The sequence below is a fragment of the Sciurus carolinensis genome, unplaced genomic scaffold (assembly GCF_902686445.1).
Source record: "Sciurus carolinensis unplaced genomic scaffold, mSciCar1.2, whole genome shotgun sequence".
NCBI classification, from domain to species: domain Eukaryota; kingdom Metazoa; phylum Chordata; class Mammalia; order Rodentia; family Sciuridae; genus Sciurus; species Sciurus carolinensis.
The window spans coordinates 299,174-371,262 of NW_025920163.1; the positions used below are offsets into that span (position 1 = coordinate 299,174).

General features: G+C 35.6%; 1 protein-coding gene and 2 pseudogenes across 1 annotated transcript; 2 read left to right on the forward strand and 1 right to left on the reverse strand.

Moving 5' to 3' along the window:
* The first annotated feature begins 1,081 nt into the window (after positions 1 to 1,081).
* LOC124974667 (molybdopterin synthase sulfur carrier subunit-like) lies at positions 1,082 to 1,348 on the forward strand. Its single transcript, XM_047537767.1, has one exon. It carries the CDS (start codon positions 1,082 to 1,084, stop codon positions 1,346 to 1,348), a length of 267 nt encoding a protein of 88 aa, XP_047393723.1.
* A 3,287-nt stretch (positions 1,349 to 4,635) lies between these two features.
* On the reverse strand, positions 4,636 to 46,440 carry LOC124974664 (14-3-3 protein theta-like; annotated as a pseudogene).
* A 9,181-nt stretch (positions 46,441 to 55,621) lies between these two features.
* Positions 55,622 to 56,247, forward strand: LOC124974663 (D-aminoacyl-tRNA deacylase 1-like; annotated as a pseudogene).
* The last annotated feature ends 15,842 nt before the right edge of the window (positions 56,248 to 72,089 follow it).

Genomic DNA, 72,089 nt, shown 5'->3' on the forward strand with positions numbered 1-72,089 from the left:
AAGTTCTAATTGCTTTTATGAAGGATAGGACTTTTAGAGAAACTTACTGCACCATGTTGTTACTGATGTTACTTATAATCAAAGATAAAAACATTCTAAGATCCTGGTATTGTCCAGAAGATTAATAGGTGTGTTAGTCAGCTTTCTGTCACTGTGAAAAAATATCTAAGGTAAGCAACTTAAAAGGAGGAGATATTAATTTTGGCTAATTGTTTCAGATGCTTGTTATGGCTGCTTTTAGGCCTGTGGTGAGGCAGTACATGATGGCAAAAGGACACAGTAGAGGAAAACTTCTCACCTTATGGTGGCTACGAAGGAAAGAGCTACAGGAGGGGCCAATGTTTCAATGTTCCCCAAGCACATGTCCCAGTAATCTCACTTCTTTCCACTAGGTCCAATCTCCTAAGGTTTCTGCAACCTCTCAATAGTGCCATAAGCTGGGAACCAAGCCTTGGACACACCAACTTTTGGGGGATGTTTAAGATCCAAACCATAACAGTAGAGATACTGATTAACTTTATACTTTTATTATATGTGCTGCCAAAGCAAGCACTAACTTTATACTTTATTAAATATATACATTAAACTTTATGCATGTGCATGGTGCTGGGGATTGAATTCAGGACCTTCAGCATGCTAACCAAGTGTGCCACAACCAAATTATAACTCCATTTCCATATATTAAAAATTTATAGAAAACTACTAAGAATAATAACTAGGGTTGATACAAATTGAAGTATTAGGATAAAAATTGGAACTAAAATTTTATTATTTCAACAAAATATAAGAAAAAATAAGATATCATTTAAAAGGAGGTAAAAATAAACCAAAATAATATCATATTCAATTAATTAGTATGACAATATATAAAATGGATTAAAATAATTTGACAAAAGCAAAGAGTTTGCTTTTTTAAATAGTTTTATATCACTTTGGAGATATACCAAATTATAGGCATACAAACTATTGAAAATAAAATGATGGAAAACAAATATTCTAGCTTACTATTAAGCAAAAGAAACTTAAGTGTAACATCAAACAAAAAAGACATTAAGGATGTAATCAAGGTGCCCCCAGCGGGATGGTGCTGCCATGCCAGGTTGAAGTATTATATTTTGCAAAAAGTGCTGAAATAGCAGGAGTTCATTCAGAGACCATTTCCATGCCACAAGAAATAAAAGCATTGCAACTGTGGAAAGAAATAGAAACTCAGCATCCTGGATTGGCTGAAGTTATAAATCAGGTGATATTTGCAGTTCATCAAGAATATGTGGAGTTAGGAGACCAACTCCTCCTCCTTCAACCAGGAGACAAAATTGTGGTTATCCCCCACATTAGTGGAGGGTAGTGCTTTTTAGCCATTTAGAAAAGATATGGACAAAGTTGAAGAGACATCTAAAGACATAATAAAATTCACTTCTGAGAAACTTTCTGTGGATGAAGTCTCCCAGTTGGTAGTGTCTCCTTTCTGTGGTGCAATATCCTTGTTTGTAGGGACTACAAGAAATAACTTTGAAGGAAAAAAGTCATTAGCTTAGAATATGAAGCATATCTACCAATGGCATAAAATGAAATCAGAAAAATTTGTAGTGGCATTAGGCAGAAATGACCAGTCAAGCACATAGCAGTGTTCCATAGACTTGGTTTGGTTCCAGTGTCTGAAGCAAGCATAATTATTGCTGTGTCCTTGACCCACAGGGCTGCATTCCTTGAAGCTGTGACCTGTGCCATTGACACTTTAAAAGCCAGGTTGCCCATATCGAAAAAGGAACTATAAGAAGAATCATCATTATCTTGGAAAATGATTCTTTAATGCTTTGGGCAACCAACAGCTAATCACTTATTTTTTTTTTTAGAGTGCTAAATTATAAATTTGGTGAACTTCTATTGTTGATCACATTTTAATCTTTGTTCTCCACAAATTATGATAGTTCACAGGTTGTACCTGTGGGAAAATGGTAGAAAAAGCAAAGTAAATGGGTGTGTAGGATGAGGGGTTATTTGGAGCTACCAATGGGGAAGAACTGGGATAATTGAGAGATATCTGTGGTAAATATGTTCTTCATTGACTAATTTTCAATTGTAACTCAATTCTCATTGAGGTGTGCCCCTCCTCACTACTTCAACTGTCTCAGAGAGCCCTAATCCATGCCAGTACATTGATGGTTTTAATATCAGGGTGTATTGTGGAAATATTGGTTGAACTGGAAAGTCTTTGTCAATTTCGATATTGTATATTTTCTCAGAACTTTATATATTTTAAAAAATAAACTTAAACCCATGATTTAAAAAAAAGACATTAAGGCAAAAAGATACAAAGGCATCATTAGGAACAGAAAGTTGGGTATACTTTATTCTCTTGGTATCCATGAAAATATATTCTTAGTTTTTTACTGCTTTACTGTTTCCTCTTTCTCATTACCTTTTATGGACACTTTTTTTCCCTGTGACCTCTAAATATTAAAGGTGAGACTCAGATCTCAACTCTTTTCTCTTAACCATCTTTAACATAAATTTCCTGTATCTGGATGTGAATATGTACAAGCTGCCATACACTTTTTCAAAAGGGTTATTCCCTTGTACACTGCATTCTTGCCAAACTTCCTTTGATCTTCTTATTTAAGAACTAACCATGTAGGTAGGAGTGTAGTGGTACTTCACTGTAGCTTTAATTTACATTTCTTTCATAACTAGTGATGTGGATGATTTTTTGTGTGCCTATTACTGGCATTCTTATAAAGTATGCAAGTCTTTTGCCATTTTAAAAATTGGACTGTTTATCTTTTTAACATTGTTATAAAAGTTATGATATTTTTGAGTTAATATATTTGTGACTATATTCTCCAATTCTGTGGCCTGATTATTCATTTTCTTAAAGGTATCTCTTTTTTTTCTTTTTTTTTACCAAGGGTTGAAATCAGGGGCATTTCACCACTGAGCCACATCCCCAGTCCTATTTGGTATATTAGAGACAGAGTCTCATCGAGCTGCTCAGCACCATGCTTTTGCTGAGGCTGGCCTTAAACTTGTGATCCTTCTGCCTCAGCCTCCCAAGCTGCTGGGATTAGAGTTGTGCCCCACCATGCCCAGCTTAAAGGTATCTTTTGAAGAATAGAAGTTCTATTTTTTTTATTTTAAAATGTTCACTTTACTCCATAACACTTAGCTGGACACCATTTACATCTGAGGAAGTGAAGGCCATGAGACTGATCTATGGTAAAACACTAAGAAATTTTAGTTCAATTTTACACATTCCCAGGAATTCCCAAAAAAGTGTACCACCATGCAGAAATATGTGTGCCATTACTACATTTTACCTAATACAAGAAAGAAGTGTCAATATACTTCAGAAAGTAGGAAATTCACCTGGCTGTGTATGCAATTGTTACAAAGCCACAGTAAATTATTTTATAAAATGTAAATTTATTTTATGTTACTCTGCTGTTACATAGAGCATAACTTTTTCATATGACTTTTTGGGGACTAAGGTCAATGATTAGCAATGCACAATAGTGCATTGTAAATGCACTCTGTAAAGAACAGTGACTAGACAAACTGGATACCATCTCACATGTGTACAAATCTGCATGAAAAATTACTAAATTTTTAAATTTGGACTTGTACTTATGTTTCCCCTTTCTAATATACTAAGAAATGACATATACTTTAATTTTCCAAAAGCAATGATTGTATTCTGGCAGCAACATGCTACTTCTATTACATAATAAAGTGAATACCAGAACTACAAAGGCATGAGGCAGTGGTGAATTTTTAATGGTAAAGGAAGTTGTCAACTTAAACAAATGAAGAATGAGAAGGAAACTTCCTGTTGTCACAGACAAATGTGACCTCCCGTCATATGTGATAATTTGTGAATACCAGCTCAGAATTGTCAAGTACTTTCCCATTCAATCTAATATATCTGGATTTCTATGAAAAAAGAATACAGAAAGAGTATGGAAAGATTGCTTACTGGGAAAAAAATCATCAAAGAAAAATAAGGAATGGAATGTAGAAATTAAGAAGTTACATAGAACACTATTATTTATTTTATTTTTGGTACTGGGATTGAACCCAGGGGAGCTTAACCACTAAGCAACATCACCAACACTTTTTATCTTTTGAGACCAGGTCTTGATAAGTTGCTTAAGGCCTCATTAAGTTGCCAAGGTGGGTCTTCAACTTGCAATTTTCCTGCTTCAGTCTCCCTGAGTTGTCAGGATTCCAGGCATGCACCACCATGATGGGTTAGAACACTCTTTAAATTATAATTAATTACATTTTGTTGTCTTCACAGTAATGCAAAACACAGTCATTTGCAGAACTTGTTCAGATTACTTAAATACCAGAGTTTTAGTTTTCTACTAATTGTTTAGAAGTTAATTATGTTTACATGAAATGAAGCTATTAATGCTTATATACTGCAGGAATTGCACATCAGGAAAGTTGAGACAAACAAATCAAGGAATGGAGTTTACTCAAAGCTGCAGTGTGAAAAAGATTATGAACAGTTGATTCCATATATGAATGGGTTTCTTTGCCCTAGGAAATCCAAGCACAATAAGGAATGAAGATGTGTGAAAATATTTCTTTGAGGGAAGGATGACACCCTATTTGTATTTAATTTTTGGTCCCTTAGCCTGTTCTGTCTGATATGCATAATGTTAAGTTGTCTCTAAACAGTAGTAGACAAGGATGCTCTTCTTGTATGAGTCTTGTTTACCAAGTTCTGCAATGGCCTCATCAAAAGTTGATTGAGCACTGTGCAGGAAAGCTCTGGGTTTTTAGAAATCTCACAGTCAAAAACAGCAAATTTAAAAGCAAGTATGAGGCAAACTGAGTGTGTGGATTGCATGTCTTTCTTGCTTATGTCAAATGCCTCTTGATAAGCTCCTTAGGAATTATCTATCATTTGTTTCTGATCATCACCACATGCAACTCCAGCAAGATACAGGAAGTAATCTCCCTCCATTTTCAGATAGAGACATTACTCTCTGGATTAGCTGCATTGGCTATTAAATACTTGCCAACAATTCTGGCACCAAGGTGCAGATGGATCTCAGTTCCAACTACACTTTCTTTCAATAGTCCTTAATCAGCTGCAACTCCTTGTTAAAGGTGTGAGTTTTATGCTTAATTCTGACCCTCCAGGTGAACCTGTGGCCCCCCACCATGTTCTTATAGGCCACTTGAGAACAAGCTGCATACTTAGGTGGAGAGCTCTGCACCCTGCTGGGTCAGACTTCATGCAGATGGCCACATCATCATAGTGCTTGGCCTACCTGGTTAGTTCAAACTTCTGAATCAGCTCACACTTTGTCCCAGCCTGCAGGACATCAACAGGGGACAGCGAACCTAAGAGAGAAGGAATGAAAGGGACAAGAGACACAGGGAGTGACAGCAAGACAGGAATTCTGATCAAGCTGCAAACTTTTATTGTACTCACGGTTATTTATGCTGGGGAATGAGGGGTATGACGAGGTGCAGGTTGGTTGGCTGTGTTCTTATATTGGGCTCCTGATAGGATGCAAGTTCGTGCTGGTGGGAAGGTGAAGTTTGCACCGGCGGGAAGGTGAAGTCCCAGAAGAGAAGCAGGGATGGCACCATAGGCGCCATATTGTAGGAACTATCAGCCAGAAGTGGGGAGGGGTGCTGCTGCTTTTTGTAAAGGTCAGAATGTTCTCAGAATGAGAACTTCTTCTTGGTCCCTGACATTTCCTCCTTTCTTATATAAAATTATTGACCACATTTTCATAGCCATATTTTAAGGGGGTGATAGAGGCTATGTGGCGAGGTGGGGGCATGGCTTGCCCGAATAGGTACAGAGCTGGAGTGACAATCCCTCGGGAACTGCGCCTGTCTTAGGTTGTCCGTGATAGAGCAACATCCTTACCCGTCATTGGATAATGAGGCTCTAGCCCTCATTTCCTGTCTTAGGTTGGTATGAGCTCTCACGAATCTTACCAGTCATTGGCTGTCCAGTTCAGCTCACAGGGGTGATGGTTTATTAAGATCTAATATTGATCAGATGTTGCACCATCGCAATCCATCATCTCCAGTCGATGGTAATGAACCTGAATAGGTTTTGCCTGTATAGCCTCAATTTGAGCTCTAAGAAAAGCCATGATCTTGTTGAATATCAAAGGACCTATAGATACAATAAGCAGCAAGCAAAGGAGGGGACCTAGGAAGGGAAGGAGATAGGGAAGGAGTCCACTGAATCCAGTCCATAGTGGATTATCAGTCAGTGCTCATTGGCATTTTTCTAAGTCTTCTTGCAGCTGTTTGATCTTGTCCTTAACAATTCCTGACTTGTTGGCATAGAAACAGCATTTTTCCTGCAAAACCAGACAAATGCCTCCCTGTTCAGCAGTTAGAAGGTCTAAACCTTTCCTATTTTGTAGGACCACTTCTGCTAAGGACTCCACCTGATCTTGAAGATCTTGTATGGTGCTCTAGAGTATCTGTACTTCAGAAATCAATTGTCTGGATATGATAGAAGCTACCTGAGCAGAATAGACAGCAATAACTTTAGAGGATGTGGTGGGCAAATGAACACAAAGCAAGGGGCAACCTTTATTTTTAAAATATGGATTCCACTGCCAGAATAGTCCCGTGGGTGTATGAGGGTTGTGTAATATAACCAAAACCAAAGGAAGGTTATAAGATATTTGTGTAACAAATTGTTGAGCAATGGCTTCTGTGACTTGAATTAATGCTTGCCACGCCTCAGGAGTAAGCTCTCGAGGAGAAGAAGCATCAGAATCTACCCTTAAAATATTATTAAGAGGCAAAAGCACATAGGTGGGTAGTTTTAAATATGGTCTTAGCCATTGGATATGCCCTAGTTATTTTTGGAAATCGTTAAGAGTGTGGAGATGGTCCACACGCAATTGTATATTAGGGATTTGAATTTGATTAATTTGAAGTTTGAGGCCCAAGTAGGTGTAGGGGTCCTGTGTCTGAACCTTATCAGGGGCTATCTGAAGCCCCAAGGCAGTAAGGGCTTTATAGTGATCCAAAAAATAATTGTTAAGATCATAGGTATTAGGTGCAGCGATTAACAAATCATCCATATAAATGTAATATATAAACTTGTGGCCACCGCTCTCTCACAGGGTCTACTGCTTGAGCAACATATTTTTGGCAAAGACTAGGGCTGTTAGCCATACCCTGGGGAAGGACCTTCCATTGAAATCTTTGCATAGGGCCCTGAAAATTGATGCGGGGAAGGCTGAAAGCAAAATAGGGTCTGTCCTCAGGATGTAGAGGAATAATAAAAAAGCAATATTTTAAGTCGATGACCACTTTATAATAGTCCCTAGGAATAGCTACCAGTGTAGGGATCCCTGGCTGTAGTGCCCCCATTTGGTGCATAACCTTATTGATAGCGCACAAATCCTGTAAAAGGCACCATTTGCCTGATTTCTTCTTAATAACAAAAATAGGAGTGTTCCAGGGTGAGGTTGAGGGTTCCACATGGCTGGCTGTCAACTGTTCCTGTACTAACATGGAGGCAACCTCTAATTTTTCTTGGGTAAGGGGCCACTGATCCACCCACACAGGAGTTTGAGTTTCCCAAATAATTTTGTCTGCATGGGGTACAGGAGGGTCAGGGACCGACACTAAAAATCCAAATACCCAAGTCCAAATTTGTCTGTTTTTTTGTATGGGCTGTACAGGCTCAACCTGTCCTTGTCCTAGACTCCCAAGGCCTGTACAAGGGAGAAAGCTCATAGGAAGCATTTGATGAGTGACTAAAGAGTCGGGACTAGCAAGAATAACTTTCATTTGGCTTAGAATGTCTCATCCACAAAGGTTGAGAGGGAGATCAGGAACAACAAAGGGGGTAATAGTTCCTTTATTTCTTGTGTTATCTCTTGTGTCAGTCCAATTGAGCACCCTGGAGCTAACTAAGGGGTTTTTTGATTGCCCTATTCCTTTAAGGTCAGTTAGTGATGAGGTGAGGGGCCATTCTGATCGCCAATATTTTTGAGAAATAACTGTGGCGTCTGCACCAGAATCTAGGATCCCTTGGAATTTCTTTCCTTCAATAAATAAGGTAAGAGTGGGTCTTTTGTGGGAGATAGGTTGGACCCAATATACATCAGAGGAACCTAAAGAGGCTGTATTTTGTGGTGAATTTGGGGTGGCAGGAGTGTTTCCTGAATTGAGGAGAAGGAGTATTAATTGTGCAATTCTTGTTCCTGCAGGGATGGCCGCTACTCCGTTAATAGCTGTGGCCAGTATTTTAATTTCTCCAGTGTAATCATTATCAATGATGCCAGTGAAGACCTGAACACCTTGTAAGGTGGTAGCTCTCCCAAGAATAAGAGCACACATATGAGGTGGAGGGGGGCCTACAACCCCAGTGGGTATTTTTGGGGTCCTTGCATAGAGTCTAATATTGTATTGGTGGAGGCACAGAGGTCCAATTCTGTGCTGCCTGGGGTAGTGCGTTGAAGGGAGGTGATTGTGGAGAAGGAAAGGGGGACTGGATTGGGTTGGGAGTCTGAGAGGGAACAAATCTTATTGCCCCTGGGTTTGTTCTGGGAGCGGTCAGGGCCAGGTGCTGGCCTCAAGAGGAGTTTCCCGAGAAGTTAGAGGGAATAGGCTGTCCAAGGGCATTGGTCTTGGATCTACACTCCTTGGCCCAGTGGCGATCTTTACCACATTTAGGGCAAAGGGTGAGTGGAGGTGGTTTAGCCCCTGTTTGAGGAGATATGGGTCCTTGACCCAGTCTCACTGTTGGGCACTCTCACGCAAAATGGCCAGGTTGTTTGCAAGTAAAACAAGTACGTGGGCCAGGGTTGTGAAGGGCCTTGGTGAAGGCGGCACCAATGGCGAGATCCATGGCATGGGCCATTCCTACCCTGGCACACAGCCTAATGAAGTCAGAAAGGTCCCCTTTATCTTTGTGGGGCCGAAGAACATCTTGACACATTGGGTTGGCATTTTCAAAGGCAAGATATTTTACAAAGGAGCTCTCGCTTTCACTTGGTCCAAGTAAGTGCTCCACAGCTAGATTAAGCCAGGCAACAAAGTCACTGTAAGGCTCATCAGGACCCTGACAAATTTTTGCTAGGGAGTTGGTGGCTGAGCTCTTTTGAGGGAGCCACCTCCAAGCGTGCAAACCAGCTGTTTGAACCTGTGCTAGGAGCCCAGTAGGAAAGCATGCCTGTTTAGCATTAGTATCAAATGGCGCATTACCCACTAGTTTAACATAGGTTCAGGATTTAAAGGAAGGCTTGGTTGAATTTTTTTGAGCAGTTTCCTGACCATATTCCCTAAAGTCTGCGTTCCACAACAGGAAGTCACCCGCACTGAGGGTGGCTCGGGTCAAAAATTTCCAATCATTAGGGGTGAGCCGTGTACTATGGTTCTCTAGCAAGGCCAGTGTATAAGGTGCAGTGGGGCCATACTGCGCACAAGCCTTTTTAAGTCTTTCAAGAAAGTGGAGGCTCAGCCTTTTATAAGAACCAAGGACTCCACTCTGTCCAGAGATGGGCTCCTCCTCATCCCCTGATTTCTGGTCCTCCTCTTGTTCTCCCTCTGGTTCTACCTCTTGTTCCTCCCCGATTCCTCTTCCTGACTTCCTTTTAAATTCTCTGCCTCAGTCTGTGTGAGCTGATCTGCTTGACTGTGAGTAACTGGAAAGGCAAGAACAGGCTGACCACGTGGCTTCACCTTACAAGTATTAAGGGGTTTTGGGCCAGTTTGTGTTAACTCTGTGCCCAAGGCCAGTGAGCAAAGTTTGGTATCAAGGGCTTTTAGTTCTTTTAAAAGTTGGATTTGTTCCCACCTATGTTGGAAAGACTCGTGTAAAGGGGTTAGATTAGGCAAGGGAAGTGGGAAAAAATGTCTGGGGGGGCAGTTGGTCCCAGAAGGGCCGGAGCCCAAAAGGCAGGGGGTATATAAGAGGGAGGTGGATTTTTAAGAGGTGGCAGGTCTGGAGAATGGTATTGAGCCGCTGCCTCCTCCAGGGTAGCCTCATCCTCTGGGGTCAACTCATCATGGGGATTTAAAACTGAATAAATCTTAGGGGGATTTTTAGGGGACTCCTTTGGTAAGGTAGGGTCTGGGAGGTTCCCGGGGTCTGGGAGGGTCTCAGGGTCCTGAGAGGGCTGAGTAGGGGGCATTTGAATACTAACTGAAGGGCATGCCGAGGGGGGGTGAGAGGTGGATTGCATTGCCTTCTCCCCAATTTTTACAAGTTTTAAAGTTCCACTGTCAAAGGGTGAACTTTTAAGAATCTCATTAATTAAATTCCAATAAGAAAAGGCAGTGACGGGCACCTTTGAGGACCAAAAGTCTCATAATAATCTTTGAGGCAGCCTCCTACTCTGAGCCACCTTTTACCATCAATCGACCCCTCGAGGGGAAACCAAGGACATAAATCCTCTATGTATGAAAAGAATGATCTTAAATCCTTTTTCTTAACACGTGCTCCCCGAGTCTTGAGGGCCTCCTTGAGACCCGTCAGAAACAAATCATGTGACGAAACTGCTTGTCCCATGGTGTGTCACTCACCTTGCGCCAGCCTCACTCTCCTCCTGGATCTGACTCCAGGTCGCGTTTACTGAGGTGATCCCGAATCCCGCTTGGCCAAGGGTTCCCCAGAGGGCAGCGTTCACTTCTCAGACAAAGGCTCGAGTCAACCACGTTGCGCGCCAACCGTCCTGGCCCGCAGAACATCAACGGGGGATGGCGAACCTAAGAGAGAAGGAATGAAAGGGACAAGGGAAACAGGGAGTGACAGCAAGACAGGAATTCTGATCGAGCTGCAAATTTTTATTGTTCTCACGGGTATTTATGATGAGGGAATGAGGGGTATGACGAGGAGCAGGTTGGTTGGCTGTGTTTTTCTATTGGGCTCCTGATAGGGTGCAAGTTCGCGCTGGCGGGAAGGTGAAATTCACTCCGGCGGGAAGGTGAAGTCCTGGAAGAGAAGCAGGGACGACACCATAGGCGCCATATTGTAGGAACTATCAGCCAGGAGTGGAAAGGAGCAGTGCTGCTTATTGTAAAGTTCAGAATGTTCTCAGAATGAGAACTTCTTCTTGGTCTCTGACCACACTTCTCATTGTTGTGGGAGCCAGGGCCTCTTCTCTGTGGTCACCACCTCAAATTTTTATTGTCTAATTTATCAATCTGTTCTTTTATGGCTAGGTAAGTCTGTGTTCTAAGAACTTTTGCTTACCTATTAGTCTCTTATGTCTTCTTCTGATGCTTTATAGTTTTAATTTTTGTATTTGAGTTTATAATTAATCTAGAATTCTTTTTTGTGTATGATTTGAGGTAGGTGTTAAGGACCTTTTTTTATACTAATATTGAGTTGTTCTAGTACAATTTGTTGAAAAGACTTTTCTTTCATTTGTCATCTTTGTAGCAAATCAAACAAGTAAGCACAAGTTTGTTTCTGAAATTTCTCTGCAGTTCTGTTCATCTATTTGTTGAACTTTTTGCCAGCAGTACAGTGCCTTCATTATTTTAGGTTTATTGTAAATACCAAAGTCAACTAGTGTTAGTCCTCCAATTTTGCTGAGTTTTTGCAAGTTTCCACTGGATAGTCTAGACCCCCTGCCACCATTTTTTGTTTTCATATAATTTTTAGAAAAAAGAAAGCTAGTGGAATTAAAATTGTGAATTCATTAAATCTACGGATGCATTTGGAGGATAACTGATACTTTAACAATTCTAAATCAGTTGACTCATAAATATGGTATGTTTTCTGATTTATCTAGGGATTTTAATCATTGTTCCAGTAATGTTTTGCAATTCTTAGCATAGAAATTTTTAATACCTTTTGTAAATTTCTAGGTATTTTAGGTTTTTTGTTTGTTCTGGATACCAGGGTTGAACTCAGGGACACTTGACCAATAAGTCACACTCCTGGCGCTATTTTGTATTTTATTTAGAGACAGGGTCTCACTGAGTTGCTTAGCACATAACTTTTTCTGAGGCTGATTTTGAAATTGTGATCCTTCTGTCTCAGCCTCCTGAGCCACTGGGATTACAGGCATGAACTACCACAACTGACTGTAGGTTTTTTAATATTCTTATAAATGCAACATTTAAAATTTCATTTTCCAATTGTTTGTTGTAGTATATAAATATACAGTTGATTTTTGTTTATGACCTTATATCTAAGATTTTGCTAAATTAATTCATTAGTTCTAATGGTTGCTTTGTGGAGTCCACAGGACACTTTTCATATTCAATCACATTATATGCACACTTAGACACAGTCACAATTTTATATATAAAATTAGTATCTAAACCTAAAGTTACATCTCTACTACATTTCCTCACTGGCTTGTTCATTGCATAGCCATTAGGAATACTGAATTCTTGATATTTTCCCTAGGCATTTTTTATTTTGGATTTTTTAGATATATTTTTAGTTGGACACAATGTCTTTATTTACTTTTATGTGATGCTGGGGATTGAACACAGTGCTTCACCCATGATAGGCATGTGCTCTACCGCTGAGCCACAATTCCAGTCCCTTATTCTGGATTTATAACAAGAAATTTCCATAACATCCACCAGTCTAACAATTTCCACATTTCAGTGGGTTTTCACATATTTATAAAGTTATGCATCCACCACCACCAACTAACTCCAGAACATTTTCATCACACCTAAACAGAGATCCTGTACTCTTAGCAATTTTTTACCATTTTCTCCTCCCCTCAATCTCTAGCAACTACTACTCTATTTTAAGTCTGTATTTATTTATCTATTGTGGATATTATGGACATTTTATAAAAATCCTATAACACACAGCCTTATGCACCTGGCTTCTTACATTTAGCAAAATGTTTTCTAGAGCTAGGGGTGTAGCTCAGTGGCAGAGCACTTGTCAAGCCTGTGTGGAGCCCTGGATTCAATTCCCAGCACTACAAATTAAAAAAAAAAAGTTATCAAGTTAAGTCATGTTATAGAACGCATCAGTATATCTTTTTTTTAATGACTGGATAATATTCCATTATGAGGATATAGTACATTCATCAGTTGATCATTTGTGTTGTGTTTCTTGCTATTATGAGTAATACTGATAAGAATATTCATGTACAAATTTTTGCAAGAACATGTTTTAATTTCTCTTTGATATATACCTAGAGGTGGAAATGCTGGGTCATATGGTGAACTTAATTTAACTTTCTCATAAATGGTTAAATTGTTTTTCATAATGGCCATACCATTTTACATTACCAGTAGTGAAGTATGAAAGCTATTTTTCACTACACTCTTGTCAACATTTACTTTTTTATTGGTTGTTTTCAATGATAGCCATTCTTATGAATGTGAGTTGGTATGTCATTGCTGTTTTAATTTGCATTCTTCCTAATGGCTAATGATGCTAAACATCTTTTCATGTGTTTACTGGTCATTTGCATATCTCCTCTGGAGAAATTTCCATTTAAATTCTTTGACCATTTTAAATTGGGTTTTCTTTATTGCCAAGTTGTAAGTTGTTTATATATTCTGTATTCTGGATTCTTATGAGCTATGCGATAGATAAGGAAATACTTTCTTCTATTTGGTGTGTTAACTGTCTTTTCACACTGTTAATGGTGACATTTGACAGAAACAAAGTTTTTTTATTGTTTTCTTTTGTTTTTCTTTTCAGGGCCAAGGACTGAACTCAGGACCTTGCATGTGTTAGACAAGCACTCTGCCATTGAGCTAAATCCCCAACCTCTATAAGTTTTAATTTGGTAACTTCTAGTCATCTCTTTTCTTTGGTTAGTTAAGTTTTGGGTGTCATATTTAAAAAACATTGCTTAGTCCAAGGACATGAAGATTATACCTGTATTTCCTCCTAAGAAATTTATACTTTTAGCTTAAACTAACATCTTTAATACATTTTGAGTTAATTTTTTAATATAGTGTGAAGTAGGGACTAAAATTTATTGATTCATATATGGTTTACCAGTTGTCCTACCACCATTTGTTAAAAAGACTATTATTTATCTATTGAATTATCTTGGCATCTTTGTTCCAAAAACAACAGACCAGTGATGAACAGGTTGCCCCTAGGCTTTTAATAAGTCTATTGTCCAAAGAAGAATCCCTGATTTCCAGGTCCAGGTCTGGTTCAACAGATGGCATGAAAATCATAAAGCTCACACACTAGCACAAGCAAGCTAGTGAAAAAAATAGGAGGAAAATACAGCAGAGAATTGGATGAAAAAGATGAGATAACAAGAAAGGAAAATCTGATTTATATCAGACATTTTAGATGAATAATGCAATTTGGGTTTTATTCTAACTGCATTAGGAAGCCGTTGAATAGTTTTGACCAGGAAAGTGATAAAATAAAATATTACATATTTTTAGAAGATCGTCTGCCTGATAGGTAAACTCTAGAACATAAAGTGCTAAGTTTGCTGTACTTCAGCTCCTTACCCTTAGGGATCTACTTCCTGGTGTCTAAAAAATTCACCCTCAGGTGATCTTTGTCAACCTGTGGCCACTTTGAACTTCATCTTCAGTCTGGTGTATGATTTTTGCCAAAGTGTTTGTCATAAATTTATGGGTTGTATGGCACTTCCTTCTTAAACAATATGTAAAATAAGAGTTCAACACATATTGCCAAGTTTGAAGTTAGGTCATGGGTGATGTATTTTTTCTGTTCTGTAAGATTAGCATTCATGGCAATAACAACACCCTTGGCCTTGTGTTTGTGGTCTGTTTTCCATCTGAATGTTGATGATGGGTTTTCCTGTATGCTGGAGGTAAAAATGTTCATTTCCACTTAGGGGTTAGCTGGGAATCTGTGTAAGCTCAGTCTTCATGGAGATCAGTTAGCCCTGAGATTTCCCAGATTTCACTCAGCACTTTCAGACACACACCAGGGGTGAGGTGTGTGTGTCACAGTGGGGTCTTTGTGAAACCGATTCCTCCCCTCACATTCATGGATATTCTAGTTTGATGCATGGACACCAGAGGGGAGTTGATACATATGTTATCAAAATGGGTGTCCTCTTTCCCCATATTCCTAGTGCTGGAACCCCAAATCAAATTAAGGTGCTTTTTCACTTAAGGTAATGTCACTCTGAGCCCTGTTTCCACTGAGATGCCCAAGGGCTCTGTGCATTCTCCCCTGTCATGAGGACATTTAGCCTTATTTCCTTGGGTGGTTTCAACTGAATAGCTGTTTTGCCACATCTAGAGAGTGGGAACACTTGATGAATTTCATCAAAATAGACTTCATGCCAGAATATGGTAATTTGCCTCTGACATACACTCTTTTGTCCACATTTATTTTCCTCTCTTCTCAGGTTTTTCTGAGCAAGAACAAACATTTCATTAAGTGGTTCTTGTTCATGTAAACCTTTCATTAAAACATCTTGGTTTTGTTTTGTTTTTTCCCATGTTAATCAATTAGCCCTGCCCCTTCCCCTGAACAGGTTCCATTTCAATAAGTCTCTTAAGTTTATGAAGATTTTCTTTTCTTCCCATTGTTTTTAAAATTCAATTAGTACTTAAATTTAACTCAATCCTGTAAGAATTTGGGGTGAATTGTAGCAGTGAAAACCAGAAGCAGTTAGCGAGATGTTCTAGCTCACTGTGAGGGGCTGAGAAGTCAAGTTTTTGCTGGACTCTGCCCAATGATAATGGCTTAGGTTTATGTACATACTCTGAGTCATTGAGGTCCAGGCCAAGCAAAGGACAGAAACATATAAAACTGGTGTCTTCCTTGAAAAGACCCTTTGATGGCAAAGCACAGTTGTCACAGTGTGGACAGGACATGTTGCCATCCCTGTTGTTGTTAAGTCAGTTTTGAAATAACATTCAAATTTATTTCAAATAGAAGCAGAAGCTATGTTACTTGAGCTAGTGAATTTCTTTCCACAATGTAGGGGAAGCTGTTTATGTTTATAAGAAGTTGTCCAATGGGCTGCAGGTTTGGAGGAATAGAATATTCACAAAAACCAGGTTAAAAAAAAAAACTTTGTAGTTTCTAAAACACATTATTGATGATCAACAATAAAATATTTATAACTTATAGAAAAGGGCAAAATTAAAGCTGCTTTAACTTATTTTTGGCAAAATATTGGTTTCACAAACTCTTTAGTGGATCATTTCTAATCTCCATATTGAGGAAAAAGTGATACTTATCTAGAATAACCATTTGACTTTCATTGTATGACTATTAGTTTTGATAACTTGTATGCCCATGGTAAATAGAATGAGAAAGCATTATGGAATGTGTTCCAATGAATTTAAAACTCAATACACAGGCAAACACATTTATGATTCCATAAGATCTAGTTAGGAAGCATTGTGAATATGATTTCCAGGAATCTATTTGTACTTTAATTGAAATAATGTATAAGGGAAGTTTTGTGGTTTGGATTTATAACATATAAGATTTTTTTTAAAAAAATGATCATTATATTGGACATGTAACACTGAGTTCATTGGTAAGTGATCTGATGAAATTTCCTGAAAGATCTGGACATGGGTACCATGAATTTTGCTACATTTATGTCTCTGTGTATCAGGCCAGTCTTGATCCTTAGTTTCTAGTAAGTTGATTTGATTTTAGAGTTTAAATATGTAATAACAACTACATCTTCATGTTGTTGAATGAATAAAGGACAATGCTTTAATATTTTATTCACAGAAATAATGTTTTTTCTTTTAAATTGTTATTATTTCTAGAAAAAAGAGATAATAATCAAACAAGTATGGTAGTAGTGACAAGGAGAAGAAGGAGAAAGATATAGGATATGTTTTGGGGGTAATGATTTGGAAAACTCAAGGATTATTTTTAAGTTTATGGCCTGAATAACTGGGTGGATCATTGCTAACTTACCTACATTTGCTAAAACCTTTAAAACTAACAGAGGAGAGAAACCAGTGTAGAGTGTTGGGTGAGCTAGGAATTTTTGCAGAGGACAAGCCTAGACCCTGAAATCCACAAGAGGTGTCATTAAGTAGAATGTGCTCATGTGTCTTATATGTAGATAACCATCATATGTGACTCTCACCATAAGGTAAATAAAAGATGACTTACTGCATGTGAGAAAGGTTATTTGGGATGGGAGAGGAAGAGAAAGTGATGGGATGGAGAAGACAGGCTAAGGGGCAAAAAGGATGTATTGAAGATAGAAGAGGTAGGTGTATGTTTATATATGTAGAAAGGTTTATGTACTTTTCTCAGTTCTAAATTTTAGATTCTAGAAAGGTCCCCTGCTGCATTGCATAATTAAGGCAGCGTCTGGGAACAAATTTTATATTTTGAGTATAAATGATATCAGTAATCCACTGAAATCACACCTTAGAAATGTTATAGGTAGACTGACCAGTGGTGTAAGCTGACTTTGGGCAAGATATATTTAATACATATTAACAATGTTGTTAGGAAGATTAATTGAGATTATTATATTTTTTTTCTGCTTGGCAAATAGTACTGGTTATATAGTAACCTAAAATAAGTGGTAATAATCATTATTAAATATAAAAAATCAGAATTAGCACATTTTGATAGTGTTCAAAGGTGTATTTTGCATGATTAGATTCTTTTTAAATGTTCTGCAAGCTGGGTAGCACACACCTGTAATCCCAGCCATTTGGGAGACTGAGACAGAAGAATCTCAAGTTTGAAGCCAGTTTCAGCAATGGTAAGGCACTAAGTAACTCAGTGATACCCTGTCTCTAAATAAAATACAAAATAGGGCTGGTGATGTGGCTCAGTGTTTGAATGCCCCTGAGTTCAATCCTTGGTACCAAAAGAAAAATGTATTTCACTAATTTGGGGTGCTGTTCTGCAATTTGTCACTGCAAAATTGATGCTTTCTACATTAAAGTATTTATTTCTCTGCCTAAGATTTTTTCTTGTGCTTTTACCTCACTCTTATAAACTTTCAGAAATGAAGAATGCCAGATTTCTTGACAGACAATCAGCTTTGTTGTTATTTATAATAAAGCTAAATAGTTAAATGGAAAAATAGAATTATGTTAATTGGTGGTACATTATATTTTTTTATACCAGGGGATGAATCCAGGGGCACTTTACTGAGCCATATTCCCAGTTCTTTCTTTTATTTTATTTAGAGACATGGTCTCACTGAGTTGCTTAGGGCCTTGCTAAATTGCTGAGGCTGGATTTGAACTCAGATCCTCCTGCCTTAGCCTCCCAGCACCTGGGATTACAGGCATGCAACACCATGTCCAACTGGTGGTACATTAAATTTTAATATGCTAAATATGATTATTTAATGAATGGTCATACATAACACTTTTGAACATTTTTATTTTCCTGGGGTTTAGGGATTGAACTAAGAGATTCTCTACCACTGAGTCACACCCCAGCCCTTTTTAAATTTTATTCTGAGACAGGGTCTCACTATGTTGCTCAGGTTGGCCTCAAACTTTTGATGCTCCTACCTTAGCCCCCAGAGCTGCTGGAATTACAGGTGTGTGCCACTAGACCTGGCTATTTTTGAATATTCTTAATTTAGCAAATTAAATAATTAAACATGTATTGCCTCTGTGTGAATTACTTTCTGGTTTCCATTTTTTTCCATATTCTTTCTTCTTTTTGGTCAAAAATGTTTTCCAGGAGCCAGATGTGGTAGCACATTACTATAATCCCAGCAACTCAATGCCAGCCTCAGCAACCTAGAAGGGCCCTAAGCAATTTGGTGACAGTCTGTCTTCAAAATAAAATATATATTCTTTATATATATATATATATAAATTCTTTATATTATATATATATATATATTCTTTATATATATATAAAGAGCTGAGGATGTAAGTCAGTGATAACGTGCCCTGGGTTAAATCTCCAGTTACCTCCCCTAGAAAAAAAATGTTTTCAGTCTATTAGAGATTTCATAGAGTCATCATTTGGTTTAAAACCAAGGTCTTAACAAATTGGATCAATTTATCTGCTCATTTTAATTTTTAAAATCCTCCAAAAAATAAGAACCAAACATGACTACACACATTACACTTTTTAATTTTTTTTAATTGGTCATACATGACAAAGCATTTTAACACATTGTACACAAGTTGAGCATAACGTCTCTTTCTTCTGACTGTACATGGTGCAGAGTTACACCAGTAGTGTACTCATACATGTACATAGGGTAATAATGTCTGTCTCATTCTACTGCCCTTCCCATCCTCACCACCCCAACCCTCTCCACTGCATAATCCAAAGTTCCTTCATTCTTCCCTACCCACCCCCACTATGGAACAGCCTCCCCTTATCAGAGTAAACATTTGGCTTTGGTTTTGGGGGATTGGCTTACTTCACTTAGCATAATGACTCCAGTTCCATCTGTTTACTGGCAAATGCCATAATTGCACTCTTCTTTAAGAATGAGTAATATTCCATTGTGTATATGTACCACATTTCCTTTATCCATCATCTGTTGAAGGGCATGTAGCTTGGTTCTATAGCTTAGCTATTGTGAATTAAGCTGCTATAAACATTGATGTGGTTTTGACAATGTAGTATGCTGATTTTATGTTCTTTTGGATAAACAGATGAGTGGGATAGCTGGGCCAAATGGTGGGTCCATTCCAAGTTTTCTGAGGAATCTCCATACTGTTTTCTAGAATGGTTGCACCAATCTGTAGTCCCACCTACAATATATGAGTTTACCTTCTCTCCAACATCTTCACTAACATTTTTATATTGCTTGTATTATTGGTAACTGCCATTCTGACTGGAGTGAGATAAAATCTTAGAGTAGTTTTGATTTGCATTTCTCTAACTGCAAGAGATAATGAATATTTTTTCATATGCTTGTTGACCAATTGTACTTATTCTTCTGTCTGTTCAATTCCTTAGCCCATTTACTGATTGAGTTATTTTATTTGGTGTTAAGTTTTTAGAGTTCTTTATATATTTGGAGATTAGTGCTGTATCTGAGGTGCATGTGGTAAAAATTTTCTCTCATTCTGCAGGCTCTGTCTTCACATTATTGTTTCCCTTTCCTGAGAAGAAACTTTTCAGTTTGAATTCATCCCATTTACTGATTCTTAATTTTACTTCTTGTGCTTTAGGGGTGTTCTTAAGGAATTCAGGTCCTTAGCTGACATGATGGAAAGTTGGACCTGCTTTTTCTTCTATTATGCACAGGGTCTCTGTTCTAGTGCCTAAGTCTTTGATCCACTTTGAGTTGATTTTTGTGCAGGGTGAGAGATTGAGGTTTAATTTCACACATAATACTCTTGATAATGAAGAAAATTTTTCCCAGCAGAAGTTTGACTATATGTTTGCCCCAGTGAGTGCTCTTGGCAAGTTATGTATGCTTAAGTAAACATATCTGTTTGGAAAAAACATGAGCATTTATTTTAAAAATTTAGTTTTAATTACTAATGATGATGAAGACTTAATTATAATTAACTCCTATCCCTTTTCATTTTTTTACATATTATTTTCTGGTTGCATTATAATTGTCTAATTCACCTATTGTATGGATTGTTTTTAAACAAAAGTTCTTTTGACATTTCTAATGGGGAAATACATCATCCCTCCTTATCATCAAAGACAACTGGGAGATGTGTGATATCTTATAACTTGGATTATTCTCTTTGAAAAAACTAATAATATTAATGAACTATGAATCTAATCAGGGTGAAATAAAGTGATTAAAATATACAGGCTTAGGAATAAGAAAGGAGACACATCAGAGATAGAATGATAAAGAAAAAGAGTGCAAGAGAATACCAAATGCACCTTTATGAAAATAAATTTGAAAACTTTGGATGATTTCTTTTGCAAACAAAACTGACCCAAGAAATATAGTAAATACAAGTAGAACAAATTGCCATCAATGGAACCAGAAAGTGGTAATGCTAACATTGAAAAATGCATCAGAGGGTTTCTTGTTGGGTTTATCTGTTCTTTAAAGAACAAAATTTCAGTGTGATTATAGTTATATCAGGTTGTCAAAAAAGATGCAAGCACATGCTTGTAATCCCAGCAACTTTGGAGGCTGAGGCAGGAGGATCACATGTCCAAAGCCAGCCTCAGCAACTTAGAGAGACCCTAACAAATTAACAAGACCCTGTCTCAAACTAAAAAATTAAAAAGGGGGATGGATATGTGATTCAGTGGTTAGGTGCCCCTGGATTCAATAGTGATATCAAAATAAAATAAATAAAAATAAAAATAAAAAAGGAAAAAGGGCTTGGGATATGGATCAATGATTAAGCACCTCTGGGTTCAGTTTCTGGTACCAAAAAACAACCAACAACAAGAATTAAAAAGTAGAAAGCTTACTAACTCATTGTATGTAGTTGGTTAACATTTAATCTAAACCTAATAACATAATACAAAAAAAGGAAACATTAGACCAGTTGTCATTTATGATTATAGATGTCCACTTCCATGTTTATAAATATAATGATGATTCTAATATAACATATAATATATATATAATATACATATTATATAATATATAATATTATACTCTATAATAATATAGTTTATATAACAGTATATAATAATGATTATAAACAATTACAATGAATTCAGGAATGAAATAAAATAAGGTTTTTAGATGGCTCAATTATAGGAAATCTTTCAATATAATACATTACACAAAAAAATTTAAAGAGAACCACCATACGAACATGTCAATAGGAGCTAGAAATATATATGATAAAGAAATCTGGATACGGGTAATGCAAGATGGTGGATTAGAGTGTGACTGCATCTCAGTTGCTCCAGAACCTAGGATTCAAGAAGGAGAGGCATTTAGAGACTCAGATTGAAATAGAGCCACGGAGTGAGTCTCACCCACCGGGTGAAGCTCGGCCTGGGTAGCAGGCATGGATAGGAGTGGCTTATCAGATCAGGACAAGGCAGCTAGAGACTTTCCCAGGTAGCTCTCCTCAGTATGACAGTTGGCTCCTCCCACACGGCCAGCTTCTTGGAGCAGGCCCACCAGTGAAAGCCTTTCCGCACAGAGCCAGCTCCAAGACCTAGAACCAGTAGCGGGCTAGGGGAAGCTTTCTTCGGAAGCACTGCTTTATCAAGTTCCTCCAAGACTTCAGGCTACTTAAGGCTGGGAGGTGATATACTGGAAATCTACAGGCAACTATAAGCCAATAGAGGAAATATGCAATATCTCAAAGTCCCATCTGGCCAATATGAGAAAACAAGGGAAGAAAATGTCCCAAACAAATCTAGATATTATATTAATAAAACCCAATGACAGCACAGCAGAAGAAATGTCAGAAAGGGAGTTCAGAATGTACATAAATAAAACAATCAGGAAAGCAAATGAGGAAATGAAAGAGCAAATATAGGCATTGAAGGAGGAGATGAAAGAGCAAATGCAGGCATTAAATGATCACACCTATCTACAGTTAAAATAGCAAATACAGGAATCAAGAGATCATTTCACTAAAGAGTTAGAGATACTGAAAAAAACAAACAAACAGAAATCCTTGAAATGAAGGAAACAATAAACTAAGTTAAAAACTCCATAGAAAACATAACCAATAGGATAGAACACCTGGAAGACAGAACATCAGACACTGAAGAAAAAATATTTAATCTTGAACACAAAGTTGACCAGAGAAGATGGTAAGAAATCATGAACAGAATCTACAAGAATTGTGGGATATCATGAAAAGGCCAAATTTAAGAATTATTGGGATTGAGGAAGGCTTAGAGAAACAAACCAATGGAATGAACAATCTATTCAATGAAATAATATCAGAAAATTTCCCAAATCTGAAGAATGAAATGGAAAATCAAGTACAAGAGGCTTATAGGGCTCCAAATATACAAAATTACAACAAACCCACACCAAGGCACATTATTATGAAAATACCTAACAAACAAAATAAAGACAGAATTTTAAAGGCTGTGAGAGAAAAGAAACAAATTACATTCAGAGGGAAAACAATAAGAATATCAGCAGATTTTTCAATCTGGACCCTAAAAGCTAGAAGGACCTGGAACAGCATTTAACAAGCCCTGAAAGGAAATGGATGCCAACCAAGAATCTTATACCCAGCAAAACTTACTTTCAGATTTTATGATGAAATAAGATCCTTCCATGATAAACAAAAGCTAAAGGAATTTACAAAAAGAAAGCCAGCATTACAGAATATTCTCAGCAAAATAGTCCATGAGGAAGAGATGAAAAACAAAAAAGCAAATAAGCAATGGGAGGAACTAGCCTAAAGGAATAGCCAAATAAAGGAGAAACCAAATCATGTCAAAAAAAAAATGAGTCAAATGTCTGGGAATGCAAATCATATCACAATAATAACCCTGAATGTTAATGCCCTCAACTCATCAATCAAAAGATATAGACTGGCAGATTCGATTAAAAAGAAAAATCCAACAATATGCTGCCTGCAAGAGACTCATCACATAGAAAGAGATAGCCATAGACTAAAGGTGAAAGGATGGGAAAAAACATACCATGCTCACGGACACAGCAAAAAAGCTGGAGTATCCATTCTCATTTCAGATAATGTGGACTTCAAGACAAACTAGTCAGAAGGGATAAAGAAGGACATTACATAGTGCTTAAGAGAAGCATAAATCAATAAGACATAACAATGATAAATATCTATGCCCCGAACATTGGCTCATCCATGTATGTCAAACAAATCCTTCTCATTTCCAGAAATCAAATAGACCACAACAAAATAATACTAGGCGATTTTAACACACCTCTCTCACCACTGGTAGATCTTCCACACAAAAAATTGAATAAAGAAACCATAGATCTCAATAACACAATCAACAATTTAGACTTAACTGACATATATAGAATATACCACCCAACAAAGAACGAATACACTATCTTCTCAGCAGCACATGGATCCTTCTCTAAAATAGACCATATTTTATGCCACAAAGCTATTGTTAGCAAATACAAGAAGATAGAGATACTACCTTGTACTCTATCAGATCATAATGCATTGAAATTAGAAATAAATGACAGAATAAAAAACAGAAACTTCTCCAATACCTGGAAATTAAATAATACACTATTATATGATAAATGGATAACAGAAGACATTAGGAGGGAAATAAAAAAATTCTTAGAAGTAAACGAGAACAAAGACACATTATATCAACTTCTCTGGGACACTATGAAAGCAATACTTAGAGGAAGATTTATTTAATGGGGCACATTCAAAAAAAGAAGTAGAAATCAACAAACAAATGACTTAACACTACAGGTCAAAGTCCTAGAAAAAGAAAAGCAGAACAACACCAAAAGTAGTAGAACACAGGAAATAGTTAAACTCAGAGCTGAAATCAATAAAATTGAAACAAAAAAAACAATCGGAAAAATTAACAAAATAAATAGTTTGTTCTTTGAAAAAATAAACAAAATTGATAAACCCTTAGCCACACTAACAAAGAGAAAAAAGGAGAAAACTCAAATTACAAAACTTCGGAATGAAAAACAAAATATCACAATAGAGTGAAATACACGAGTGAAATACAAAACATAATTAGAAGCTATTTTGAAAATCTATACTCCAACAAAAAAGAAAACCTCGAAGAAATCAACGTTTCTAGAGACATATGAATTAACTAAACTGAACAATGAGGATGTACACAACTTAAATAAATCAATTTCAAGCAATGAAATAGAAGCGATCATCAAAAGCCTACCAACAAAGAAAAGTCCAGGACCAGATGGGTTCTCAGTTGAGTCCTACAAAACCTTTAAAGAGAGCTCATTCCAATACTCCTCAAAGAATTTCATGAAAGAGAAGAGGAGGGAACCCTCCCTTCTATGAAGCCAATATCACCTTGATACCTAAACCAGACAAAGACACATCGAGGAAAGCAAATTTCAGACCAATATCCTTAATGAATATTGACTCAAAAATTCTCAACAAAATTTTAGCAAATTGCATACAAAAATATATTAAAAAGATAGTGCACCACGATCAGGTGGGTTTTATCCCAGGGATGCAAGGTTGGTGCAACATCCAGAAATCAATAAATGTCATTCACCATATCAACAAAATTAAAGTTAAGAATCACATGATTATTTCAATAGATGCAGAAAAAGCATTCGATAAAATACAGCATCCCTTCATGCTCAAAACACTACAAAAAATTAGGGTAGTGTGAACATTCCTTAACATTGTAAAGGCCATCTATGCTAAGCCCATGGCCAATATCATTCTAAAAGGTGAAAAACTGAAAGCATTCCCCCTAAAAACAGGACAAGGCAAGGATGCCCTCTTCCACCACTTATATTCAACATCATCCTTGAGACTCTAGCCAGAGCAATTAGACAAACCAAAGAAATTAAAGGGATACAAATTGGAAAAGAAGAACTCAAACTATCCGTGTTCACTGATGACATGATTATATATTTAGAGGAACCTGGAAATTCCACCAGAAAACTTTTAGAACTCATAAGTGAATTCAGTAAAGTAGCAGGTTACAAGATCAATGCTCATAAATCCAATGCACTTTTATACATAAGTGATGAATCTTCAGAAAGAGAAGTTAGAAAAACTATTCCATTCACAATAGCGTCAAAAAAAATAAAATACTTGGGAATCAATCTCACAAAAGAGGTGAAAGATCTCTAAATGAGAACTACAGAACACTAAAGAAAGAAATTAAAGAAAACCTTAGAAGATGGAAAGGTCTCCCATGTTCTTGGATTGGCAGAATTAATATTCTCAAAATGGCCATACTACCTAAAGTGCTATACAGGTTCAATGCAATTCCAATTAAAATCCCAATGATGTACCTTACAGAAATAGAGCAAGCAATTATTAAATTCATCTGGAAGAATAAAAAACCCAGAATATCTAAAGCAATCCTTGGCAGAAAGAGTGAAGCAGGGGGTATCACAATACCAGATCTTCAACTCTATTACAAAGCAATAATAACAAAAATGGTATTGGTACCAAAATAGACAGGTAGATCAATGGTACCGAATAGAGGACATGGGCATAAATCCAAATAAATACAATTTTCTCATACTAAACAAAAGGTCCAAAAATATGCAATGGAGAAAAGATAGCCTCTTACACAAATGGTGCTGGGAAAATTGGAAATCCATATGCAACAGAATGAAACTAAACCCTTATCTCTCACCGTGCATGAAACTGAACTCAAAATGGATCAAGGACCTCGGAATTAGACCAGAGATCCTGCATCTTATAGAAGAAAATGTAGGTCCAGATCTTCAACATGTCGGCTTAGGACCAGACTTCCTCAACAGGACTCCCATAGCACAAGAGATAAAAGCAAGAATCAACAACTTGGATAGATTCAAACTAAAAAGCTTTCTCTCAGCAAAGGAAACTATCAGCAATGCATAGAAAGACCCTACAGAGTGGGAGAAAATTCGCATTGATGATAGTTTCCTTTGCTGAGAGAAAGCTTTTTAGTTTGAATCTATCCCAGTTATTGATTCTTGCTTTTATTTCTTGTGCTATGGGAGTCCTGTTGAGGAACTCTGGTCCTAAGCTGACACGTAGAAGCTCTGGACCTACTTTTTCTTCTATAAGATGCAAGGCCTCTGGTCTGATTCCAAGGTCCTTGATTCATTTTGAGTTTAGTTTTGTGCACGGTGAGAGAAATGGGTTTAGTTTCATTCTGTTGCATATGGATTTTCAATTCTCCCAGCACCATTTGTTGAAGAGACTATTTTCTCCATTGCATATTTTTGGCCCCTTTGTCTAGTATGAGAAAATTGTATTTATTTAGGTTTGTGTCCATGTGTTCTATTCTGTACCATTGATCCACCTTTCTATTTTGCTACCCATACCATGCCGTTTTTGTTCCTATTGCTTTGTAGTAGAGTTGAAGATCTGGTATTGCAATACCCCCTGCTTCACTCTTTCTGCCAAGGATTGATTTAGCTATTCTGGGTTTTTTATTCTTCCAGAAGAATTTCATAATTGCTTGCTCTATTTCTGTAAGGTACATCATTGGGATTTTAATTATAACTGCATTGAATCTGTATAGCACTTTTCGTAGTATAGCCATTTTGACAATATTAATTCTTCCTAACCAAGAACATGGGAGATCTTTCCATCTTCTAAGATTTTTTTAAATTTCTTTCTTTAGTATTCTGTAGTTCTCATTGTAGAGGTCTTTCACCTCTTTTGTGAGATTGATTCCCCAGTATTTTTTTTTTTTTCGATGCTATTGTGAAGGGGGTAGTTTTCCTCTTTTCCCTTTCTGAAGATTCATCACTTATGTATAAAAATGCATTCGATTTTTGTGCATTGATCTTATATCCCGCTACTTTAATGAATTCACTTATGAGTTCTAAAAGTCTTCTGGTGGAATTTCCTGGTTCCTCTAAGTATATACTCATATCATCAGCAAATAGGGATAGTTTGAGTTCTTCTTTTCCTATTCATATCCCTTTAATTTCTTTGATTTGTCTAATTGCTCTGGCTAGAGTTTCAAGGACGATAATGAATAGAAGTGGTGAAAAAGGGCATCCCTGCCTTGTTCCGGTTTTTAGGGGGAATGCTTTCAGATTTTTTACCATTTAGAATGTTATTAGCCATGGGCTTAGCATAGATGGCCTTTACAATGTGAAGGAATGTTCCCACTATCCCTATTTTTTCTAGTGTTTTGAGCATGAAGGGGTGCCGTATTTTATCAAATGCTTTTTCTGCATCTATTGAAATAATCATGTGTTTCTTGACTTTAAGTCTATTGATATGGTGAATTACATTTATTGATTTCCTGATGTTGAACGAATCTTACATCCCTGGGATGAAACCCACTTGATCATGGTGCACTATCTTTTTAATATGTTTTTGTATGCAATTTGCTAAAATTTTGTTTAGAATTTTTGCGTCGATATTCATTAAGTATATTAGTCTGAAATTTTCTTTCCTCGATGTGTCTCTGTCTGGTTTAGATATCAGGGTAATATTGGCTTCATAGAATGAGTTTGGGAGGGTTCCCTCCTCTTCTATTTTATGGAATACTTTGAGAAGTATTGGGATGAGCTTTTCTTTAAAGGTTTTGTAGAACTCGGCTGAGAACCCATCTGGTCCTGGACTTTTCTTTTTTGGTAGGCTTTTGATGTCTTCTTCTATTTCATTACTTTAAATTGGTCTATTTAAATTGTGTATGTCCGCCTCGTTCAGTTTAGGCAATTCATATGTCTCTAGAAACCTGTTGATGTCTTCGAAATTTTCTATTTTGTTGGAGTATAAATTTTCAAAACAGCTTCTAATTATGTTTTGTATTTCAATCATGTCTGTTGTGATATTTCCTTGTTCATTCTGAACTTTAGTGATTTTGGTTTTCTCTCATCTCTTTGTTAGTGTGGCTAAAGTTTGATCAATTTTGTTTATTTTTTCGAAGAACCAACTATTTATTTTGTCAATTTTTATATTGTTTCTTTTGTTCCAATTTCTTTGATTTTAGTTCTGAGTTTAACTATTTCCTGTCTTCTACTACTTTTGGTGTTGGTCTGTTCTTCTTTTTCTAGGGCTTTGAGCTGTAGTGTTAGGTCATTTATTTGTTGAGTCTTACTTCTTTTATTAAATGTGCTCCATGAAATAAATTTACCTCTAAGTACTGATTTCATAGTGTCCCAGAGATTTTGATATGATGTTTCTTTTTTCTCATGTACCTCTAAGAATTTTTTTAATTTTCTTCCTAATATCTTCTGTTATCCATTCATCATATAATAGCATATTCTTTAATCTCCAGGTTTTGGAGTAGTTTCTGTTTTTTACTCTTTCTTTTATTTCTAACTTCAGTCCATTATGATCTGATAGAATACCAGGTAGTGTCTCTATCTTCTTGTATTTGCTAACATTAACTTTGTGGCATAATATATGGTCTATTTTAGAGAAGGATCCATGTGCTGCTGAGAAGAAAGTATTTTCGCTCTTGGTTGGATGGTATATTCTATAAATGTCTGTTAAGTCTAAATTATTGATTGTGTTATTGAGATCTATGGTTTCTTTGTTCAATTTTTGTTTGGAAGATCTGTCCAGTGGTGAGAGAGGCATGTTAAAATCACCTAGTATTATTGTGTTATGCTCTATTTGGTTTCTGAAATTGAGAAGGATTTGTTTTACATACATGGATGAGCCACTGTTTGGGATATAGATGTTTATGATTGTTATATCTTGCTGATTTATGCTTCCCTTAAGCAGTATGAAATGTCCTTCTTTATCCCTTCTGACTAACTTTGGCTTGAAGTCCACATTGTCTGAAATGAGGATGGATTCTCCAGTTTTTTTGCTGAGTCCATGTGCATGGTATGTTTTTCCCCATCCTTTCACCTTTAGTCTATGGGTATCTCTTTCTATGAGGTGAGTCTCTTGCAGGCAACATATAGTTGGATCTTTCTTTTTAATCCAATCTGCCAGTCTGTGTCTTTTGATTGATGAATTCAGGCCATTAACATTCATGATTATTTTTGAGATATGATTTGTATTCTGGTCATTTGGTTCATTTTTTAAAATTTTATTTATTTATTTATTTTTTTGACACAACTTGATTCTTCCTTTATTTGACAGTTCCTTTAGAATAATTCCTCCCTTTGCTGATTTTCTTCTTTGTTTTTTATCTCTTCCTCATGGAATATTTTTCTGAGAATGTTCTGTAATGCTGGCTTTCTTTTTGTAAATTCTTTTAGCTTTTGTGTATCATGGAAGGATTTTATTTTATCGTCAAATTTGAAGGTAAGTTTGCTGGGTATAAGATTCTTGGTTGGCATCCATTTTCTTTCAGGGCTTGAAAAATGTTGTTCCATGCCCTTCTACCTTTTAGGGTCTGGATTGAAAAATCTGCTGATATCTGTATTGATATCCCCTGAATGTAATTTGGTTCTTTTCTCTCACAGCCTTTAAAATTGTCTTTATTTTGTATTAGGTATTTTCATTATAATGTGCCTTGGTGTGGGTCTGTTGTAATTTTGTGTATGTGGAGTCCTATAAGCCTCTTGAACTTGATTTTCCATTTCATTCTTCAGATTTGGGAAATTTTCTGATTTTATTTTATTGAATAGATTGTTCATTCCTTTGGTTTGTTTCTCTAAGCCTTCCTCAATCCCAATAATTCTCAAATTTGGCCTTTTCATGATATCTCATAGTTCTTGGAGATTCTGTTCATGATTTCTTACCATCTTCTCTGTTTTTTCAACTTTGTTTTCAAGGTTAAATATTTTGTCTTCAATATCTGAGGTTCTGTATTCCATGTGTTCTATCCTATTGGTTATGCTTCCTATGGAGTTCTTAATTTGGTTTATTTTTTCCTTCATTTCAAGGATTTCTGTTTGGTTTTTTTTTTCAAAATCTCTAACTCTTTATTGAAATGATCTTTTGCTTCCTGTGTTAGCTCTTTTAACTGTTGATTGGTGCGATCATTCAATCCCTGCATTTGCTCTCTCATCTCATCCTTTGCTTCTCTGATCATTTTAATTATGTACATTCGGAACTCCCTTTCTGTGATTTCTTCTGCCATGCTGTCATTGGATTTTATTGATATAACATCTAGATTTGTTTGGAGCATTTTCTTCCCTTGTTTTCTCATATTGTTCAGGAATCAGTGGATCATTAAGATGTTGCAGATTTTCTCTATTGACTTATAATGTCCCTGAAAATTGGTAATATATTCTCTCTTATCCTTCAGTAGCCTGAAGTCTTGGAGGAAGTTGATAATGTGGTGCTCCACAAGGAAGCTGCCTTTCTAGGGGTGGTGACCCTCAGGTGGGGTATATTCCCTGATGGTGGGCAGAGATGCCTCCACTTGTTGACTAATGGTCATCCAAAGGGGAACTAGGATGTGGGCTGAGGCAAGGCCTGTTTTTGCCTGTGTCTCTGGTGTTACCATCCTTGTTGGAAAACCTCACCCAGCAGGGAAAACTCACCTGGTGAGGAGGTCTCGCTTGTCAGTTCCTTTCCTAGAGGTTCCCCTCAATCTACAGCTATCGCCTGGGCTGTAGATTCCTCTGCAATGTGCCAAGGGGCCCGGACCTACCTCCTGGGCCTGGGAGCCTCAACCTTCGCAGATGAGTGTCCTTAGGCTGCCTCTCCTCAGAGAATCTGCCCGCAGTCCTGGAACCTTCACTCCGCCCCTAAGCATGTCCCTGTGCGGCTCTTCCTCCAAGAAGCCTCCTAGGTCCTGGGACCCTACTCTGCACCTAATCACCTGACTATGCAGGCCCCGCTCTGAGCCTCCACCTGGAGCCCTGTACAGTTGCTCTGAGTCCCAGAGACCTGCCACACACCTCTTCCTCCGGACTTCTGCCCGGTGTTCCAGTGCAGTCACTAGGAGTCCAAGCAACTCACTTCGCATCTCCTCCTCCCACCAACTGCCCATAGCCCTAGGCAGTCACTCCGAGTCCAAGTGACCCGCCCTGTTCCTCCTCCTCCTCGGTATAGCCCCCCGGGTGTTCAGGAGTGGTTGCTGCAAGACCAAGTGACCCACTGTGCTCCTCCTCCGGGCAGTCCACAGGTGTTCAGGAGCAATTGCTTTGAGTCCAAACAACTCACCACTTGCCTCCTCCTCTGAGCAGCCACCCAGAGCTCTGATGCAGTCACTCCTAGACCAAGTGACCCACCATGTTTCTCCTCTTCCTCCGGGCAGCCCCCCGGTGTTCAGAAGTGGTTGCTCTGAGTCCAAAGAGCTCACCATGCCGCTCCTCCTCAGGCAGTCGCCCAGAGCCCCAGTGGTTGCTCCAAGTCCAAGCGCTGTGCTGAGCAGCCACCTCTACGATGTTCCCAGTTGTCCATGTTTAGTGCTTCAGTGGGGGGAGGGGCATCTTGCCGGGCAACTCTACCTCAGAAAGTTCCCTGCGTTCCAGGACTACCGCCCCATCCGGGATGCCTCCCCAATGGGAGAGACTCACCCGGCGGCTTTGAGTTGGTCCCAAGTCTCTGACTATCTCCTCTTTTGAATCCTGCATCCTGGAGCAACATGAAATGCAGCCACCCTCTAGTCTGCCATCTTGAAATCCCCCCATAGTTTTATTTTCTGATAAAATCCAATTTATGAATTCTTTCTTTTATGGTTCATGATTCACAAAATTTTCTCATAGGATTTTTATAGTTTTAATTTTTATTATTATTATGATCCATTTAGAGTTAATTTTTTTAGGTAGTTTGTCTGTTGCATTTGTGAACATAGGTCAGAAATATTCAAAAAGGGCTGGGGGTGTAGCTCAGTGGTAGAGCTCTTGCCTAGCATGTGTGAGGCCCTGGTTTCAATACCCAGTACTGGGGAGAAAATTTTTTTAAATGAGTTGAGTCGGGCTGAGGTTGTGACTCAGTGGTAGTGAGTTCTCCTCGCATGTGTGAGACCCTGGGTTTGATCTTCAGCACTACATAAAAGTAAAGGTATTGTGTCCACCTACAACTAAAAAATTTAAAAAAATAAATTGGGTCTATACTGAATTAGTACAGACTTTTTTCTTGTCATTGTCCTATAAGCAATATTGTATAACAACTATTTCTGTAACATTTATGTTGTATTAAGTATTATAAGTAATCTACAGATGATTTAAAGTTTATAGGAGTAGGAGTTGGAGGATATGCAAAGGTTATGTGCATATTTACCACAACATTATGTGTAAGGGACTTGAGCATCCTACAATTTTGGTATCCCTGGGGTTCTGGAACCAATGCCCTATAGATATCCAGAGGTAGCTGCAAATTATAAGATAGTGGTTGAGGTTCATTCATTCTTTCATATAAAGATGTCCAGGTTTTTATCATTTTTTAAAAAGACTCACCTATTTCTATGTAATTAATTTTATTTGTTAATAAATAACAAATTTGTCCTTTGTTGAAATCAATTGCTTATGTTTGTTTACTTTGGTTTCTACATAGTTTTACTGATCTTGGTCTGTTCTTAGACTGATACCACACTATCTTGATTGCTATAGCTTTACAGTCAAGTCTTCAAATAAGGTAAATCCCATTGAGAGAATTTTAAGAGTTTTGAAATTTGATTTTTAAATTTCATGTTTTACTGAACACTGGAAAGAAGATCCGTAATTTTCCTTAGATTCCCAAAGGTATCTTCTTAAGTTCCCAAAAAACTTAAGATTCACTGCAGTATAAAGTTAATATATCTCTGTCCTGAATTATTTGTTGGTAAGTCTCTATTTTTTAAAGTTGCAGGTTAAAAAATAGTTTCTACAAAAATTAATTTCCTTATAAGAAATAGATGAGATATTCTAATGGGTTGCATAAAGTGTCAACCATTTCCTTTTTCTTTTTTTTAACCATATTGTAAAAATACTATTAAGATACATGTTAAAGATGGATGTATCATTCAGTGCTGGAGTGCTTTCCTATATATGTGAGACCCTGGGTTCAATATCCAGTGCTACAGGAAGAAAAAAAGAAGACGTGTAGGGGGAAAGTGAGTAAGAGTATTTATTAAGATGTTTATTTACCAAAGAAATTCATTGAAAATGTCAATTCGGCTTTGGAGAATAGAAGATCACAGTAGCAGATATGTTATTTTCCATTGTAAGTGTTCCATCTGTTTTAAACCTGTATCATAGTCTGTGATATTTCAGAATTAACACTCTTCTTAACTTTAGTCATCATTACACTTGTTATGGTTTTGCCAAGAATATGTATAAGGAGGTAAGGAGGTGTTGGTTCATATTTATAACTTTTTTCAGTGGACTGTAGGCCCTTTGCCTTGTTAGATTATACTGGCGATAGCTTTTTACTGCTTAGCCTTAGAGCCATACTAAAGGGTACTTCTAGTCATGATTTTCACTTAAGAATTAAAATACAAAGAATCAGGAAATACATGTACGTGAAGCCTCAACCTGGAATAACTGAATTGAACAGGATTGTGTGATGATTGAAGAGATAGAAATTATCTAGGTCTTTCTTCATGTTGTAAGAAGTGTTCTAATTTTTTTTTTTTTTTGCCACCTTGCAGAATTTTGAAACAGTACTTCCAGGGAGGGTGAAACATTTTGACAGGTGGTTTTCAACTGTTGTTAAGTTAGTGTGTTAAAAGAAAAACAAGATACCCATCTCATTGTAAAAAATATTTGGTGTTTAAATTGAGAAATACTCATTTTGGTTTTATTTTATTGTATTACATATATAAAACTTTTAAATTAATATCAGACATTTTTTGCTCTCTATTTTTAAAATAACTTAATTAAAATAAAATTTTGATGCTTAAAATTAGTCACTTTGAGTATTTTAAGCAGTTTAGCATACTGACTGGGATTATTCCTCCATTGACCTAATATTTCCTGCCTTGAAGTAATTATTTTGCAAAATAAGTTTTTGGTTGGACTTATAGATGTATTTTTAATATTAAAGGGGGTTGCGAGTATCAGCAGTAACATTGTAAAGTTATTAGAACTTATACTTTTCTTTACATAATAACTGACTTACTCCTTTTCCTGTTTTATGGTTTATATTCTCTAAGAAATCTCTCTGTTGCTTAGAGGAGGGATTCAAACAATTTCTAATACAACAGTTTTAAGTAGATGTAATTATTTTTAAAGAGTTCTTTTTAGCCTAGTTTCTGGTAATGTATGGAGGGAATCTAATAACCATTATTAAGAATATTCTGTATTTTTTATGAATACCAAGCAATTACTGCCTTTGTACCTTTTTTAAATTGTAAAAATATGAAATACTATTGTTAAATACTCCTAAATAACTCAAAATTGGGTTTTGTTTTTGGTGCTAGGGATTGAGCCCTGGGCTTTGTACACTCCAAGCATGTACTTTATCATTGAGCTGTACCTCAAGTCTTATTATTTTTTAATACATCTAATACTGTACTTCCAGAGAACTTCAGATAGGGGACAAAATAAAATTCAGCATAGTCCTTACATTCCTATTTTAGAGCCATTGAAAGAGTTCATTTCCTCTTAGGTTGTACATGTCTGCCTCTAACATTGACTATCCATTCCAGTGTTATTACACATGCCTTCTCCTATTAACAGAAACTTACACAACCTCAAGTAAGTTTCAGTGTGTATGATTCAAGTCAGTACTTGCCTTTCACTGGCATCTCTTGATTCCCCAGCTCCTTTAAGTTACACACTGATCTTGGTAACCCAAATGTGTTAAGTGGATCTTAAGAGTGGTATGAGAGGGGTTGGGGAGATAGCTCAGTCGGTAGAGTACTTACCCAGTAAGCACAAGGCCCTTGGTTCAATCCCCAGCACCACAGAAAAAAAAAGTGGTATGAGAAAAAGGTGAGGTGATAAATAGTAAAAACCTTCACAAAATTAAAGTACTCTTAACTATTTTTCTGATGTTCAAAACAGGAGGTAAACATATTTCAGATTTTCCTTCAGAAATATTTTTTACTTTTTTTAAAGTCCAGTGACATACTTAGCACAGGTGCCTAGTAGTTAAGAGTTTTTAGCAGTCCTTATGACTGACCTGTTAGAGCTGTTTGAATGTTGACTACATTCCACTAATGTTATCTTTAAACTGCTTTTGAATTAAACACAAAAGGGCAACATATTGATATATTGGGTAAGCAATCCACGGGAAAGAGGTAAAACCTTTTAGTATGATAGTAGATAAATTGTATGTTAGGGCTTTTTGGGGGGATAATAAACATTATGATTTGTGTTTTGGCATTTTCATAACTGTGGTCACTATTTATTTGTGCAGTCTTCCAAAACTACATTGGTGACTTTTACATTGAATCATTTCATAGGACACATATTCATGAATTCAGTAAATATCTGAGTACCTGATATATCCCAGTTAGTTCTCAGAGTATTTGGAAGTATGTTTGAAACCCAAAGTCTCTGCCCTTATCTAGCCACATTCTGGTGCAGCTGTGTGTTACAGGACCACAGGGAATACAAACCATAGACACAAAAAAGAATTTATGCAATATGTTTGAAGGTAATAAGTACTATGAAAAAATGAAAGTAAAGCAATTTGGAGTTGGGGGATGTAGGTTGCCATTTATAACAGGGAAATCAAGGTAGACCTTAATTGAGAAGGTGGGATTTGACAAAAATTTTCAGAAGATCAGGAAAATGTTCACAGGTTCTTTTGACAGAAATGTGCCTTCCTAATTTAAGACACAAGGAGACCAAGGTTACTAGAGTAAGTCAAATACTGAAAGGTGAGTAGTAGGAGATGAATTTCCGGAGGGATGGGGGAATAGCCAAGGGTTATTGTAGAGGCTGACTTTTGTGTTAAAGGGTAGCTAGTTGGTGTGTGCCCATAATCCTAGCAGTTCAGGAGGCCTAGGTAGAAGGATTAAAAATTCTAGGCCAACCTGGGCAACTTAGGTAGACCCTGTCTCAAAAAAAAAAAAAAAAAGCTGAGTATGCAGCTCAAATTAGAGTACTGGTTCAATCCCCAGTACCACACAAAAAAAATTTAAAAAGAAAGGGAAACTGCTCAAGGGTTAGCAACCAGAATTGAGTGATGTGATCTCATTACATTTTAACAGGAGTACTGTGGTTGTGGTGTTGAGAATAGAATGTAATGTTGCAGGATAGAAACTGGGGGACTAGGGTTAGCCCAGAGTGATGCAGTAGAAGCATCAACTGGCCACATTTGGAATGTTTTCAGAGTAGGTTCAGTGGGATTTGTTGATAGATTGAACTTGAGATATGCAAGAAAAAAAAGTATCAAGGGTGAAGAAAAAGACAGATGGAGAATTCAGTTTGGGAGCTGGGTGTGGTGGCACATGACTGTAATCCCAGTATCTTAGGAAGCTAAGATCAACTCAGGAGGCTAGGATCACAAGTTCAAGGCCAATTCCTGCAACTTAGTAAGACCCTGCCCCCCCTCAAAAAAAGATAGGATGCTCTGAGTTCAATCCCCAATACCGCCACCACCCAAAAAGTAAATAAATAAGCTGTTTGGAGCTCTCTAAGTTGTTGAGTAAGTAGTTGAATATGTGACTCTTGAGTTTTGGATTGGGGACATGCGACAGAGTTTACCATACCCATGTCTCATTTTATTCTTGGTATACAGCTAGACAGCATTTCTCCCTTGATTATGTTATGGGTCGCAACTTAAGAACAGACTGATCACCACTGAGAAGTCCAAATTTGAGAGTCTTTATTAAGCCGGCCAGTTGACTGTCTCACACAATGCCCAAAAAATGGCTATTGGAAGAACAGCCCTGACCACAGGGTTGTAGGGGTTCTTATACCAAAAATTACATTAATCATAAGTGTCTGTTGCTACTTTAACATCATGAGAGCAAAAATAGAGGGGGAAGTGGGTCAAAATGACCCTTACCTAGGTACAAACTAAAGAATGGTTACTAACATCCACACAATCATTGTTCACATGGTACACTGTTTAGGAGCAATAGGAATCAAAAGAGAGCAATTCTTTACTACATGGGAGTTGCCATTGTATATTATTAAACATGTCACACCAAGTAACTGATGATGGGCACAGAGGTGAAGTGTTCCCATGGGAGAAGCTTATTTCCTACATAACATGGAGTCTCAGAGCAAAATGGAGTCTGTTTAGTCATTTCCCTTAGAGTCCGGCCTATAACATTCTCATGGAGTCAGATCTGTCAGCCCATCACACTTACAGTTAGTTGTCATATGATTGAATTCTAGCTAGTGAAATGTGAACACAAGTGATATGTACCATTTCTATGTCTGTCCATACAAATACCCTCCATCCTGTTTTCCCCTGACTGGCTGTAATGGGGATGATTACCAGAATACCAAAATATGTTGACAGTTATGTGTTACAAATAATAAGTTGTCCACAGTGTAGTTTCCAGACTATCAGGAAAAGGATCACCCTGCTAACCTGTTCAGTCACCTAGTACTGTTAGATAACTAAGAAAGAAATACACTACATAGTGTTTGAGTTCTTATCATTTTGGGGTGTTATAGCAGTCAACCTATCCTAAATTAGGGAATTTAGATGGTATTTAAAGTTATGAGACTGATGTTTGCCCATCAAGGGGATGAGTATAGAAAGGAAAAAGAAGATATCCAAAGAACCTGAAAAAGAAAGAATATATCCAAAGAAGATATCCAAAGAAAAGAGTCAAGAACCTGAGAAGGAGCAGCCGGTGCGGTAGGAAATCAGATGAAGAAAGTTTATTAATAGGGAGTGGTCAAGTGTAAAATTCTGCTGAGAGTTTGATTAAGATAAAAAGTTGAAAAAAAAAAGATAAAAAGTTGAGAATATATCATGGAGTTAACAAAGTGACATTATTCCTGTGGTCTACACAAGAATAAAGCTAAGGGAGTTTTTGTTTGTTTATTTGTTTGTTTTTAGATTGGAGTGATTTTAAGAAAGAAGGGGAAATGAAGGTAGTGCTGTATGGTTTGGATGTGGTTTGTCCCCGAAAAGTTTATGTACTTGATCCCCAGTGTGATGGTATTGAGGTGATAGAACCTTTAAGAGTTGGACCTTGTGCTGGGTATGTAGCTCAATAGTAGCATGCTTATCTAGTCCTGGGTTCAGTCCCCAGCAGCAGGATCAAACAAAATAAAAAGAGATATGGGACTTCACTGTACAATATGTGTTAATGCTATCTCAAGAACAGCAAGGCTACCCCTTATTGCCTTGACCCCCTTCTGCATGCTGACAGTTCCCTTTCTGCTTCTCTGCCATGTTGTGATACAACTAGCTTCCCTCACCCATACTCATGATGTTTAAATTTTCCCTACCCACCAGAATTCTGAGTTGAGTAACTTTTTTATTAATTATCCAGCATTGGGTATTTCTTATAGGAACACAAAATGGAATAAAACAGGGAAGTAGGGTCAAGAAATTTTTTTGATGATGAAAAAGTAAGGGCATAATGTACCATAAATGAACCATTAGATAGTAAAACAGCAATGATTTCAAGATGAAGTAATTGCTGAAGCAGTGTCTCTGAAAAGGCAAGAGAGGAAAGGATTTAGTGCACAAAGAAGGATTTCAGTCCTATTGACTTTCAATAGAATACTCCATGATCACAGGAAATAAGGCAAAGTATGTGCTAACAAGTTGTGCTAGGTCAGTAGATAATGATGGTTGGAGTCTGATGTGGTCTCTTGCAGTTGCTTTAGCCTTTTTCCCTTAAGGAAGTAAGGTTATCAGCCTGGGGTAATAATTTGGAGATATGGTATTTCAAGGTGAGAAATGAGTGTGTTAGAGTTTTTTTTAGCAGCATGAGAGTGAATTGAGTAGTGATGAGTGGTAAAATCGATAAGCAACATTAAGTTATGTAATGTCTGTACAGCATTGTGGATCTCCTGACTTTTTGGTGTAGGTCCTCAGATCAGAGTTAAATGTTGTTACTTGTCAAGGCAGTTTAACACTTGGTATGAGTCATTCTCATTTTGACTCAAACATAGTATCACTGGGAAATAGAACATAAATTATTACTTCTCCTTGAAGCATCTGCCATTATCCTGCCATGAATTTAAGCTAAATTCTGAGAGATCTGATAACTGATCTGATTTTTCTTTTTAAAATTTTCCTTCATTCTCTCTATTAGGTATTTGTTTTGTCTATATAGAAAAAACAAAGAAATCATTGCATCTGACTTTTTTTATTCTATATAGTGACATTATTGCTATTGTTACTTTTATTGTTACTTTTTTTACTCTTAATTTTAATTTGTCTTAGTCCATACTTTTTCTACTGCCTGAAATACAGATTTTTTCCCCATCCTAGTCCTCCAAACCTTTCAGACTTAACTCACCTACCATTTATTGTAGAAGGCCTTCATAACTCCTAAGGCCTAATTTGTCCTCTCCTTTTATAGCATCCTAGAATTTACCTATATCATTTTACTCACCATTGTATTGTAGTTTTGTTGTTGTTGTTGTTGTCTGTTTCCTCTTGACTGGTACTGTTCAGTCATACTTTCAGTGATGATGGAAATGTTCTTTGTCATCCAGGGGGATAGACACCAGCCATATATGTATGTGATTATTTTACACTCAGAATTTGCACATTAGAACTGAGAACTCAATTATTTAAAAAATTTAATTAAATGGTCACATGTAGCTAGTTATCACCTTGATCAGTACAGCTCCATACTTATTTATTTATTTATGTATTTATTTATTTTTGAGAAAAGAATCTTTGTTGCCCTGACTGGTCTAGGACTCCTGGAGTTGAGCAGGTCTGCCTCAGTCTTCTGAGTAGCTGAAACTATGGATATACAACACCCACTTTCTCTTCCCCATTAAAGTTGAGAATCATGTGGGATTCATATTTAATTTATCATTGCTTAACATTGGAGTTACTGCTACTTAAGTGATTGAATGCCTTTTCAGTACTCTTAGTCAAAATACTTACCAGTCAAGTAGAGTATGGCAATTTCCTTCTAAAAGATAACTGTGGTGTGTGTGTGTGTGTGTGTGTGAGAGAGAGAGAGAGAGTGAGAGTGCATGCATGCATGCATGCATGTGTACATGCACGAGCATGTGTATATGTGTGATGCTGGAGTCAGACCCCTTTTCTAAAACTTCTGTCTTTAACCAGTTTTTCAGTTTGTTTTCAGAATTACATTGACTTATGCAGCACTAAGTTCTTAAGTCCTATAAAGTTAAGGGATTTTCTTCCCCATTAGGACTGAAAAATCACATACCATAAGATTACTTCAAAGATTGTCTGAGGGCTGGGCAGTGCTGAAGAAGCAGTTCATGGGCCAGGCTTAGTTTGTGAGGCAGTTTCTGCTTCAAAAAAAAAAAAAAAAAACACTTCTACTTCATAAGTTAATATACTGTAATTGAGCTTGATTTCATTTGAAGAGTGGAAAAGGGTTTCTAAAAGATAACTGTGGTGTGTGTGTATGAGAGAGAGAGAGAGTGAGTGAGTGAGTGAGAGCACATGCATGCATGTGTGTAAATGCATGAGCATGTGTATGTGTGATGCTGGAGCCAGACCCCAGTTGCATACATGCTATGCATGTGCTCTACACTGAGAGCATTCGTAACTCCAAAGATAACACTCTTAATTAAGGTGATGAGTTATGTACATGGTAGCATCTGATTAAGATGGAGAATTACTAAATGCTATAGGAGTTCAGAAATAAAAGACTATTTTGGGCTAATGGGGACTTGATATGAAGTAATGTAGGCAGGTAGAAGAAAGTCAAAATGGTGAAATAGACAGTGGAAATCATATTTAAAAAGCATTAGAGTTTCAAATACATATAGTTCTTGGTAAATTAATATAACAATCTGATCATAGTTGCAAATTCTACGATGTAAAATTTGACTAGATTAGATGGGACTGGATGGTGGAGAAGAATGATTAGCTGAAAAAAAATGTGCACTTTCTATTGTGTGCATTGGGCAAAATCTTTTGAGGTGTTTTGTTTGTTACCAGGATTGGAGAAGGGGACACTGTCAGCATTTAATGAACAAGATCCAGGGAAGTCAGTCATCCCACAATACTCAGTATAGTCTGTACATTTAAAAATTATTCCAAATAACTACATGTTTTTCTGGGTTTCAATGATGTGGGTGAAAAAAATAATTGTAATGATCTAAGCTTAGAAATTTAACTATTTTATGTATAAGGCATTTGTAGAGCACACAAATTTTTAGGAATTCATATATTATGTATGTTGGAGGAAGATTAAAGTTTTTATCTTTGAAAACTTTATCAAGAGTTCTTCATCACTTTAGAGGATGTGGGGGGAAAGGTACCCCTACACATTGCTTGTGGGAGCTGCAAATTGGTATAACCACTCTGGAAAGCAGTATGAATATTTCTTAGAAAACTTGGAATGGAACCACCATTTGACCCAGTTATCCCACTCCTCAATTTATACTGAAAGGATTTTAAATGAGCATACTACAGTGGTGCAGCCACATCAGTGTATATAGCAGCTCAATTCACAATAGGTAGATTGTTTAACCAACCTAGATGCCCTTCAACAGTTGAATAGATAAGGAAAATGTGGTACATATACACAATGGAATATTACTTGGTCATAAAGGATGGAATTATGACATTTGCCAGTAAATGGATGGAATTGTAGACCTTATGCTAAGTGAAATAAACCAATCCCCATTAACCAAAGGCCAGTTGTTCTCTCTGATGTACAGATGCTGACTCACAGTGGGGGGGGGTGTTCACCAGACTGGAAAGGGCAGAGTCAGGGGAGGGGGTATGGGAATGGGAATGAGTAGAATAAATTGGACATAACTTTCCTACATTCTTATATAAATCCATGACCAGTATAACTCCACATCATGTACTCCATGTATATATGATATGTCAAACAGCTATGGATAACTAAAAAGAAAAAAAGAGAAGGCCTCCCAAAGGAAAAAATAATTCACCTGAGAACAAAACCAAAGGCTGAATGTTCTCTCTGCTCTGTGGATGCTAACACACAATTTGGGAGGGGGGATGAGTACAGATGTACTTTGGATTAGATAGAGGGGAATGAAGGGAGGGAGGATGGGAATGGTAAAGATAGTAGAATAAACCAGACATTTTTTTCCTGTGTTCATATATAAATATATCCTGGTGCAACTCTACATCATATACAAGCACAAGAATTGGAAGTTATACTCCATGAATGTCTGTCAGAATATACTCTACTGTCATGTATAACTAGAAAGAACAAATAAAACATTTTTAAAAAAGAAAATTATGTAATTGATGGCTTGTACACAAACATTTGTACAGTATTTGTGACTCAAACACTCAAACATTCAAAATTTGTATACAAACACTGTACAAATGTTTGTGACTCAAATATTCTTCCCTTCAGTCTGAAGTTGTAGCTCTCATAGTCATAGTGGCTCTATATATAATATAGAAGCAAGCAACTCCTTTTGCTGTTTATCATAATAATTATTTATACATTTTAAAATATAAAATATTTTAAATTTTTAAATTTAAATTGATTTATTTCATATTACTGGTCACATTAGTATTAATAAGTAGTAGGTTTTCCAAATTGCACTTATGCAGGTGATCTCTTAATTTCATTTAGGATAGTTACAGGAATTATCACAAAATAGTTGTTATAAAAAGTGGAAATCAATTTCTGTAATGGTGGACTGGGATTATTATGACAAACCTTTCTGATGAATAACTAAACTAAAAATCTTTCTGCTGATTTTTTTTTTTTGACTTGAACAGCTGAAGAGATAATGGGGAGCTGTCAGGCAAAATTCTAGGAAAGAGCAGGAACCAAAGAATGAAATGGGTTTTGCCCTAAGGTTAGTTTCTAGACTATACATGTTTGGACCTGGGTTTGGTAGATTTTTATGGAGTAAAGAGGACAGAAATCATGGCCTAATATTCATCTAAAGTCAGTGTCAGAAAAAACAATCTCATTGTTAGATGGATCCCCAAGGATTATCATTAGGTTATCAGCAAAACAGAACTAAATTGTTTGCCCATTTTTGTACCTCAGGGATCAAAGGGAAGGTTGAATGGAGCAGGGGAAGAAATGAAAGTAAGAAAAACAAATCTTTCAAATTGTGAGGACAGTTTTAGTGTTCACATTGATTTGCTGCCCAGATTTGAGTGGTCCATTGACCCTCAATCCATTAATCACATTCTTAGTTTCAGACTAATGGTATTCCCAAGGCCTGGCAGAAGGAAAGGCAAATCATTTATGGAGAAAGACCTTTCATTCTCAGGGAATTATGGACAATGAATAGTATGTTGTTACAAGTAGCCAAGCACAGTAAAAATAATAATAAGCAAAATTATGTATAATTGTATTAGACTACATGTTATATATCTGTAGAATTATTTGAGCAGTATAATTTGTGCAGTTTTCTTTATGGACTTAAAAGTAAGCTTTTAAAAATAGAAAATAACCAAGAGTGTGTTCACATGGCAATATGAATAAGATATAGAGCAGAAATAGATCCACAAAATCCTCAGATGCTGTAAACATCAGATGAATTTAAAACAATCACCGTTGAGTTTAAAAGAATTGAAGACAAGCAGAGAAGAGACTATAAAGAATGACTTCCTAGACATTGGGGAAAAAAAGTAAATTCCAGAAATGAAACTACTGTATACCAAATACACCTAAGTGAAAGACTTAACAGATTATACTTAGCTGAAGAAAGAATTGGTTCACCTAGAAAATAAGGAAGAAGAGGCTTACCAGAATACAATCCTGAGAATCAGAAAGCTGTAAAATATTGAAGAGGGTTTAAGAGACATGGAAGACAGTGAGACCTGACATTTAATGAGAGCTTGGTCAACATTGTTTTCAAGATTAAATATTTTGTCTTCAATGTCTGAGGTTCTGTCTTTCAGGTGTTCTATCCTATTGGTTATACTTTCTATGGAGTTTTTAATTTGATTTATTGTTTCCCTCATTTCAAGGATTTCTATCGTTTTTTTTTTCAGTATCTCTAACTCTTTATTGAAATGATCTCTTGCTTCCCGTATTTGCTCTTTTAACTGTTGAGTGGTTCAATCATTTAAAGCCTGCACTTGCTCTTTCATCTCATTTGCTTCTGATCATTTTAATTATGTACATTCTGAACTCCCTTGCTGACATTTCTTCTGCCCTGCTGTCATTGGATTTTATTGATGTAGCATCTAGGGTTGTTTGGGACATTTTCTTTCCTTGTTTTCTCATATTGCTCAGGTATCTATCCCTCTAGTAGTGAAACTCTATTGACTTATAGTATCCCTGTAGATTCCAATAACTTGCCTCCTAACCTTTAGTAGCCTGAAGTCTTTGAGGAACTTGATAATGCAGTCATAATGCACCTGAAAAGGTGGGGTATATTTCCTGCTGGTGGGAAGAGGCACCTCCACTTGTTGACTGATGGTCAGTCAAAAGGGAGAAAAAACTATGGGCTGGTGCATGACTGGTCTGGGCCTGTGTCTGTGGTTCTACTACTCTGGTAGGAAAGCCTCATCTGGTGGGGAAAAATCACCTGGTGGGGATGTCTCACTGGGCAACTCTCTGAGAAGTTCCCTTCAGTTCAGAGCCACCACCTGGTCTGGGCAGCCCTCCTCTGTGACATTCTCAGGGGTCTTGACCTTCCTCCTCAGCCAGGGAGCCTCACCCTGTTACTGAGACTCTTGATGGGCAGTCCTCCTCTGTGACATTCCTTGGGGCCAGGAACTACCACATCATCTGGGGTCCTGGCCCTGCAAGGAACTCTTTCTCTGAGCAGCGCTCCTCTACAATGTTCCCTGGGGACTGGATCTACTGCCCATGCCTGGTACCCTCACTCTGTGTCGAAGCCTCTTGCTGGGCAGTCCTCCTCTACAATGCTCCCAGTTGTCTGGATTCATGACTCCATTGGGAGAGTCTCACTGGGCAACTCTATTCGACAAAGTTCACTGCATTCTGGGACTACTGACCCATCCAGGAAGCCTCGCCCAGTGGGAAAGACTCACCTGACTGCTCTGAGTTAGTCCTGAGTCTCTCAGTACCTCATCTTCTTGAATCCTGTGTCCTGTAAAAGGGCCTACAGTCTCCTATAGGTGTCTCTGGAAGGGAGCCACCCTTCTGATGATGATGGCCACACCCTGAGAAATAATTCAAAATGCCTGCACCAACCTCCAAAGAAGTCGGGTAGCCCCAGCAAGGGTGCACTGAGTCAGCACAGAGTCAAGTGCAGTGTCCCTCAGAAGTAGGGGGGCAGGAGGACAGGCTCATTGATGGTGTCTGACCTCAATGTGGGAGTCAGGCAGGCCAGCTAGCTCCTTGATGGCATCTTACCTTGGCTAGGGGGTCAGGTGGGTCAGCTAGCTCCTTCTGATGGCGTCTGACCTTGGCATCATGGATTCTTATTCACATAGCATTTCCCATTTAAGGGAAAATAGATGAAAAATTATGAGGAAGTAAGAAAGCTTCTTCTAAACCTATAGACACAGCACAATAGAAAGCATATTAGGATTATTAATATTACAAACTTATGGGCATCTGATAAACTGCCACAAGCTGGATTATGTTGAATGATTGAATTTTATTTCTGGCCACTTGAATAGGTGGAAAGTCTGTGGTCACAGCACTAACAGATTTAGTGTCTGATGAGGGCCATCTTCCAGTTCACAGATGGCTATCTTCCTGTGTCCTTACATGACAGAAGGGGAAGGTATTTCTCTTAGACTTTTTTAATAGAGGCACTAATTCTGTTCACAAGAACAGTGTTCTTATGGTTAACAGGACTACTCCTACTTACCAGAGCAGGAACATGATCACCTCCAAAGGTATCACTACCAAATTCAATCACATTGGGTTTAAGCTTCAATTGAGGAATCTGTGGAGAATAAACATTCAGTCAATGAAAGGGGAAGAGGAATTGCCCTCAGTTGTTCTTCCTCAGCATCTATGTTATCTTCACTAGATGTTTCTACTGTTTCTATGCCTGTACAAGTGCCTGATGAGGCACATGCTAGCCTTTTCTGACATCCTTGTTCTTGAAATGCAAAATAGTTAAAGTGATTAAGAAATATAATACTATATACCTCAGTTGACACAAAGTATGGAGACTAAGGATCCATTCTTCAACAAAGTAATCTGTTCATCAAATATTTACTAACCTTCAGTTGTGTATCAAACATTTATCTAGGTTGGACGAATATACCAGCAAGGATAAAGAGATAAATCATTGTCTTCATGGAAATTTTATTGAAATAAGAGAAGACTGAAATTATGAGATTGTGATAAGTTCAGAAACAAAGTAGATAATAGGAAAAGGAATGGTATGGAATGATCTACTCTGTGTGTGTGTGTGTTTGTGTGTGTGTGTGTGTGTGTGTGTGTGTGTGTGTATGTGTCTTCTTGGAGAAGACTTTCCTCATAAAGTTATACTTTTTATCAGCTTGAGATTAAAATAGCTTGTGAACCATGGACAAAGAGGTTTCAAAGCACAAAAGAGAGTAAATGTAAATGCATAGAAAAGAATCAGGTTCTTAAAATGTTCAAAGAACAAGGAGCTAAAATGGGTAATGAGTGCAGTCAGGAGCTGAGAGGGCAGTCACTGGGGAAGGATTATGTAGAACCCTCTCACTTCTGCTTTTGAGAACACTGTCAGTCAGATCAGACTGGATGCTGGGAATATAGTGAGAAGATCATTGTAGTAGTTATTTTGAAACATGGTGATCAGATTCTGGATATATTTTGAAAGGTGAAAGAATTGAATATGGACCATTACAAAGAGTAGATAAAGATTAATTTTACTTGCTTGTTCTTATTTAAAGTTTTTGCCTAATTTTACAATACCTGTTTTCAGACAGAGGAACATACATTATGTCTCACAGATATCATTTAATAGTGATTTTTTTTACTCTTTTCCTGTGTAATTTTTTAAAGAATTATAAACTGGAAACAAATAATAAATTCCTAATTATTTATGACACAGAAGTTCACAGCTATACTTTTGTTTAAAATCCCAAGAATAACTTTTGAATATGGAAATCTGGGGGGATTACTGTTGTATTTTTCAAACTGTGAATTGACTTAATTTTACCTTATGACTGAGTAGTGGGTCTCAAGTTTAAGAGGGGTGGTAACAAATATATTTTTTAAAAAAATAGAACAAGATATATCAAAACTCCAAAATTGTAGTAAAGAGCACATAGTAAGTGCAAGTATGTCAAATGGTTATTTGTTTCATTTAGGTAAATTGGATGATTGTGCATGCCTGCATGTGTGCATGTAGCTTTTGAAGAAAAGCTTATGAGTTATTTTAAAAGTTTGTAAGTCATGGGTAAAAGCCTAAGGTTCTACTTTGCAGGTTATGTGCTCCAGAAAGGGTCTTCAAAATTCTCTAAATATGCATAAATTTTCTGGGGAAAATTGTTATGGATATCATCAAATCCTTATAAAATGTTTTTTAAAACAGCTCAAGAGACATACAAAATTTAAAGCAAATTAAATTATTATATTTGTGGCTTGGGAATAAATGTACTTTAAAATATAAAATAACAAATATAGTAATTTTTATTTATATGTCTATTGTGCCAACATATATACCTAATTAATTGCTTATTTGCTCCTAATTTAAATTGTTTCCAACCTATTTACATACTAACTCATATATTTTCCTAAAATTAAAGTACATGTAGACATACAACAGTGTGAAAAGCGTACTGTATATTTGCTTTTCTAAAATATCACATTTTCCTTAAAACACCTATGCATCTTAAATTTACCAAAATATTATATTTGTAGACTTATGATAATATGTAATGTATTAAGCAAATGGGAATATTGTCATGATGGCATATATATGGGGGAATGTAAATGGACAGTTAATAAAACAGTGTAACAGAACAAAAAGTGTGCATCCTGGTCACTTATTATGTGCCTGCTGCAGTGCCTCAGATCTTCTATCATCACTGTGGTTTTCACCATACAAATAGTGGCATGCACTCCATGTTTATACAGTATGTCAAAATACATCCTACTCTTGTGTATACCTAAAAACAATCAACAAATAAAATAAAGCAAACACTGTGAGGAAGATAATATTATGCAGATTTTGCTAGGAAAGAAAATGAAGTCAAGAACTTTTGCCATGCAACAGTAACAAGAAAAATCAATAAAACAGTAAGTGTTACAATTTGGACATTAGTCCACCAGTGTCACACTCTACAAGAAAATGAAAGAGAAAGTGAACTCTCAATTCTGGTTCTCTAATTCATATAACTTGGGGATGTAAAGTACTGACTTCCCTTTTACTACCCCATTATGGAGACAACATGATATTAGAATTATTGTTGAAAACAGCACCCCATACAAATGATAGTACACATTTTAGCTCCACACAATTTATTCCAGTCCCTTGAGGCTGAAATGAGTTTGGCAGCATTTGTTAACAATAGGAATAAAATAGAGCTGGAAAAAGTATATTTAAACAAAAAGCACATAATTTTCAGTAATGGTGGTATGAGGGCATGGGGCAAACCTCAGGACCAGGGAAACAGAAAACATTTACAATGTAAGAGGATATGCAGACAAAGTCAGAGGGAAGTTGTGGATACCGTGTTGAGCTTTCTAGATCCCCACTGAAAACAGAAGGACTTATTTCCTAATCTGCAGTGAGTGCTACTGCCAAATGGCTCTCTGCTGCCATCTCTCCCTAGAAGTTGTTCTGGGTTGGAGACTCCCTCACTTCCCAGGAGGTAGCCTGCATCTAATGACTGGTAATGTCCATAACTTAAGTACTGGTCCTTAGATTAACACAGAATATCTAAAGGGATATTTTCTATTCAAGGACTTCTTCAATGCACCATCAGTTAATGCTTTTTTATTAGTTCATTTATTTATACATAATATTAGGTTTCATTATGCCATAATCATACAAGTATGGAATATAATTTGCTCCAATTCAGTACCCAGGACTTCCCTTTTCCCTCCTGTCCTGTGTCCCCATTTTCTTATCTCTAATCTAGTGATAACTTCCATTTATGTATATTTTTAAATAAGTGAATTACAGACATATGTACATATATATATGAAATTCATTGTTATATTCATATATGTACATAGGAAAGTTTGACTAGATGCATTACACTGTTCCTCCCTTTCCCTATCCTTTCTCCCTTCCCCTTAATCCCCTTCCTGAACTGCACTGATCTCTCTTCTGTTTTCATAAAATCTTCCCACACTTTTATTCTTTCTTTCTTTCTTTCTTTCTTTCTTTCTTTCTTTCTTTCTTTCTTTCTTTCTCTTTCCTTCCTTCCTTTCTTTCTTCTTTCTTTCCCTTATTTTGAAGTAGCTTCTACATATCAATTAAAACACTCAACCCTTGACTTTCTGAGTCTGGCTTCTTTCACTTAGCATAATATTCTTTAGTGCCATCCATTCATCAGTAAATGCATAATTTCATTCTTCTTTATAGCTAAGTCATACTCCATTATGTATATATGCTGTATTTTGTTAATCAAATTTTTTGATAGGCTTCTGTACTGGTTCCATGGCTTGACTGTGGTGAATTTGCTACTATAAAAATTGATTTGGCTGCAATCCTACAATATGCTGATTTTAGATCTTTTATATGTGTACCAAAGAGGGTGATAACTGGGTCATATGTTATTTCCATTCCTACTTTTTTTGAGGAGTCTTCATACTTCTTTAGAATGGTCATACTAAGTTGCAGTCCCACCAAGAATGTATGAGTTTACCTCTTCCCTCACATCCTTGCCAAAATTTATTATTATTTGTATTCTTGATAATTGCCATTCTGACTGGAGTGAAATAAAATCTCAATGTACTTTTCATTTGCATTTCCCTGATTGCTAGAGTTGCGAACATTTTTTCATATATTTATTGGCCATTGGTATTTCTTCTTTTGAGAAGTGTCTATTTAGTCTAGTTTTTTTGTCCACTTATTTGTAGGGAGAAATCCTAATTCTTGGTCCACAGTAGTTAGCTTCTCAAGAGTGTAAACTTGCAGAGGAGCATTCTGCTCTGACCACCTAGGAATGTAAACAACTGCCCCCAAATTTACCTAGTGTTACCAAGGGAACCTGTATAGGGGCCTGGTGGTCTGATCCCCCATGGCACATTGTGATTGGGTTAAAAGTCTATAAAATATGTGGTTTTTCCCGTAATAAATGAGTTTGCAGGTTGCTTGCCATGAGCCTGCACTTATTAACTGGATTATTATTTTTGTGTTTAAGTTTTTTGAGTTCTTATATATTCTGGATATTAATGTCCTGTTAGAGTAACAGTTGGCAAAGATTTCCCATTCTGTAGGTTCTTTATTTGATATCAGCCTGATTTCTTCCTTTGTCCAATTCTTCTCTTGTTTCACTCCTCTTCTCTAATGATAATTCCTAAAATACACCCTAAAAATGTCCTTTGATTATCCAACTCATAGTCTGTTTTCCAAGGGAAGTCATCTTCAACATGAGCCACAATAATCTCAGACCACTTTCATTATCAGCTACCAGGAGATACACAGGCATATACTCAAGATCCATAGGTATGTCTAGATAAAGGATTTTTTAATGTAGTTTGGAGATAGCTAATACTCAAGAAAAAAAAGGAAATGTTCTTGATAATGTTCTTACCTTTTCAAATTGTAAGCATGCTACCATATGTGGCAAAAGGGACTTTGCTTATGTGTTCAATTTTAAAGTCCTTTATATAAGGAGGTTGTCCTGTGTTATCCAGGTTGACCCAATCTAATTACACCACTCCTTAAAAACAGAAAACTTTTCCAAACATTGGTCAGAATGGTAGATGTGAACATGGGAGATTGGTCAGAAAGGTATAAGGTTGTTCATTTTAAGATGGAGGAAAACAGTCAAGGTTCAAGGACTGCAATTTCCCATTAAAAGCCAGAAAAAAATGAAGAAAGAGATTTGTTCTAGAACCTTCCAGTAGAGAGCACATCTGTGCTGGCACATTGACCATAGTTCAATGAGTCCAGTCTTGGGCTTCTCACATGCAATTCTATAAAAATGTTTTTGTGTTGTTTTAAACACTAGTTTTGGAGTAATATACTATAGAAGTAAAATAAATATAGCATTTTTCAATATCACTAACTCTGGTACTTGAGACACTGATGAGAGGCAAATACCAAAACAAGGGGTAGGACTTAGTGTGTCTTACCCAAGCCACATGCAGGTTCAGTGCATTTCCCATCAAAATGCCAACAACATTCTTCACAGAAAGAAGAAAAATAAGTCTATAATTTATGTGGAATCAGAAGAAATCCTCAATAGACAAAGAAATATTGAATATAAAGAATAAGATTGGAAGAAACATAATATAATCCAAAGTTATATTAACCCAAACAGCATGGTACTGGCATAAAAACAGACACACACATACCAGTGGAACATAACAGAGAAACTAAAAGTAAATTTATATATGGATAGCCAACTATTCTTTGAAAATGATCCCCAAAACATAAATTGGAGAAAAGAGAGTCTCCTTAAGATATTCACATTCCAAAGTATGAAGGTAGATTCCTTTCACTAAATTTATAAAACCAGTTGAAAATGTATCAAAACTTAAATGTAAGATCTGAAACCATGAAACACATTGGAGAATTAGAAAAATAATGAAAATATACTTCAAGACATTGTTACATGTAATGTTTATTTTTTAAAATTATTTTTGACAGGATTCCAACAACACAGGCAAAGAAAAATATAGACAAATGGTATCACATCAAATGAAGACTCTTGTGCATAGCAAAGGAAACAAGGAAGAGTAACGATATGATCAGTAAAATGGGAGGAAATATTTACAAAATATTCTATGAAAATTTACATCCAGAATATACATGGAACTCAATAAACTCAACAATAAGAAATTCAGTGAAATGAGCAAATGATCTGACTAGGCACTCCTTAAAAGAAGATAAAGTAATGGCCATGGAGTTTATGAAAAATCACTCGACATCACCACTCATCAAAGAAATGAAAATAAAAATCACAATGGGACAACATCTGACCACAGTTGGAATGAGTATAATCAAAAAGACAAACCAACCCCCCCAAAAAATGCTATCAAGGATGTGGAGAAAGTGGAAATTTTACATATTGTTTGTGGGAATGTAAATTAGTACACTCATTATGGAAAACTGGAAGTTCCTCAAAAAACTAAAAACTGGGCTGGGGAGATAGCTCAGTTGGTAGAGGGCTTGCCTTGCAAGCACAGGCCCTGGGTTCGATCCCTAGCACTGCAAAAAAAAAAAAATACTAAAAACTAACATGCAATCCAGCTATTCTACTACTGAGTAACCAATGGAAATGAAATCAATATATTAAAGAGATACCTACATGTTCACTTTTATTGCAGCACTATTCTCAGAAGCTAAGATTTGAGGTCAATTTAATTATTTATTTGTTGGTGGTTGAATGGAAAAAGAGAATGTGGTATATACATATATATATATATATATTAATAAGATATTATTCAGCCATTAAAAATAATGGAAACCTGTCATATGCAGCAACATGAACAGAAGGGAGGAAATTATGTTAAGTGAAATACATCAGACACAGGAAGACAAATGTCACATGATTTTTGCTACATGGAAACTAAAAACATGATTTCAATAGATGTAAAGAATAGAATCACAGTCACTAGAGGTCAGAAAGAGTTTGAAGGAGGTTTGGTATAGGGGTTAGTCCTAATGTTCTACAGCACAGTAGGGGGAATGTACTTCCCAACCAGTTATCACATATTTTTAAAGAAATTTTTAAAGGAAGAGTTGAAGTTTCCTAATAAAAGTAATTGCTAAATATATAAGGAGATGAAAATGCTAAATTATCCTATCATTAGGTATTGTTTACAGGTGTTGAATTGTCACAATTTGTCTTATAAATGTATACAACTAATAATGTCAAAAAGAAATTTTCTTGAAAAAATCAATATAATCTCTTGAGACATTTTCTAATATTTTAAATTAAAATATTCCAAATCATGAAAATGATAATTAATATTTACTTGTAGATATTCCTAAATTCAAAACCTTTAATCATCCTAGAGTTGTTTTTGTTGTTGTTGTTTCCTCCTCTGAGGTGCTGGGGACTCCAACCATAGCCCCTGCTCATGCTAGGTGAGCGCTGTTCAATTTGAGCTATTTCTTCAGCTCCCCTTCAATCATTTTAAATGCCCCACCTCATACCAGATTTAAAATTATACCAAGGAAATTCTGGAAGCTCCTTTGCAGTGACAAATAACATATTTGCTTTTATTATTTTATCCTTTTCTCTGTATATAAAGCATGAGAGTTTTTATCTTGTCTTTCATAGTAACAGGTACTTCATTGACTGAAATTATGAAAGTTTTTTTTTCTAGAATGCTTTCCTTTCCATGAAATTCTAAAGAAAGTCCTTATTTTATCTCATCTTATTTGACTGAAATTACTTACACTGTAAAAGTGCTGACAGACTACTTCTCCTGAGAGAACACTGCAACCTCTCCTTTTATTTATTATTTTTCTTTTTGGGGAAAGTACTTAAGGAAAATTTGGTTTCACTCTTGAAAAAATAATTGTTCTGAAGTAAATAAACAAAGATTTAGCAAATAACTTTTGGAACAGTCATAAAATGTACACATGAATCCAGATTGCTAGAAATATTTCATGCAGACACATTTTGTAAGACAATTTTAATGCATTCTGTAAATAGTAATGCAAAAATGTTGTGTGCTTTATCTGTGAAAAAGTAAGTAAAGCTGCTATATTAATAAACATGTGCTATTTGAAGAACTTTCCAAACTTTGAGGCAAAGTGTAATACTTTGTTTATCAAAAGATGTCATAACTTATATTTGAATTTCTTTGGTTGGTTTACTACCTTTGTATTTTCTCTCCAAATTGCTAAGGAGACCGTTTCCATTCTTTGGATACTTACACATCTTTTTTTCAAAAAATCATACAATGACATTTTCTTTATTTTATACCAAAAATTTTTGTATTTTTTTATTAAGAATCATGACAAAAGTCAATTTGCCTATTTACGTACTCCTTTCAGGTCTCTTCTTTATGATTTTTGCTTTAATATATATTATTACCTTATATGGTAATTCACTCAGTTTTTTCCTCAGTAGTTTTAATATTCTTAAATGTGTTTATTCTGCTTTTATAAGTGGCATGCAAAAAATGTAGACTTAATATAATAAAAATGCTATTGGAGGAAAATTGCAGCTGACTCTTACATCTCTGACTGTCTCTTATTTCTTTTTCAACACTACCTGTGTACTATAAAACTTGAAACTTTCATATGTCAGCATGTCTACAAGAGTTGAATCAGTAGTTGGAATAGATTTGCTTTTAAACATTTTCCAGATTGTACCAGTTAGTGCAGACCAGTAAGAGATTCGGTGGCTTATCAGAGATTTTTGTCATTTTGTTTTACCATCAGTGATAGACTTGTGGTTATGAAGAAAGAAGTAAATCATATTTTGCCTAAGGTGTTAGACCCATTTCTTAGAGGAGGTAATGCTAAAGCTTTTGAATAGGCTAAGTTTAGCAACTGGGTATATCTCAGTACATTAAATTCAACTGTTTGACTTGAAATACCTCTGTTATGCTAAAATTTACAAAGGATTTTTTGGTACTGAATAGTCCTTAAGTCAGATCTCCTTTGTCTCCGAGTATTAATTCTTCAGAAAAGATTTTTTTTTCCCTTTAGTATTTGAACTCTTCATATTCTTCCACTTTGGTAGGCATTTTAAGTGCTTTTAAAAAATTAACAATGCTGGGCACAGTGGTACACACCTGTAATCCCAGCAGCTTGGGAGACTCAGGAAGGAGGATCATGAGTTAAAGACTTGCCTCAGAAAAAGTGAGGCACTGAGCAACTCAGTGAGACTGTGTCTGTAAATAAAATACAAAAAAAACCCCATAAATTTTAAAAATAAAAATATATTTTAAAATCAATAAAACTCAACTATATAGAGAAACAGAAAAGTTATTTCCTCTTTTGCTCTCTCCTCATTTTCTCCCCACACCTTTTATACATTTTATTACTTTTTTAAATGTAACATTATATGTAATGTTTTATAGGTAAACATTACTTTTAGTATCCTGTTTATCTTTTGTGTTTCTTTTTGCAAATATAAAAAAATGCAGATTTTATTTTGGAGCTCGTGCCATAACTAGACAAGATTTTTGTCTTTAAAGATCTGTATGATATTTCATTGTGTGAATGCAGCATAATTTAGTAAAAATTTGATCCTAGGTCACCCACAGAGGGCGCTGGCCATGGAGTCACCCATTGAGTCACAAGACCAGACAGAGTGTGATGCTGCCCCACTTGCCCCAGCCACCGCCATGAAGGCTGTGGCATAGTGCATCACTTGGGCCAGCATCACAGTTGGAGAGGAGCAGATAAGTGCCATTGGACATGGTACTTGTGTGTTGCTGGGTATTTCACTGGAAGATACACAAAAGGAACTGGAGGACATGGTTTGAAGGATTTTGAACTTGCATGTGTTTGAGGATGAAAGTGGTGGTAAGCACTGGTCAAGAGTGTGGTGGGTAAACAGTACAGGGTGCTATGTGTCAGTCAGTTTACCCTCCAGTGCATCCTGAAGGGCAACAAACCTGACTTCTACCTGATGATGCCCATAGAACAGGCAGTGGGCTTTGATAACAGCTTCCTGGAGCAGCTTTGAAAGACCTACAGGCCAGAGCTCATCAAAGATGGCAAGTTTGGTGCCTATATGCAGGTATACATTCAGAATGATGGGCCTGAGACCATAGAACTGGAATGTGCTGCTTCTGCTACCTTGGACCCAAAGCAGCTATCAAAACTTGAGAAACAGCAGCAGAGGAAAGAGAAGACCAGAGCTAAGGGCCCTTCTGAATCAAGCAAAGAGAGAAATGTTCCCCAAAAAGAAGACTGCAGCCCCAGCAGTGGGGCTGAGTGGGATGTGTCCTCTGAGTGCAAACCATAGCCTTAATGCATTACCGGTGAGCCTATCTGGATCCTGAAAAATTCAAGATGCTAAGCACCTACACTGCTTTAAGAATTTGGAACTGAGAAATGAAGAGAGGGATATACATAAGAAATTGGGAATCTAACTAACCCTGCAAAAAGCACAGAACAAAAACAAAGAACAGAAACAAACCCCAAGGACCATTATGTTTTCGGTAGTTGTTGTGATGTGAAGGGAGTGGGTACTGCTGATGAGGCAGTGTGCATGGCAGAGGCACACACCCATGCCTCCCTACAGAAAGGCTTTGCTGGTTTATACCATGTTTTGGCTTGTTTTAGGACAAGTTGGTCCAATGTCATTGGTCATCAATCCACTGTGGTGAATTCTGCTTGTCCATGATGGATCTCCAGCACATCTGTGCTGTGTTCTTTCCAACACTAGTTCATAAGACAGGGCCCATGTTAAGGTATAAGGAGAACAACTATCAATGATAATATCTTGTGTGAAACTTTTGCATCTTGTAAATCTTTTATTTTTTCTAAAAATAAATATTAATTAAATCTAAAAAATTCCCTTGATCCTATGTAGACACTATAGATGTTTCCTATATTTTGCCTCTACAATGCCAAATGAATATAAAACAAACTATATATATTTCCTAGTTTTACCAGTAAATGTATGATTTTGATTTTGAATTCAAACATCAGTAGGATGTAAATTTTCTTACTCTTGCAACTTGAGAGGACCTAGAAGCAGTGACTTAGTAGCAATAAGTATAACTCACACCTAGATCTTGGTTCCTAATGGTGTTTTCCTGTAAAAGGAACCAGGCCTTCTTGGAGAAATGGCTGATTCCAGGACTGGGGCAGAAGATAAAAAATAAAAGACAAATCTGGAGCATACTTTTGGAAATACCAAAGAAGAACTGTGAGTGTTCTTTGTTGAAGGGACAGAGCCCACTGAAAGAACTCCCGATGATGGATACTGGGAAAAGTTTTACAAAAAAATAAATTACTCTGGAAGAAAAGATAGACTGAGATGGGACATTAAAAGGGTCTTGTTGAGTTACTTAGAGCCTCATTAGGTTGTTGTGGTTGGCTTCAAACTTGTGGTCATTCTGCCTCAGCCTCGAATTGCTGGGATTACAGGCATGCACTGATGTACCTGGCCCAAATAACTTTAAAGCATTACATTTTATGAATGTTTCTCCTTGGTAATAGGCATGTGATTGTTTAAAGATTCTTTATATTAAAATCTCAAATTTGGGGCAATAATTTCATAGTGTCTGTATAAATGATACTTAGGTTCTTTTGTTTAATTCACTAATTGACATGCTTTTCTAGATGTCTCTCAATAGGAATATATGTTCATTTAGGCAATGATTATATCTTTTATATTCTATAACATGCTTAATCATAAAGCATGTACTAGGTAATTAATCCATGAAGGAGTGGATGTGAACATTTTTGAGATAGTTAAAGTCAACAAATGGATAAAATGATTATATTAGTTTTGTGATTATGAACTCATTTTTTTACATGAGAAAGGGGTAGATATTAACCAGTGTAAAATATTTTAAATATTTTTATAAATATTTTTTTATAGAAATTAACTCTTTGGCTTTGTGTGAATAGTCATCGACATGAGTTTATATGTAGTGATCTCCATTACAACTTTTGTTTTCTCCTTTTGTTTTGCTTTCTCAGTCCTTCTCATGTAATCCTGAATCTTGGGCTGGTGATGGAATGATTTTCAAATACTGTGAACCACAGAGCCTGTGGTGAAGACTAGTAGGCCTCCACCATCTAACAGAATGCATTCTTCCCTCCACCAGTACACAGGGTCTTTCACGAAACCCCCATTGTGAAGACCCCACAGTGTTACTGGAGGAAGCCTTGGCTCTTCATCATGGCAATGCCCAGAAATGGAAGCAGATTTAGTAATTTGATTATGTCTATTTTATCTAACTTTCTGATTGTAAAACATGCATGTTGTCAGGTTTTAATCTGCCAGCTTTTATTATCTGCTTTCACTTTACCAGTTAAATAAACAAGAGTAGGAAGGACATCAGAAAGAGGGAAGATTCTAGAGTGGGTATTGTTGACTCTACAGAGAAGTAATATTTGAATACCTGTCCATCAGAAAGGAAACAAATTCCATAAGAAGGACATGCAGAATTTCAAACTGATTGGCAGCTTAGGGTGGTGCTTAATTTAAGATCATACCTCATTAATGCTTGAAATAATCAATGTAGACTAGTATAATAATTAGATTATCACCTCAGTTGTTGCTCTTTTTACTGTGTCCTTTTAAATATCCAGGAAAATACATATCTGAAAGTTTCTGTTTATTTTATATCTAATTCCCTAATCATTTCTGGGGGTATTTTTAAAATTTTCAAAAAACTTTTTGGTTGCAGATGAGCACAATGCCTTTATTGTTTTATTTTTAATGTGGTGCTAAGGAGTGAACCCGAGTTCCTCACTTGTGCTGGGAGCACACATTACCACTGAGCCACAACCACAACTTTGTTTTTTTTTTTTAATTCATGTTTGATTTGGCTTTTGCAACATGCTATGTTTTTTAAACATAATTCAATATTTTTTGAATTTTTTGCGGGGTACCAGGATTGAACTCAGGGCACTTGACCATTGATAATATCCCCAGCCCTATTTTATATTTTTTTAGAGATAGGGTTGCCCTGAATTTCTTAGTTCTTGCTTTTTGCTGAGACTTACTTTGAACTCACCATCCTGCCGCCTCAGCATTACAGGTGTGTGCCACCACACCCAGTTAAACATAACAATTTCATAGTTTTATTAGATAATTATATTTACTAAATTTTCTGAGCATTTTTTTTCCTACTGCTTGCCTTCTTTCTTGCCATGGAAGATTATTTTTTGATGCATTTCATGAATTTTGGAAATATGAACTCATGCAGATTATATCTGTGGGTAATGTGTGTAGTCTTTACCTGTTTAGGTGTGACCCTACAGAATGGTGTGCTGCAGTCAGCTCAAAATGAGAGATGATTCTTAAATTTTCAGTAATTTTGCCTGTTAAACATGGCTAATATTACTTTTTAATTATATAAACTTATAATTAAGATAAATTCAGAAACAAGAGCAATGAATATGCAAGTCATTATTTCTGATTGTTCTAGTGCCTTTACTATTGTTATCTCTGTGATAACAGTTACTTCTGTGGTATATTTATTACAAAGTACCATTTAATGCTGTGCTACTGCATGTTCTTCCCATTGTTATACATTCAGTGTCATGTTGGTAGCATGAAGTCTGCTATGGAGGAAATCAAAACACTACAGGTCAGGGCTTTGAGTTAATATTTTGATGTCTTAAGTGCACACATATATACTCAACTATAAAAGACCATAATGCTCTGTATGTTGGTTGTCTATATTTTACCTGCAATGATAATTAATTACATAGTAGGATAAAATAATATTCATTAAGTTAAATGTTGTCTCATTTTCTGAAGCAGATGTTGATCACAAATATCTAAAAATGGGATCAGATGTTGAGATTGACCAATCTTCTGGAAGTTATCTGATGAAGTCCAGTCACCAACAGGTGTTTGTCTCAGAAATCATAAACATAGATGGATCTCAATGGAGGTAACACTTTAAAAATATAAAAATATACCTTTCTATGTGTGTTTTTGTATATAAATAGAAACACATACACACATATATCAAGCAAATACAGCAATTTGAAAATTTTCATGAAGGTAAATGATACCTGTAAGAGAGCCATTATAATTATATGGATGAGTCGTATTCTGAATATTTCCTTTTTACTAATTACTATTCCAAGACAAGTACGCATTAATCATAGGATTCTATGTTCTATAGAATATTCATTATTGTTTCCCTGTTGAGGAAAAGTGATTTTTTTTTAAATTCCAGAAATCTAGACTGACATCATTCTAGAGGGCATTAGCAAAGTCATCTTTTCAGAAAATGTGATTTCAGTTATATCTCTTTGAGATTCATTTGGATACTTCATATTCAAATGTTCTTTTGCTTAACATATGTAAGCACTTCATGGAATTATTGGATCATATTGTGTGTATGTGTGTATATATATATAAATATATAAATATATATATATATATATATATATATATATATTCAGTATTTCTAGAAAATACAAAAACAGTTTTCCAAAGTAGTTGTACTCATTTATGCTTCCAACATCAATGTATGGTAGTTGTGATTGGTCTTCTTGCCCATTTTTGAGGTGTTTTCTTTTTTAATTTTAACTTTTCTGGTAAAATAGTGGTCTCCTTGTGGTTTTATTTTGCATTTTGTTGTCAAAGTTGAACACTTTTAAATATGTTTGTTGGTCATTTAGGTATCCTCTTTTGTAGATTAATTTCCCAAATCTGTTGTCAATTTTCTACTGTTTTTTCTACCTTTTCCTTGCTGATTTATAGGAATTCTTTACATTCTACTTAAATGAACTATGTCAGCTTTATGTCTTACGAACATCTTCTAGAATGTAGCCCTTGTTATTGAAAGGACAGCTTTTCCTGGTGCACTTTGATATTTGACATAAGTTCAGGTGATTGCATATTGTCTTTTGGATGCCTAGAGTCCTCTACTAGGGATACATAAAAAGTGTTGTAATGAATAAAATGGGCAACAAGTACATGGTCTGCAAATCACAAGTCTTCAGAGAAGCAAGCACTTGAGATGGTCCTTGAAAGATGGGTAGGAATTTGTCAATTTGAAAATGAGTCTATGAATTAAGAGCATTCAAACAGAGGAAATATCATGCAATAAACCCAGAGATAGGAATGTGTAAGTTATACTGAGGAAATTGTAACAGATAAGAAGGGTTGATATGCAATAATTTATTTTAAAAATAGAATTTGAAAGGATAGTATGAACCAGATTATAAAAAGCAGGAAATGTCAGGTCAAGGAGTCTGAACATCCCATGTAATTAAAAGTGTTTATTTAAACAAGGGCTGGCATGATCACATTTTTCTTTCAAATAATAGCTTCAGGTAAAGTAGAGACAATAAACTGGAGGAAGAGACAGACAAGAGGCATGTAGATGAATTAGGAATTTATTCCAAATTAGGGATAGTGTGCCCATGATATGGAAATAGAAAGTAGAATACAGACCCTAGAGGTCATGCTGAGAGAAAATAGACAGTACCTCGTACCCTGCTGAACTTTGTGTCTGAGGGAGGAACTATTGATGATGACTTCTGAAGTTCTCAGTTGTTTATCTCCTTTCCATATATTATATTATGGGAATTTTGATTCACAAAAGCTTCTGTTTTGATTAGATATTCTAAGGTGTACAATTACTTCATTTTGTATACACTCTGTGAACACATTAACAAAGTGCAACCAATTTGATTTTGGTACATGTCTGTGATTATCATAGTTTTGCACATGACTGCTTAAAATATTTTAAAATATATTTTGTCACTTTATTTTCTGGTCAAAAGTTTTCTTTGGCTATCAATTTTTATAAAAGATGTGTACTTAGATGAATTCTGAATTACATTTGTTCTGATTGGGAGGGAAAGAATGATTTAATAGCTTGTGATACCTGTTTTTGGGTGGTTATCAAACCCAGGGTCTCAGCATACTAAGTGCTTTACCAATGAGCTCTGTCCCCAACCCTTACCGTGCAGTTCTTAAAGCTGTTATTTAAAAAGAGTTTTCTCTTGCAGTCTATGTGTGAAACCCTCTTATGAATGCTTAGTGTTTGGAGATTTTATTATTGTTGTCTGTTCCTATTCATTTCCTATGCTTTTTGATTTTGAAATGGCTAGTAAGTTCCAGATTAATCATGCCAGTAATATTTTGGTTTCTCTTCATGAATTTCTTTTGTTATCATTTGAATTAATAAGCAGATTGTTTTTAATATATATTCAAAAATTATTTTTTAAAATGAAAAATCTTTACCTTGTGTTTATATTTGAAGGTGGAAAGTAGGCAAAAGAATGGGCTAGGGGAAAAGGGATGGGAAAAGAAAATTGTTATTTTTAACAACACTTGGAATTCAAGTTCACATAGATGCTGTATTCATTATGTATCTAAAATTAAAGTTTTTTTTCTCAGTGAGGTCTGTTCTTCTATATAGAAATCTAAACCTTAGGATTAATGTATAAAGACCAAGGGTGAGGTTACGAATAGATAGAAAGCAATTAGTAAAAACAAATATTCTTCACATGTATTAAGAGTTCAAGTTTCCATGGATAACATACCCTTCATCCTAGATGGGAATTAAGAAAATGAATCCTAGAATTCATTTTTGCTGGAGGGAGTGACAGGGAATGCTGATGGGATCTACTGTAAATCCATGGTCATCTACCTCAAGTGGACCCTAAGTTTTCATATAGTACTGCCTCACTCTAAGCAAGGAGCTGATGTCTTCTACATAACAGAACAAATGCTGTAAATGTGAAACTCCCCCATTATCTGAATACAATCATTAAAATATGTCTGCCCTTACTCTCTTCTTTTTAATCATGTTGTCATTTTTTGCCATGTCATCTGCTCAGGGTTATTGAAATATCTGTTATATCTATAAACTCTTTTGTATTCAGTCTCTTTTTCTTAACTTCACCCTTCCCATTGACTTTCTATTTAAATAAACTGTTTTAATTTTAGATTAGCAGAGAAATTACAAAGGTAATACAGTGATTTTACCACATACCCAGTTATTCCTATTATTAGGATAAGGTTACTTTAATATATTTTGTAAACTAAGGAACCATTATTGGTACATTACTAATTAGTAAACTCTACATTTTATTCAGCTTTCACTAGCTTTTTACTACCATTTTTTGTCCCAGAATCCCATCCAGGATATGATGTTATATTTAGTAATCTTGTCTCATATTAAAGATACTGGTTACTGAATTGAGAAGTACTACGTAATACTTATATATGGCTTATAATAAATGAAGTATTCTCTTGACACAGTTAAATATTAAACTAATGGGAAACCTTATATGCCAATAGTTAGAATTCATCTGAGTTTTGTTGCATTTCCAATGTGGCATACCCAGTACTGTGATGGACTGACAGATCTGGCTCCATGAGAATGTTATATGCCAGACTATAAAGGAAATAAGTAAACAAACTCCATTATGCTCTGAGACTCCATGTTATGTAGGGAATAAGCTTCTCCCATGGGAGCACCCCACCTCTGTACCCATCCTGTTACTTAACATGACATGTTTTACAATACAAAATGAAAATTCTTATGTAATGAAAAATTGCTCTCTTTTGATCTCTATTGCTCTTAACCAGTGTACCATGTGAATGGTAATTGTGTGAACATTAATAACCATTCTTTATTTTGTACCTAGGTAAGGGTCATTTTGACCCACTTCCCCCTCTGTTGATGATCTCATGATGTTAGTTTTTAATTTTGAATCACAGCAACAGACACATGATTGATGTGATTTTTGGTATAAGAACCCCTACAAACCTTTGGTTGGGGCTGTTCTCCAAATAGCCATTTTTGGGGGCATTGTGTGAGACAGTTAGCTGACTTAATAAAGACTCTCAAATTTGGACTTCTCAGTGGTGATTTGTCTGTTCTTAAGTTGCGCCCCATAACAGTGCATATTTTATGAGACTTTTAATTGTAACATCAATAGAATGAAAGTCTATATATAAACATTTGTGTCATTATATTAAAATTATAGATTAGCACATTAGAGCTGCTTATTTCTTCCCACTGTGTGGATTTCTCATCCCTATACTGATAATTTTTGTAAGAAAAAAATGGCCAGTAAAATTGAGGTTTTCAGTCTTTTTTCTCTCCCTACATGTCAAGGAGCAAAACACATTGCAGTCAAACAGCAATTCAGTAATTCTCACAGGGAGGGAAATGGGTGTTTGAAGTAAACTCCTGCTGTCCACAGTGTTTTTCAGTATGTACTCACCTTTAACATGGCACCTGTAGTACCTCAGCATATTCTTCACTTGTTCTAATGCTAAATTGGAAATGTATCTCCAGCTTATTAATACAGTTTCATGACTGTGAGGCATGAATTATGTTGCTAGAAATAAAACCAGCTAGAACTCTCTTGTTACCCTTGCTACTGCTTACAAAGCAGATTGAATTGTAGGAAGAACTATTACAAGTTGTAATTTATCTTATGTATGTATATTTTTTACAGTTTTTGCTGTAAGAGCTATCTGAATAGGAATTTTCTTGGGCTGTCAAAAAGTGAAGTATTTTCTTAGGAGAATGAAATATCAGAAAAATGATCATCTTTTTTCTGGAAATCAGAATTAAGGAAGTTTTATATTAAAATATGAAGTTCACACTACCTTTTTAGCTATTATTTGTTTTATGCAAATTTTAAAGGTTTAAAATATTCAAAATAAGGTTCAACTCATTCTAGATTTTGAACTCATGAAAGCAGGAATCATGTCTGTCTTCTTCACTGTATTCTCAGCACCTAACATTGTGCTTGGTAAATGTTAAATAAATGAGTTTTGTCTTGTGTCCTCTGAATAATTTCCACTGGAGAGCATGTAAATAAGCTAGTGATTATCTCTATTGTTAATCTTGTGTTCAGAAGATAAAAATGCAATCAAATTTTTCTGAATATTCCATTTAAAAATTTATTAATTATAATAATTACTATTCAGGTGTGATGATTGAATCCTTAAGGTTGGAAATTATTAAAATGGAGGGATATTGCAATGTGCTTTACTCTTTGAATTAGGATGTTATTGTTCACTAAGTAACTGCCTTTTGTTTGAGTTCTCCACCAGCTTGCATGGGTGCAATTCAGTAGTGCTGTTTATATTAGAGAGTGATTATTCAAATTTAATTTCATAATTACAGTATAATAGTTATGTTTTTTATTTATAAATTTATTTTTAATTGGCACATAATTTTATAGATCTATTTGTTACTTTGACATTTCAATACATGTATAAATTTGTGCTAATCAGATGAGATTAATTGGCATATCGATCACCTTAAATATTCATAATTTCTTTGTGTTGGGAGCATTCACAATCCCCTCTACTAGCTGAAATACAACATTAATTATTGCCAACCAGTTACTTTAAAAAAAACAACAACAGATTTTCAGTATATCCTAATGTCATTAAATTTTATTCTCTGAAGAGTAGTTCTTTGTAGTCTTAAATCTTACATGGATCCATTTCAAGTTGATTCTTACACTGTATAGTAGCTTTTCATCTTTCAAACCATTAATTTATAGTCAATACACTTATGTAACATATTTTTTTTCACTGGTATAATCTTTAAATCAAAGTCCATTGTTTTTGTCATGATCACCACTAGACCACAGTGTACTTCATGTTAAGGGCATTCTAGTATTCACTTAACATACACAAATGAGTAAGAAAATGTTTCTAATACTAAGAAGAAAAGGTTTCTAGGTCACTCTCATGTCTTCTCCTGTACTTGTTTTTGTTCTAGACAATGACTTTATATTTTTTATTGATACTCATTGGCCTATGTTTGTTTTTAATGTAGTGTTATTTTCCCTTAGTAAAAGAGGATGCAAAACTTAAAATTCAAGTTGAAAGTGCAGTAGTTGCATGTTTGTAAGTTTAAACATCTGAAGTTCACAGATAATTAAAAGAAAATAATGTCATTTTATGATAGTTTGTTAACCTTGTAAACCTCACTTTTTATATAAAGTGAAAAATTATTTGAAATGAGGCTGTCATGTACCAGAGAGGGACTGTCAGCCACATTTTTTATATTGAATAAAAATGTTCATTTGTTTCTGGAAATTGTTATATCTTGTAGTTTCGCTTCATTATTCTGCACAGTTATTGGTAGTAGAAAGCAAGAACTTAGTAAATAATAATTTACATACAAGACAGTACCTGGGTAAGTAGTATATGATGGTTCTAAAACTTTATTTTTTTAATTTAATGTTTTTCATGAAAAACATCATATACATAAAGCAAAAAGGCAACAATAAAAGCAAACAGAAGCAGTTCTTCAGTCATGTAGTAATATACTACCTGTGACTAGTGTTTTAGTTTATCAGATTTGAAGTACACACTTCTTAGTTGAATCTGCAGTTTTCTACATCATTTTAACTTGATGTATGCCTTTGTAACAAAAGGATAAAAACAATTCCTTTGCGGGACCTCTTCTACTTTTGGCCATTCAACTTTGGAAAGTTTATTGTTCTGTCTAAAGTAGTAAGTGATGCCAAGTCTAATCATCAAGTATCAGTTTTATTTTATTTGACAACTCCAGAAAAATTTCAAATTTGATTTTCTAGGGTTGGAGTACAATGCAATATTTTAATAATTTAATATGATTTATATACCTATGAAAACTGAAGTTATGCATTATTTCCTTTTGCTAGCTTTTTACATAAGAACATTGGCATCTTCTATGCCAGAAGTGCATCCTTTCTTAGATTATTATTGTATCTTCTATTGCAAAGGGATTCTGGAAAACAATTTTAAGGAATTTCTTATTCTTGGCTTGTTTACTTTTTTAAAAAATTTTATTCTCTCAGCTGCTATTTTCCACCTGTCTATATCATTTTTCCAAATCTCTGATGTTAAGGTTGCTTACTTTGATTTTTTTATTTTCTTTTTAAATATATATTAGATATATTGGGTTTCTGTGACATATTTTGATATATTCCATCTACCCCATTTATTGACTCCATACAAAATTAGCAGTGAGTTTAAGATTTAAAAGAAGGGGCTTAGAAACTCACTTTTAAAACTTTTAATGAGGGAAAAATGAGACTTACATTACTGGTTTTGTGTTTGCATGTTTCCTGATCTGTAGTAGAATGTAAATTTGTTTTATTTTTACTTGTATTTTGATTGGAGAACCTTGAACAAATAGCATCTTTTTGGTTTAAAGTTTCCATAGGAATTTAAAGATTGGTCAGAAAATTATTTTGTGAATTTTTTGGGGGGTACTGGGAATTGAACCCAGGGCCTTGTGCTTGCAAGGCAAGCACTCTACCAACTGAGCTCTATCCCCAGCCCTGCAATTTTTTGATTTCATTAAAATAAATTTAATCAATTAGTAATTTTATAAGATTCTTTAGTATCTTAAAATCAAAGTTTGTGGTAGTTTAAAATATGGGTTCCTAAATAAAACAAGGTGTCCACAGCAGACCATTACCCAATCCATATGTAAGTAGGTTGACTATTTCACTTATGAATACTGATGCTTTTGACCCTTTAAATATTCCAACATCAAGTATATTTTGAAACTTGAGAGATGTTCAACAATTTGAGTGTATCCAACTGTTTCTATTCTTAAAATCAGTAGAATTGGAGAATTTTAGAAATTGAGAAACAGATGAAATTTTAAGAACACTCAATTTATCATAGTTTTGCTTGAAGTCAGAAATTAGACTTGGGAAAATGGAAAACTACATCAAATTAGAAAAAAAAATTGGAAAGATAAGTAAATTCTGATTTTAAAAATGTAAGACTTTCTTGTTCATCATGTAAGTGTATGGTTTTGCCAACCTGGAAAATTATGAACATGATTGTCTAAAGGATTATATCTTGCTCTGAAAAGGTAACAAAATTAGAAGGAATAAAGCTTTAAATTCTTGAAATTATTCTATCAGTTTGAGAGGAAATGAGTATTTTTTTACTCATTTTGCTTTCTTGGTATATTTTGCTTTCTTGGTAACACAATAGGCATCTGTTTGTTTAGCCTCCTAGAAGTCTCCTGTCTGTGCTGTCATGGGAAATTGCATAAGTTAAAATTTCTTAAAAATAACTTTAGAAATAAAAACATTTCATTGAAGGGTAAGAAATTCTTAAAATATGTTTATATCTTTAACTTGTCACTACCTGTAATGCTACTAATTTAAAAATATTCTCTCTTCCATAGTAATAAAGTGCAAGAAAATAATAAGTAAATAGTAAGAAATAAAGAGTAAGAAATAAAAGATAGAAATAATAAAAAATAAAAAAACTGGAAGGAAAATAATAAACTTAGTCAACAGGGAAGCTTCTTTTCTTTTTAAATAACTAAAGTGCAAAGATTTTGAAAAGTTTGGAAACCTGGGTAAAACCTTTTTTATTTAACAGTATAATTATTCTTTCATTTAATGTGCTCAGTGTCATTCAGTCTACATAAACCACTACAGGGAACACACCTTTGATTTTAACACTCTTGATCCAAATCTTAATTTGAAATAAAGAACAAAAGGTAAGTTAAATTCTTGCTTTATTCTTTTGAGACACTTTTTAGTCTCATAAAAACATGAAAGTTGTGTGTATGTAACTGAAAGTCATCTTTGCTGTAAGAAACTCTAATACTGGACATTGTGGAGTTTTTTTTTTGTGAGATGGAATTCAGCATGCTTAGAAATTAGAAATTCAGTTAGGGCTCTTTATTGTTCTTTATTGTTACTGTCTTATGATATTCTTGACTTATTCTTCAAAAATGTGTTTTATAGGGTACATTTGCAACAGTTTATAAAGGAAGAAGTAAACTGACAGAGAATTTGGTGGCATTAAAAGAGCTTTGTTTGGAACTTGAAGAAGACACACCCAGTACAACTATAAGAGAAGGTATATTTATTTAGACTACTTTAAAACCAAAACTATGTAAGAGTAATTTTAATAAACAAAAGCAGATAGAAATAATAGGTGAAAGATATAATTAGATTTTCAAAAATTATTTCTAAAACTAACATATTCAGTAGAAAGAAGTTAATTTTCTTAATGTATAGTGAAATACTATGAAATCATTAAAAGTACTGACATAGATAAATAACTGATTGGGAAATTTTATATATTGGTACATGGGAAACATGGTGACTGTAAATTAGCTACATATATTAAATATAAGTAATAAATGAACTGTGTATAAACATGTCATGACACCATTTTATTTAAAAAGTGAATTATTCAAATTTGGTTTGAGTCAGGCATGGTGGTAAATGCCTTTAATCCCAGTGACTCAGGATGCTGAGGCAGGAAGACAGACTTGAAGCCAGCCTCAGCAACTTAGTGAGGACCAAAGCAACTTAATTAGACCCTGCTTCAAAATAAAAATTAAAGAAAAAGCAGAAGGATTGGGGATGTGGCTCATATTTAATCCCTGGTACCAAAACAAATAAATAAATTGATATATAATATTTGAGGCAACTGATTAGCAACATGGCAGAAGAAAGCATACCTTGTCCTATTTCTAAATTAATCTCAGAGGCTCAAAAAGTTAACATTCAAGGAAAAGAAGTGGAAGATGGAGAGTTGTAATATTAGAGATGACTTCAGGTACTACAATATCAAACTCAAAGTCATAAAAAGAAAAAAGTTGATACCTTTAGTTTTTCTACCACTAATCACCTTGGCAAATTACTGTTTTCAACTTAAGAGAATATTATATGTAGTTGGTTTATATGTTAATCTAACTTCATGTTTTCATAAAATCTTAACTTCTGTGGACTAAACAATTGGCTTTTATTTCTGTTTTACAACTTCACTCTTAAAGGAATTAAAACATTCAAACATAGTAACCTTACAAGACATTGTTCACCCAGAAAAATCTTTGACTCTGGTCTTTTAGTATCTGGTAAGCACTTAATTAAAAACTCGGTATTTTATTTTGATTTAGTAATAGAAATTTAGACTTTTTAACAGCCCTAGGGTCATTTTTGTTTATTTATTGGTATTTAAATAGATTAGGTGGTGCATTCTGTATCTTTTCCTGAAAAACTATTTTTTAAAATTAAATACTATTAATGAATCAGCCATGCATTCTGAAAACTATATTATTGTGTAGAAAAATGCTGGGCTTTTTCAGGATAAATGCCTAAGACAGTACATGGATGACTGTGGGAACATCATGAGTATGCACAATGTAAAGTTATGTTTATTGTGTAATGCTATAATGTAAAGAAATGAACTAGATAGCACAGTGAAATATACCAACCTCATAACCAGTCTTCACAATTTTCTGTGTGACTTATTTACTCAACTTCTGTTTACCCTACTACAGCTTTCCTGGAATCATACCTTTTGGTAAAACTGCTTCATTTTAAAAGTCTTCTAAAAATATTTTGATATTTTATTTCACATTACAACTGATTGTCCTACATGTGTAGAATAAATCTGCAGGTATATTTTACTTTCTGATAAAAAATCCAAATGATGGGTACAGTCTGCAAAATGCCACCTTTAAAGGTGAACTCCCCTAATATATTTTAAATGGTATTAAATTTTACAATAACAGAGACTTTTCAGGGTTATGCATTATGTAAGGACAGAAACTGTAGTTATTATGATTGCTTTGCATGAAGTAACTATCTGTATTGTCAGAGGAAATAGTAAGTTAATTTTGCTTTTGTAGTACATCTAAGTATTAAAATAATGCTAAAGAAGTTTGCTATAATAATCAGATCCAGAAGAAACATAGAAGCTATTAGATAAATAAAAGCACTCAGCATACTTGTGTTCTTATAAACTTCTTTGTTCTGAGTGGTATATTTTACATTTTCAAAGATTTTATTTGTCCAAAGTTCACCAACTGGTTATAGAAACCTATTTTAAAAATAAACTGTCCCATCTGGTATGTTTGAGATCTTTATAATTCTGTAGATAGTAAATTAGTAACTTCAAACTTACATTTTTTTAATAGTAAACTTGGTAAATATAAAGGAAAGCCTGTTTCTGTTATTGACAGAGAAGTCTGAACATATGGCTAGCACATTCTAAGAATTTTAGAAAAAGGCTTTAAACGTATTACCATATACATTCCATGAGGATTGTTTTCATCATAGTTTACATTTTCCTTTCAACGTGTTGTGAAGGCTATTTGTAGATATTCTCAAATTTTAAAATTCTGTGTTTTCTGCTTTTATATTAGCACTAATTTAGAAAGAAAATAGTTTATGATTATCATAATTTGACAGAGGTTTGAGAAGTCTTTTAAGTCAGGTCTAAATAGTTGGAAAGTATTTTATTGTTTGTTAAAATCACATTTAGTGTTTTCCAAATGTAAAATTTAACAGGAAAATATTGAAAGGTAGCTGTTTTCACCACTGTAACCCTAATGCAACCCACCAGGAGTATATTAAAATAGTACATTTAGAGTTTTTAAAACACATAAATAAATATATGGAGTCTGAAGACTTCATGGCTTACAATTTATTTAGGCCAGACATGGTGGTGTATGACCACAAACCAGCTACTTGGGAAACTAAGGTAGGAGGATCACAATTTTGAGGCCAGTCTGAACAATTTAATGAGATCCTGTCTCAGAATTAAAATGCAAAAGAGTTGGTGGCATAGCTCTGATACAGAGTACTCTTGAGTTGAATCCCTATTACACCCCTCCATAAAACCACCAGAGGCATTCCTGCCATTAATCACCTGCTGCCTTGGCTTATTCTTGGTATTCAGATACCATTTTTCATCTACAAGTGGAACAAAGATACCTCTTGAATCTTCAGTACTTAAAGCTCTTTTTGGTAACCCCAGAAATTTAAGATATTTTCCGCAACTATCTTTTTACCACAATCCACAAAAAACCTCTACCATTAGCCTTATAGGAATTGCTTTTTTCTAGAGTGCATTACCCCTTTTTGAATCACAGCTGATTTTGAAATTGAGTAGGAGTTGCTAAAAGTAAAATATCCAGAAGGTAGGTGTTAAAAGCTGATTGAGTTATTTTTATAACTGGTAATTTGCCAGGGTATGCAGCCCCATTCTCTCAGATACCTGAGACTTTACATAAAGCCACCCAGTTCAATGTCACATTTAAAGGTACTGAACCAGATCAGAAGATTTATTTTTTTAAGGAAGGGAGTATGTGCCTGTGTTTGATTGACATAGTGGAATTTTATAATCAAACTATAAGCTTT

What these genes read in the sequence shown, in the direction of transcription:
- LOC124974667 (XM_047537767.1), top strand. Translation starts at nt 1,082, where the DNA reads ATGGTGCTGCCATGCCAGGTTGAAGTATTATATTTTGCAAAAAGTGCT.